The sequence below is a fragment of the Metopolophium dirhodum genome, chromosome 6 (assembly GCF_019925205.1).
Source record: "Metopolophium dirhodum isolate CAU chromosome 6, ASM1992520v1, whole genome shotgun sequence".
NCBI classification, from domain to species: domain Eukaryota; kingdom Metazoa; phylum Arthropoda; class Insecta; order Hemiptera; family Aphididae; genus Metopolophium; species Metopolophium dirhodum.
In genome coordinates, this window is record NC_083565.1 from 10267627 (window position 1) to 10337166 (window position 69540).

A 69540-nucleotide genomic window follows, 5' to 3' on the forward strand; every position below is an offset into this window, starting at 1 on the left:
TAACCCGGAGAGGTTCTCAAACAGGGATTTTTAAATTTACAATGGAAAATTTTGTTTATAAATGGCTGAAATTGCTATTGGTTTTAATAATAATAATAATAATTTATTATTAATGCGATAAGCCTGTCTATTTTAGAACTTTTAAATTATACATTTACGTACGCACCAGGCATAATCAAAAGCGAATATCAGAGACAACGCCGCCGGCCGAGATGGCTATAAATTAAAATATAATATTGCTTCCACAGCGTGGTACACCCTAAATGAGTTGAACAATCACAAAAACTTAGCAATAGCAAAGCATTGCCGAGTCAGCTATAGTAATATAAATAAAATATTATAAATTGACCCACTATATTAATATTATTCTATAATAAATTCTCATGTAGAATAACTTATGAATCTTGTATACAATTTTAAAATCTGAAATATACATAGGAAATTTTTTTTATGGATTTTTTCACTCAAAATAATTTGAAAATTTTCGTGATTTTGACGAATTTTGTCAAATTTTTGACCTCAGATGCTCATAAAAAATGTTTGTGAATTTACGCTCAACTTTTTTTAGTTTCCACTAATAACAACTTATAAGTTATCTTGTATTAGATTTTCAAGATTTTCGAACAAGCAAAATTCTTTTTATTGATAAAAATAAATAAATAAAAAATGACATTCTCTTATGTCTATAAATAGCTCAAAAAAAGTTAAAATATTTTGAAAATATTAGTATAAAAACATTCGGTTAAAATCTTTTTTTTTATATAATTACACATTTACACCAATAAACAAAATCGATTTTTTGAAAACTGGTTTTTCCAGACGCTTTTGAAAACTAGGTAATGGGAATGTTTACTTTTGACCCTCAAAAGTACCAACTAGATTCACATTTCTACCAGAAAAGATGCTGAAGTAAAAAATCAAAATATTTTTACTCCCCTAAAAGGTGATAATAACAAACACAAAAAAAACACGTCATTGTAAAATCAAATAACAATATAATCATCGACCATCGCTCCGCTCAGAATCTAAAATAAGCTTTAACTTAAATAAGTTATTATTTCATTTATATTCCTGATAATTTGTAGCTGAACTTGGTTACCTACTCAAATTACATAATATTTTTAATTTAAATATAATTTAGTTTAGTTATATTTTTGAAAGGTTTTTATTTAACTTCGAATCTTGTCCGTTTGTCAGTTCGATTTATCGACAACGGCTAAAAAATATACAAGAATAAAACTTGGTATATTCTAAATCAAGTTGATCTCTAATTGTGCATGACAAAGAACTTTTCTACAATTTGATTTGGTTGACTTTCAAAAGACAACCGCGGTTCAATAGGCATCGATTAAGTTATAATAATCGATAAAACATATTGATATTATATATCGATGGTAACTATATCGATATATCATGAGCAACCGCAGCAACCGAATCAATACTCAGTATTATTATTGTAAATTAAATAAATTAAAAAAGAATAAAATTTATAACTATGGTTTTTAAAAAACATTTTTTAGATTTTTTAAAACTACTTTTAGCTCTTATTTAGGATAACATAACTTAACTGGTTTAAAAAATAATTATTAACTAATCTTTTGACGTACGTTTTCTATGCATCTATAATTCATCTATTTTGAATTTTTACATTCAATAGATCTCATTCTTTGATCAATTCTCATATCAATACTTTGATGGTATTTTATAAATTCATAAAAGTTATAATTTATTGATGTGCATTTGAATATATAACCAAATATTTTTAAACTCAAGATAAATATATATTTTATTTGTGTCGACTAAATATTATATACATTATATTATATCATACATAATTTCCAATACAGGAAAAAGATAACAATGTTTTTTATAACTTGTATGATTAAAATTTAAACTAATTTAAAATTATGCATACATTTTACATTTTCATGCCGAATACAAGAAATTGAAACATAACATTGAGAATAACAAGAAATCATCATCATAGCCATCCTAAAAAAAATTACAACAAAATAAGAAAATCGCCACATGAGAAACCAAATGAATATGCAATGTTGTATAATTTTTAACATCAAATGTTTTAAGCGCTCATATTCTAAGTCACAAATAATCAATATGATTATAAAAATACCATATCAATTCTAATATCATCAACAACTGTCAAATAATAAGTCAATAGAAATCTCAATATTGTTGAGTTGATACAAAAAGTTTCAATATTTTATATAATATTATTCTTCATTAAATATTATGTACGTTACATGATTCAAATTCAAATATTTTAAATAAGTAAGTAAACATAAATAAAAACTTAAAACTAAGGTGGGTAAAACTAAGGTGTTAGAAATTTGAAGAATTGAACTGAACTTTAGGTGTTTGAAAGACAACACTAATTTAAAAAAAAACCAAACCCTACTCGAACAAAATACAAAAAGTTCAAAATTCAATAATCAAACTAAAATAGTTTGAATTTCAAATAAAATTAGAACATAATAAATAAAAAACCAAACCCTACTCGAACAAAATACAAAAAGTTCAAAATTCAATAATCAAACTAAAATAGTTTGAATTTCAAATAAAATTAGAACATAATATCATACGCTCATACGTTCAAACAATAAATGTTTTATATTTTATATTTTGGCTTGAAAAAAACTAAAAAGTATGATTTATAACTTAATTCAAAACATCAGTTTGAATTCAATTTGGTATTAAACAAAATGATGGGTCAGGTTAAAATTCAACCTCGCATGATTGTTCAGTTCAACAAGCAAATGAAAAGTTCGATTGGACATACTATTAAAGGGTTTGATTCAAGACCATATTTTTGAGTTCGACCCACCTCAGTTAAAAACCTATGGGGAAAAAGTTATTGTATGTATTAATAACTAACCTATAAAAGATTTTTCGTCATCTTCATCTTCGACATCAGTTTGATTAAGACAATCTTTTACATTTTTGTCTGGTTTCATATCTAAGTATTCTTTATGAAATCTGTAAGAATATACATTACATAAAATAATTGAAATTGTATTGTTTAATTAAAATAAATAATAATTATCTACTTTTTGGGAATTATACCATCCTTGCATAATTTAGTTAAGTTATTGAATTTGGCATTTGAAATACCATAATTTTCTGTATAGCAAGGTATTTTTGGATTTCTTCTTTTTTTGATCATCACTAATTTTTCAGGGCAAATATTTGTGTCTGAATTAAAAGCTAACAAATTTATTTTGTTTTCCTCTTTTTGGAATAATACATATCTTAATTCAGAAATTGAAATTATTTCACCTCCATCTGTTTTCAAATGATTTGGAAAAATTGAATTTGAAAATAGTGTCCAATCAAAAAAATCAGAAGATTTCATTTCAACTATTTCTAGTGGCCTTGGATTTGTGTAGGCATTTCGAATCAATGTTGGCCATTCGCTATCATACATACAGTCTTATTTTTAATAAAACGATCAATAGTAGCTATCAAACATTCTACGGGCATACAAGTGTGACCAGGGAATAGAAAAATCAACTTAATTTCTTTTATAAAATTAAGTTCATACTCTCTAGGGCATGATACATCATCACCAGCATTGCTTTATTTTTGTTTCGTCTAACACTAGAGTGACAAAGCAATATAACAGACGTCACAGATTTTCTTTGGTCAACTTTGATCAAATAATCATGTATGCAAGATACAATTTCGTTACTACCTCTATTTCCAGTAGTTTCTCCCCATAGGTAACAAAATGCATTTTGTGTAATATTTTCGAAGACAACTAAATTGGACGTACCAAATTTTCGGCTGTAATACAAGTTCTTATTGTACCCTATTGGCGTGCTTAAGACATTTTGAATGTCAAAACTTGCACATACCGTACTGGGATCAGTTATTTGTCGATGACTTATTACTAAATCTTTACATTCATCCCAATCTTTCATATGTGATTTTTGAATTTCTTGTTCACGGTTGGGACTATTCGTATTTTTAAACGTAACACATAAATTACACTTCTTTCTTTTTGGTACATGAAATCCCAGGTGAGTTTGTTTTTTAAATATATTTTTAAAAATATATTTAGATACTGGTTCATCTTTATTTATTTTACAGTAATCTTTGTATAAATTATAGAGCTGAATAACATTCATAATCTCTGCTGGCAAATATTTCTTATTGGAAGCACTACAATAACGAGATGATAATGCGGGTAATTTATTGATAAATTGGTAAACTTTAAAAATAGCTGAATTTTCAAATTGATTTTTGAATATAGTCATTTTACAATCATTATTTTTCTCAGAATTTGATTGAAAACACTTTTCAATGTTGTAGATTAAAAACCTTTGAGTTATATCCAATGTAGTCAATAAGAATTGTTGACAAACAAGCTTTTTTTCAGACATGTAAGATAAATAATACTTATAGGTTACGGACCGCCTACTATCATCTATTTGTGTACGTTTTCTTTGTATTGATCCTTTATGAACACATTTTATTAAATAATCTCGTTGATTTGATTTGTTACCTAATTTCCAAAACATATCAAATATATTCTTTCGGTCATTTTCTGTAAATTTTTCCCAGCATTTATGATGACATTTTTTGTTTAAGACACATGGATTTGGTTTGACACATTTACCTTCTCCAAAAGTTTTTTTCAACTTATTCATTCTCATATGTACTTTAACATTGTTTTTTTTCAAAATAAATTTCCGTTTGATGATTTTTATTTTTTTTGTCTGTGTTTTTTCACCTTTCAATAAACCATTGACTAAAAATGTGGCTACAGAAATGTCAGTTATATTTTTATCAACTATAGGTAGCTTATGTATATTAGATCGGGTATTATTTTTTGACTGTCCGACATCAAGATAACTTTTATTTTTACTGACAAATGATTTAACTTCATTAATATTATGATGTTTTTTTGTGAGTGGTAAACAATTAGTTGATACATGGCTTACATCTGCAGATAAACTATTACCACTTATTGTTTCTATGGGACCATTAGAATTTACAGTTTTTTCTTCTTGTAAATCATCATATTGTGCTGAATCGCCAAATTTACTTTTAGAAACGATTTTACCACAATTTTTATTTTCTTCTGAACTTCCTAGTTTCAAATTTTTGATGGTGTAAAGTAGAAATTTTTGTGATATATCTAAAGTAGTCAATAAGAATTGTTGACATACTTGCTTCTTTTCAGATATGAAATATAAGTAATATTTATATGAAATTGAACGCCTACTTATTATGTTTTGTTTCCTTTTTATTGATACTTTATCTACACATTTTACCAAGTAATTTCGTTGCCTCGGTTTATTACCTAATTTCCAAAATGTGTCAAATATATATTTTCTGTCATTCTCAGTGAATTTATCCCAACATTTATGTTGACATTTTCTATTTATAATACAAGAGTTTGTCTTAACACATTTGCCTTCTCCGTATATTTTTTTCAATCTCTTTGTTGTATATAGTATTTGATTTTATTCTTTCACCATCCAAGGCTTCAAATGTTTCTGTCAACCAGAAATGTCTATATACAATTGTGTCATAAAATAATTTCTTAACTAGTTGTAAGTAGATTTTTAACAGCAGACATACCTAACCTACCTTGTTTATTATTGTTTACAGTTGTTGACGGTGTGTTATTATATTTAAATTCTTTCCCAATCAGTGCAGTAGAAATCAAACGTTTTGCTCTATTTTTTGATGTCATTGTATTGGTTTCCTAAACACTGTAAATATAAAAACAATAAGTATTTTTCAATACATCGCAAATCGATATAACGGGATAAATGATGATTTTTAACAGAAAATATTAGGTAAAAGTATGACCCCGGCATTCTAACAAATTAACAACAAAATTATAACTATACTCAAGCCTCTAGAGTCTAGGGTCTAGTTAATAAATATTAAACGAGTATAGACGTATAATAAAATGATTGCTGAATGGTGACTAGTGACTACACTTACTAACTAGTGACTATTCTATTACTACTTACTGTAGATGTAATAAGTATTCAGACATTCAAAATTACTACGGTCCGCCTACGGTACCTACTATTAAAAATACAATGTCAAAAGTCAAAATATTTAAACGTTGTTTTTTAATCACAAAATTATAATATTAAATGAAACCGAATAAACGATATACCTTTAAATGGCTATAATAATATTATTATAACATAAGTGTTTTTTTTTTATTTTTTATCAAATAAAAATGGTCGTATGCGTTATTGCGTTAACTCCGCATCGTAGTCCTTTTCACGGCCATTTTGACAAGACTAAAAACGCGGTAAGATTATAGTGTACTCGTCGTAACCAACGTCATAATCAATTTTCTTATATTATACCCACTACTTGGGGCTGCTAACAGGTTTTGGTAATTTTTTTTTTGTCTTCGTATTTCTTATCTCGCTCCGGGAGAACCATAGATTAATAAAAGAATGGATAGGCCCACGATAGGCCATTCCTATATTAATGTACGACGGGTTTGCGTGCCGGAATGCGGATGAGAGACAGACGGCTCTTGTATTATGGTGCTTCTCACTCCAGTAAGGGGTTTTATCATTATTTTATTACGAGACCCCTTGTAACGTTCGTGCACGTGTGATGAGATGTTGGGGCCCCTTGGTATTCTTGTCTGTGTACGCAACTTTTAATACCTGATATGAATACCTCACTGTTAAAAATATATTGTTGAAAAAAAAAAATCTTAAAAATGCATAATAAAGCATATAATGATGTTTATTGATTATTTTCGCATATTATCACTGGCGCAAATAGGGTGAGGGTTTGGGGGGGGGGGGGGGGCCTAGTCCCCCCAGTTTAAAATCTAGTATTCGGTATCGGTACTAATTTTTATATCCTGTGGTACCAAGCAATATGGCCTAGGAGGGAGGCTTGAGTCCCTCCAAAAAATTTAGTCAATTTGCGCCTATGCATATTATTGTATATTTTTTTTTTAATTATTATATTAAACCTTAATGATTCAATGGAAAATAATATTTTCATTTATTACACAACTTTATAGACCAGAAATCATACCGTTTTTTCAATTATTGATTAGGCAGTAGCGATTTATTTTTTAGTGGTTTATTAGTACGAAACTTTTAACTAGATGCTGGTGCTGCGGTGTGCCCTGCATTTCAGCACTTCATAATAATACTATGTATACAATTATTATGCAAAATATTATTTAAATATACAAGCAATATGTGTAGGTACGTATATTGGTAATAAAATAAACAGAAAAAGTTGAACCATGGTATTTTTTTTAAAAAGATATAAGTCTCTATAGTGTTGATTTATAAATATTGCATAATTCTCCAAAGGATAATTTTTGTGCATATTATAGTCAATCTTTTCTATTATGTTGAAAGTAAATATTCTAATATTTCAAGCATTTTTATCTACGTGTATTATTTGGCGCATTTAATAATATAATTTTATAATTAATATAATTTACTTATATGTACAGTCATTTAACTGTTAAAATTGTTTCTCTTATATTTTATTACACCTGTATGTATTTCTTTGAGAAAAACGCTCAAGATATAATACAATTCATTATAATTTATTTTAATTAATTTGATTTTTTCACATTTTACCCAATAGGCAATAGCACTGATAGGTACTGCTCCTTATATTTATAATTAATACCAATGATGTTACCAATTAAATTAATATAATTTAATAGTAACTATAGCATTACAGGCAATAGGCATGTATAGAAAGGTTATACAAATAAACTAAAAAGGTTTTCTTCCTACTAAATTACAGGATAATAAGGAAAAATATATATTATCATAAAAATAAACTTTATTCTCAACAATTTTGAATTAAGCAAATATAACAATTTTGTAAAATAGAATAATTGTTAAAAATTTAAAATATATTAAATTTTGTTGAACAAAAATAAATTACAAATAGGTAAATAATAAATTAAATACTAACTATTATGGGATATGTCCTTAAGACTGAAATAAAAAAAAAAGCATAAAATGAAAAAAGGACCAAGTGGAATAATAACAGTTATTAATAAATAAACTTTATAATATTCATAATCAATTAATTTAAGTTTATGTTATTCCCAGTTCACCACATACAACTTGCACACGATTCAAGGTGTAGATTGACATTTACAAAGCGGTGGCATCTGGATGTCTTTCAACAATCATACCAACTCCCTAAAACACATCATAAAAAACATATACAATTCCCACTAAATAATTGTTTGTACATGTATTATACTATTATAGACTATTGATAGGTAATGCAAATAATAAATAATATTATGTCATTGAAGTTAGTTTAGTATCTAAACTGAAAAGATTTGAATTACCTGTCCACCAGCAGCACAAGCGGCAATCAAACCAAATTGACCATCTTCCCTCACTAATCTGTTTGCAGTGTGCACCGTCAAGCGTACCCCTATAAATAATAATAAAAATTAATAAGTAAAAAAATTATTTACCGAAATAAGAGTTTAAAAAAAATTTACCAGTTGCAGCAAAAGGATGACCAATACTCAACGATCCACCCCATTTGTTCCATTTGGACAAGTCTGGAACTCCAACTTTGCTTTTCCTGTTCATGTATTTCTGGGCAAACCAGTCACTGTCCATAGCTTTAAGATTTGCTAAAATTTGTCCCTGACATATAGTAATAAATAAAATAAAAATTAATTAATGCACTAAATATTTTTATTATTGGAACTTACAGCAAAAGCTTCATGTACTTCCCACACATCAATATCATTGACACTCAGACCGGCTTTCTCTAATACTTTGGGTGTTGCATATGTTGGTCCAAGCAACAATTGATCAACGGGATCTTGAGCTACATAAGTAAAATCTCTTAAGTAAAGCTTTGGTTTAAGGCCTAATTGCTTGGCCTTTTCTTCAGTCATTATGAGACAAGCTGATGCACCATCAGTCTAAGGAGTAAAAAAATATAAAATAATCTTATGTAATACAAATACTTGACATTTACTTATATTTTGCAAAAAAAACTTTTTTTTATTTGAATATAAATTTACAATAAGTAATACAGTGAGTTCCGCTTAATGTGATCACTGGTTTATTGGATACAAAAATGAAAATTCCAAACCAAATATTATAGTGAAAAAAAATATGCTTTATGGAATTAACTGGTTAATAGAACCAAAATGCCCTAAACTAATGTGATCTCACTGTACAATAGAACATAATTTTCCATGGTAATACACATGGTATGTATAAGCAAAATAAAATGTATGGATTATATACATTTTATAATAAAAATTATCTAAATTTGTTATTATATTGAATGTTCAGCGTACCAAAAATGATGAATTGGCAGCAGTTACTGTACCATGTGGTTTAACAAAAGCGGCTTTCAATTTTGCTAATTTGTCAATAGGCGACACTCTAATTCCATTATCTTTTTCAATTACTTTGGACGAATTTGGTACTAAACAAAATAAATATTTTTAATAATTAAAACAAAAAAAAATAATAAAATGCATACGTCTGAAAGGTACTATATCAGTCAAATATCCATTGTCTTGAGCTTCTTTAGCCATAGTGTGCGATCTGACAGCATATTGATCTTGTTCTTCCCGAGAGACTTTGAACGAAGCAGCCAATCTATCTGCAGAGAAGCCCATGGTCTCACCAGAGCTAAATTCGGCGACAGCAGGCAACTAAATGCATATAAACTATGTTAGCTTTAATTTTGAATACAAAGGATTATTAACATGCCTCCGGGAGTAAAAAATTTGGTCTAAATGTTGAGAGAAGTTTCAATTTGTCTAATGGCGTCTTAGCTTTGTTTGCCCTCAAAAGTAGACTTCTCATTTTACGAGAATGCCTAATTGGAACATCAGACATGAATTCAACACCACCAGCTACGATTACATCGTATGCACCCGCAGCAATCAGTCCAATACCAGTTGTAATACCTTGATTTGAACTGATACATGCCATCGTAACAGTGTGAGCTGGGATTGAGTTTGGGAATCCAGCAGCAAGGGCAGCTTCTCGTCCAATATTGCTAGTTTTTACTTCTTGTATTACTGTACCGTACACAATGTAATCAACTACTTCACGAGGTATGTTGGTTTTCCTCATCAGACCACTAATTTAAAATAAAAAAATTAATTTAAACTCCTTTCTTCACTTTAATAGGTTTATTGAAACAAACAATTAGATCCCTTGACTTTTTTCAATATTTAAAGTAACTTATATATAAGTATAAAACATTAAGGGGATTCGATACCGTGATTTTCTGTTTTTGTCTAACACACTAGCGACATAGTATTTTAGACGTGTTTTTTGCCAAACATTCCAATTGATCTATTGAAGCGATAAGAAAAAACAGACTTGAATTCATCGTCTTTCCCACATTTTTGAAATCATCCCCCAAATTCCAGAAAATGTCATATTAAAAAAGAGTATTTAAACATTTTTGTACTTCAATTTTTGGAGAAGCTAAAATCAATAAATCAAAATTGAAGGGAAAGTCAATTTCAAGTAGACTTGACGACAAATTCAAATCTGTTTTCAGAATTCTTATCACTTTATTAGATCAATTAATATGTTTGGCAAAGAATCCGTCTAAAATCCTATGTCGCGCATATGTTAGACAAAAACAGAAAATCACGGTATGGAATCCCCTTAACAATAAATTATATTTTTAATGATCTAACAGGGTATATTAAAAAATCAGAAACATCCCCCCCCCTCCCCAATAACAAAACCATTTGACCACCACTGGCATAAATCATACAAATTTAGAGGTTATTAGGGTAATAACTAATAAGTTCCCTAGCTCTACTTCTATAATTATGTTTTATGATATTTATAATAATTTAATCCAAATAATTTGATTTGTAAAAAAAACCCAGAACAGGTATCGTAAATATTAAAATATGTTTACTTGGCAGAGCATTGTATTCATATCTTATCTTAAAAATTATAATCATTAAAAATACCTAATAAGAATATTGAAACAATACAATATTTTAAAAATTCTAAATATTTTTCAGTACACTAAAGTAGTAGAGTATACACTAACGTTAAAATAAAGTAATGATTAGGGCTCAGGACTTGTTGCACAAAAAATTATTGAAATATACATGCAATTATGAAATCAAAATTGTCAAAATATGATTAAATATATGCAACTAAATTTTTATATTATTTTTGAAAAATTCACAAAACATACTACAATTTTTAAAATAAAAACTCAAAAATAAGGAAGTACATAAACATAATAAAAATAATTTATATACAGGTTTACTAATTCAAATATATATTGATTAATATGGACACTATTGCATGTTTTTGGCATTTTTAAAGTATCATGAATTAAAACAACTTAATTTTTAAAAATACTGGCACATAATATACTGGGTTAAAATTTAACAAATAACGTATATCACTGTGATTAAGAAATACGGATCTACTAATTTTCATTTCTTCTTACAATCTAGAACCTAGACGTCAATTAGATTTACCACAGTTTTGTCACACAAAGAGCCTCATAAAATCTTACGTACCTACGTACCATATGTGCAAAAAATGGGGGATTTAGGGGCCAAGCCTCCAGCAACAATTTCAACAGCTCATTCAAACATTTTCTATATTTTTTTTAAGCTTATTTAATATTATAATAGTGGGTCTTCAGCCTCCCCAAATCTCATTTTTTCCAGTGACTTTTTTCTTTGATTAATAGTTGGTAATAATTAATATGTATTTGCAATATAATGTAATGTTCAACCAATTAGTTAAGTTTCTTATATTTTCATAAAATTTAATGTAATTTAACATCAAGATTTTAATGTTTTCATTTTTTAATAAATTGATTGATATAATTATTATTATTTACTTCATAATTTATATTAATGTATGTACATAACGTATGAAGTTTTTAATGAAATTTAGGTGGTTTTAAAATCTAAACATTATATCTTTAAACATATCCCTAGATTAATATTGCAACAAAATATGATTATGTATTATTTAATTTATTAATATAGTTAATATAATATCAAAATATCAGAATGATTTATTGGAAAACAAATTACATTAGATAGGTACTGTTTGTAAATCTAACTTATAAGTCATGAAGTAAGTTTAAAATTAAATAAAAAATACTGTGTATACATGCCAGTTAAAAAGTTTGTTACCCAATAAAAATACCTTGACCTTCAGTAAATTTTACTTCCTGATGTATAAAAAAAAATCTTCAAACCATAATTAAAAGAAAAAGTATGATTTCTATGTATCATATTTTATAATATCTTTATATTGTATAAGCTTAACTAAATCAACTAACTTAAACTTTATATAAAAATCCAATTTGATAGTTTTACAAATTATAGAACAGTTAACATTATAGGTAAAAGCATGAAAATATAATGCTTGATATCCTTGAACTCATATTCATATAAGAACCTATACAATTAAAATTAATGGAAAATGCTCTAGAGGTATGATAATTCATAACACACTTTTTAGCTATTTAAGATTTATAAAAACAAAAATGTTTATTGAAGTACTAAATGTACCTGTATTTATAGTTGACCTGACCTAAATAAAAACCTAAAACCTTGTTTGAAAGTAAAATAATCAAATGCTTTGATTTAAATTTGAAATATATATTATTATTACATACATTTCTGCTAGTAGAACTACTACCTAATACTAGTTTAACAACAACATATAATTTGATTGAAATTAAAATGAAAAATGTCAAACCAACTTACATTAGAGCTTCTTTAGCCAATTGATGAGGCATTAAAGAAGCGTAGTCGGTGCCCGATAATAAGAACGGAGTACGCACTCCATCAACAAACACTATATTTTTGCCGGTCTTGTCCTTCACTCGTGGAGACGCTGTAGACAGACATCTGATCGGTACTGCAACAAACAGTCCAAAAAATCGAAGTTTAAAAATCATATTGACAGTTGTAATTATTTATTATTGACCAGAGTTATCGTCTCATACTCACGGCAAACGTTTTGCGACACGGACACCCGGGTATCCAATTTTACAATATTTTTCAACAGATTGGACGCCATCGTTGCCGTAGATCTGGACGTTATGGCGGTAGCGTGCGAGATTAGTGAGTACAGCGAGCAAATTTGATGTGAGCAAACGGAACGCGGAAATAGCGACACGTTCGAATCGGAGAGAAAACAAAGGTCAGACTGGTCAGAGTCTTTCTGATGTACAATTTGTACAAAGTTATGACTTGTGATTATAGGTAGTAAGTATAAACAGATAAAAAATATTATTATGCACGTAACGAAGTCGATCACTCGCTTATCACTGTACTATCACCATCATTATCAATCTACGAGCGCGACGACTAGATAGATAAGAGCCGCGCAATCAGCTTTTTACTCGTATACCACCATATACCACGCTTATCACTCTCCCTACCAACCATGACAAGATCATAATAATATAATTATTAATTACTATTGAACCATAATATACAAGTTTAATAAATTGTCCCGATGCAGTTCCCAATCGTTAAAGTTCATCTGCGGCGGCCACTCGGCATTATTATATTTATCTATATTCTATGCTAGCGTCTAGCACACTACCATCACAGAATAATATAATGTTCTATGACACTTCAACTGTCAGCTGCGACCACGGCCACTGTTACATACCTATACCAGGTAAGCGGTGTCAGTCCCAACCCGTCCTGTCCGTGTGACGTTCCTGATAACGTTGGTAGTAAATACTATAAATTTATTGATCCGAAAATACGAACAGTAGTGGTGCGCAGCAGATGCAGATGATTCTGGCGTAGTTGTTTTCGAGATTTTTATTTCTGTTTTTCTTTTTTTTCACCCTTGTTTCCGTCGTCCACCGTTGTCCGGAAACGCTTCCGCACTTTCAACCGCGGGGCCGCACTCCGCGACTTCCGACGGTGTCTCCGCGGGATATGAGTGACGGCGTTACGTCGTCGTCAGACGTCTTCTCGCCGGCCCGAGTGGCGAAGCTTGTAAACAAGTAAGTACCTACCTCCGTATGTTAGTTTCTAAAATCGTAGGGCCCAAGCCCCAGATTTATGATTTGATATTTGGATAGACTTCGATTATCCTGTTTCTATGTTGTTTTTGGTATGATGATCCTTTTGGAGGGGGAAGGTGGGTGGGGGGGGGGGTCGTAACTACGTTCCGCTAAAGATGTCGAATTTTGAGCTGCGTTTGTTTTCTCAAGTTCTCTGAATTCGATACAAGTCTACAAAACATTGATCTGACAACGTCTGGTTGAGAGCTGATGATCATCATGAAGTATGATTACCTATGTCATTTTTTCGACTTGTTAGGGGGGTGCGTTGATGGGGCAAATTTGTTTTGTAGCGTCGTCATGTTTTCCTTTGTTTTCCTCTCTCGTAAGTCATGGGTAGGAATTCATTATACATTTATACCCAAGACTGTTGTTTTAAAGAATATGTTCTAGATTACTTTAATCTAGAAAATAAATAAGGACACATAAATCAATATTATGATACATTATCTAAGAAATATAAATTTTTATATTGTACTTGATTATAACTTATGTCTATAAACAAAATTAATATTGTTATTTATTATCTGTTTAAATAATTTCAACTACCTGCATATAAACAATGTGAATTGTTACATAAAATATGCATTAATTATCTTGAGCATAATTAGGGATGTATGGGAACATTAATATAACAACAATATGTAATTTTAATTAGTTTTAAATAGCTTTGATTTAACAATATGTTGTAAATTATTATTAGTTAAGTTCTAGCCTTGATAGTAAATGTTGGTGTAAAATACATTGACACCTAGACCTTGATATTTGGATGAGTCTAAAGTCCCTCCAAAAATCAAATTCAAAACCCTATGAGTATTATTTTGATAAAATTCACAAACAGTAAAGGATTTTTGTGAGACTTTTTGTAAATTAAATAATAACCCTACTTTTATACCTAAGTATTTAATCAAATCGGCTGTTATACGAAATATTAGCTATATACTTATATAATACATTCTATGTTATATTTAGATATATATATTATATAGATATTGTATACTGACACATATTATTAGGTGCCATTAGCACCAATAATTCATGAAAATATTAGGTGGGTACCTATTTGCATTTACAATGTTTATAAAAATATATTAGTCACACCATTAGGTATCTTGCATAAAAACTTGATTTTAAAAGGAATAATTCTAATTTAACTCCTTTGCGATGTTTCCAATTTTTTTTAAATTAATTCCAATGTTGTTTTTGATGAAAAAATGAAGGTCTCATCAAAATTTGTCAGTTGGACTTAGTTTTGAAGTTACCTATAGCAAATCTAATTATGTTGATTTTGTGAAATTGAAGTATTAAAATATTGTGGCGCAATGTGTAATACGGACTTTAGTCAATTCATAGTGATCTTAAATTTTAACTCAATGACCTACCCAAGGTGGTTTAACAGGAGGGATGTCTTTTAAACAATTTTGTTTTAAAATACATTAAAAAATTTTTTATTTAGTTCGCGTTACTTGTTTCATCATGATATTTCAATATTTCAATTTCACGAAATCAACATAGTAAATTTGCTATAACTTCAAAATTAAGTCCGACCGAGAAATTCTGATGGCACTATAATTTTTTTATCACAAACTACATACACATAATTTTAAAAATCGTTAGGTTGTAGAATTGTACCAATTTCCTTGGTATCAAAAACAAACTTAATATTTACTCACTGTAATTTAATTATCTATAAAAACAAATATTCAAATGGGATTAAACTGCATAACTGTATTAAATAATATTGAATATAAAATAGTTTTTTCAATATTATAAGATTTTACGACACATTCAAGACTTAGATATTTTTATATTTGTTGAGTACTTATGCAATCTTAATAAGTTTGTACCTATCACCTGTTGATGTAACAAGTTACCTACTTAATCAAGAAAACTATATAGTTCATTAATACAATTTTTTTATTTAGGTTTATGAATTATATTGATGAAACTCCTTGAAATATTTATATTAAATAATAGTTATCTATATGCAACAATATTTAAGTAATAGAAAATGACTTATCAGTAACTTACCTACCTATAATCTAATTCCTCTTAGTGTGTTTTAAAATATTGTCAATACTGAAGAATATTAATAAAGTTATTTATGTAATAAATAAGGCTAGGATTTATATGCAATAGAAAAAAATGTAAAATAAGCATTTTATTTTTGTTTTAAAGAAAATTATAAATAATAATTAATTTTTTGACACTATTATTAAACAATAAGTTATTGTTGAATAACATTACATAAGTATATATTTTATGTTGACACCTACCATACATAAATACTTTGGTTTTGTATACATTTATCTATGTAAGTTAATTATACTAGTTGTGACTTTCTTCTAACTTCACCCACTGTTACTTTAGCATAAATTACCTTGATAATTACGTAAACAAAAACAATTAAATTAACTTACATTTTTAATTTTTATTTGCCATATTTTTAAATACTTCGTACTGGTAATAGGTATATATTTTTTAGTTATTTTTTGTTTTAGTAACTGTAATAACTTTTTTTTTATTTTTCTTTAAATCTACAACTCTTCCGTTCTTTTTATGAATTGGTTTCTCTAAGTCTTTATAATTTATACAAGTATTAAAGTCTGTTGGCTTTAAAGGACTATTAACTTATTTTAAGTTTACTGTGATTGAAGAAAAAATATGCATTTGTTAGCAAATATTCTTGGCAGTAATAGAAATTCTTTTTACCTAAATACTTATATTTTGTTACATTACCTACTATGGCAATAAATGGTGTATATCGATTTATTTAAATGTTTTGATTTATTATTTAGTCTCAGTTTAAACTGCTTAATTAATCAGAAATTTTTAAAGAATTATATCTATCATCATATAATAACATAGTTTATACCTAATTTACAAGATAATAATAATAAGTTTTTTGTTATGATTTCTTCTTTGGTAGTCATCATAATTAACTAATTGTTTTTTTGTTTTATCAGTTTATTTTATTTTATTATGATTGGGATTAGTGTATGTATTGCCCACCTAAAAATTGTTGGTTAAAAAAAGTACTGATAACATTATTCAGTATCATTTGGGTATTATATAATATTATTTTATTTTAGTTATAAACTACTAGTAACATTTAGTCATTATTAGTTTTTTTTTATTTAATTTTTTTATTCCATTTTAGATTCATAGAATAGTATTCCATCTGCTACTGGAAGATGGATAATATGGACGACCCTTCTCAAGGAGCGGACATATGCAGGGTGTGCCGATCGGAAGGCATGCCAGAACGGCCATTGTTTCATCCTTGCATATGTACGGGCAGCATTAAGTATATTCATCAAGAGTGCTTGGTACAATGGATGCGTTACAGTCGTAAAGAGTATTGTGAGCTTTGTAGCTATCGATTTTCGTTCACCCCCATCTATGCCCCAGACATGCCTCGACGATTACCTATTAAAGATGTCGCTGCTGGTATCACTTCAAGTGTTTTGACTGGAATAAAATATTGGTTGCATTTTACTTTGGTTGGACTGGCTTGGCTATGTGTTGTACCTTTTACAGCATGTAGGATTTACCGAAGCCTGTTTAATGGTTCTTTTGATGCTGTAAGTGATTTAATAGATTTACTTATCAAATTAAATTAACAGTATTTTATTTTACTAATATTTAAAAAAAAAAAATTAGGTGATGTCATTGCCTCTAGATATGTGGTCATCAAAGAACATTTCTGGGGATATATTTCATGGATGTTTTGTTGTGACTTGCACATTGTTTGCATTTATTGGATTAATTTGGCTACGTGAACAAATATTACATGGTGGTGGTCCAGATTGGTTAGAAAGAGATGAACCTAATAACCAACAACAACTTAATGTACTGTTGCCTCCCATTCCTGAAGAAAATCCTGTAGAAGAGGTAAGATATCTTGTGGTAAATATAAACTGCTATATATTAACATTATTCTTAATAGATTGAAGGAGAACTTCGTCAAGAAAATGGAAATCAAGTAGATGAAGGACATTGGAATCCAATAGATTGGGGAGATCGGGCTGCTGAAGATTTGACTTGGGAACGACTTTTAGGATTAGATGGTTCATTGGTGTTTTTAGAACATGTGTTTTGGGTCGTATCTATGAATGCATTATTTATATTGGTGTTTGCATTTTGTCCATACCAAATGGGTAATCTGGCAATTACTGCAATGGCTTTACAAGATAAGGTAGCTGCTTCGCATTTTGAAGGTTTGGTCACCACACTATGCGGATACTGTCTCATTGGTATGTGTTTGTTGATCATGCACACCTTTGCGACTATTATAGGATTTAGACGATCCAAACGTATAATTGGACTTAGCTATATTGTTGTAAAAGTGAGTAAACTAAACTACTTTTCAGTTATTTGAACACGTTTAAATATTTGTTTATTGATTTCATATTTTATTTGTTTGTCTTTATTAGGTATCCTTGTTATCAGTTGTTGAAATTGGTGTACTGCCTTTAGTATGCGGTTGGTGGTTGGACATATGTTCGTTGTCAATGTTTGACACGAGTTTCAAAGATAGGCTAGCAAGCTTCCGTTTGGCTCCCGGTACCTCCATGTTCATCCATTGGCTGGTTGGAATGGTGTATGTGTATTATTTTGCTTCATTTGTACTACTCCTTCGAGAAGTTGTCCGACCTGGTGTATTATGGTTTTTGCGAAATCTAAACGATCCAGATTTTAGTCCTATTCAAGTATTATATACATGTGCTCATTAAAAAATTACTCAATGCTCATGTATTTAATTTTTTTTTAGGAACTAATACAACAAGGCATGTTGCAACATGGGCGAAGGCTCATTGCGTCAGCTATGATATTTGGTACAGCTGTATTTCTTGTTGTATGGCTGCCAATACGAATTCTGAAATTTATTTGGCCAACATTTTTGCCATATAATGTAACTTTACACAGCGATTCCGTTAATGAATTGTCCATGGAGCTATTACTTCTCCAGGTTGTATTACCAGCCCTACTGGAACAAACACACACTCGCAACTGGCTGAAAATGGGCATTCGTTTCTGGTGTCTTGTTGTCTCACATTTGCTTGGAATAAAGTCATATCTACTTGGAGATGGGGAAGACCTACCTCCAGTCGTGGCGCCCATACATCCACCTGCAGCTGATTTGGGAGCAGCTCACGAGGGGTTGTTAAGACGTGGTGGACCTGTAGGTTTTCGACCTTACACTCGACCCACTAATTTTGCAATACGTCTGATCGCCTTACTCGTCCTAGTAGCTCTATCTGTAGTCGTAATCAGTTTGTCGATCATCACAATACCTGTATGGTTGGGTCGTTTAGCCATGTCATTTTGGCCAGCGTTACTGCCGTCTACCCCAGAACCATCTCAGTTGCCCAACATACATGAACTGTATACTGCAGCGTGTGGCACATATATATGTTGGTTATCAGTCCGTGCTGTTTGTTTTATTGCGGGATGGCTGCCAGAAGGACGTACTGTTGTCATCAATCGATTAAAGTTTTGGCTCAAAATTAGTTCAAAAGCAATGGTCGCTTTTATCGTGCTACTCGGTATAATACCGTTTTTATTTGGTCTACTCTTGGAGCTCGTTATGGTAGTACCATTCCGAGTGCCTTTACACCAGACACCTGTACTCTGGGCATGGCAAGACTGGGCTCTGGGAGTTTTATACATGAAAATTGCGTGCGCCATAACCCTTATGGGACCCGATTGGTCTCTAAGGCGAGCCATAGAACGTACATACAGAGACGGCTTTATGCGTTTGGATCTCAAGTTAATGATGCAAGACCTAGCTGTACCCGTGATTGCTGTTCTCAGTTTGTTCCTAGCTGTACCGTATGTGATTGCATACTCTGTAATACCACTTATCGTCAAAAACCATGGCACACGACTATTGATCGCTAGGAGAATATATCCAACACTTATGCTCACGATGGCCATTGTTAAGGGGATGATGATGCAAGTGCGTCAATTCAAAAGACTCTACGAACACATTAAAAATGATAAATATTTAGTGGGTAGAAGACTTGTAAATTATAACCATACAACTGCGGTTTCGGGTCAAAATTAGAAAACTATAATACTATGGTGAATTGTTTTATGTCTTTATTATTATTATATTATTATTTGTATAAACTTTTGTGTAAGATATTTGTTTGTTTTTTTTTTTAACTTCAATATATTTATATAATATATTAAATATTATGTAATATATATTTATATAAATATTATATTATTATATTACATATTTTAAGTTATATGATATATATATACTCTAAAATAACCTATGCTATTTTAAATGTTATTCAACTTAATAAAAATAAAAATATATAAATTAATTAACTCTGTACTGTATCCCATCGTAAAATGTGTGTTTATATTATATTGATGTTGTTGATTGACCTTACACTTGAAAGTCTAAAATTATAAATGTATTTATTGATAAAAATTATAATAATAAACAACATTTCTATCATTAAAACTTGAAAACGATAATAAAAAAAAGTATTAATTCAAATACATATTACATACTAAATACACTATGTATTGAATCACAATAAATATAAGTCTATTCGTCTCTGATCAAAATAGCTCTTAATTTCAAACAATTTTCTCTTTTCAAGAGCTTCAATTTCACTTTGTCAAAGAGTTGAAGAGTTTGCTTGTTTTCACCTTTGTTATCCCACCAAATAACTAATGTGGGTTTATTGTCCAAGATTAAGAACTTACAAGCTTTGTGTAGCAAGTCTGGGTTGTTATGGGACTGGAAACAAATAAAAATAAACTTAAGTATTTTATCAGCTGATGGTAAATTTATATAAGATAACTTGTTTAAGCGACAACTACACTTACAATATTCACGTAAACTCTAACGTTCATGTTCATTGAGAGGACTGTGGCTTCAAAATAGTTTTCTTTTATTTCCATTATAGCTGCATCCACCTCTAGGCCTCCCAGTTTACCGATCAAACACGCAGCATAAATATCTGCACTAGCTTCTGACGCTTTCTTTGCGTTATTCTTTTTGTCGTTGCTATTGATGGCTATCCTAAATTTATAATGAAATATGATTGTGTGGTTATCGACAATGCAGTGCATCAAAATGAACATTACTTGTCAATGACTTTTGGGTCTTCGTATTCCTTGATTGGCTTGTTTGTTATCCACGAAATGAGCATACGGTGCACGACTATGTCTGGATACCTACGAATGGGAGATGTAAAATGTGTATAATACGGTACGTTGAGTGCAAAATGAGACATGAGTCTGTTTGGATCAATAACACAGTATTCGGCACGCTACAAAACAGAACAATGTTTTCAACATTTTTTGTACATTTTAATATGTATAATTGACTTATTATTTTTTTTTTTTTTTTACTTACAACCATTGGTTTTGATAGAATGTTGTTAATAATAATATCCCAATGAGAATTCTTTGAATTTTCACCTTGACAATAAACAGCTTTAGACTTATGAATAGATCCAGCTGAAGTAAAATCAATTTCAATGTCGTGTGTTTTCAATAGTTTCACTGCTTTTTCCATAGGAGCAACATCCGGTGCCTGATGATTTCTGAGCATAGCTGTGTTTGGGAAGTGAGTTTTCAAATGTTCAGCAACCATTGTATTGGCAAGAAGCATAAATTCTTCTATTAACCTGTAATTTAAAGAGAATACAATTAATTTTCCAAACATTAGGATTGAAAAATAAAATAAAAAATAAGAGTACTATTGACAAACCAATTACTCTCGTGGAGTATGTACAACGAATAAGACAGTGGCTCGCATGTAGCTCTGTCTATTTCAAAAGACAACTTGGGTTGGTTGATCGCCAGCGCACCAGAGCCAAAACGTCTCTTTCGCATCACTGCGGCAAGCTTATGTAAATGGCTAACAGCTGTTGCACAGTCACTGATTGTATAACCATTATACACAGTAGGAAACTCAGATTCATCCCATTCTTTTTTATCAGGATTTTCTAAGAATATCTAAAACATACAGGTTCTTAAATTATTAATTGTATATAATACACTACTAATATACTATAATTTAAATAGCTTTGGTAGTTAAAACCAATGCTCAAAGTTGATTACTTCAGTACAGTAGCGTGTCTAGAATTTTTTCAAGGGGGGGATATAAATTTTTTAATAGACATTCAGTATATATACACATATTATATTCATATTATTATAATATACATGTTGTATTGTGTACAAAATTTAGTTTTTGGGGGAAAGGGATATGCCATATCCCCCCTCCCCTGTAGACACGCTACTACTTCAGTATTAATAATAATAAAACTACAAAAACATACTTGAGCGTGTGCGTAATGCAATTGAGCGCAAGAATGTATAATAGATTGACTAAAAGAGTGACTAATCACATTAGCATCGGGTGTCATTTCCAAAGTGATAGAGACAGCTAGTTTATCGGTTCCTGGTAGTAATGACGCCATCATTGTCAAAGCTGGAGGTAACATGTGATATACCTGTTGTTAATAAATAATACAATTTGGTTTGAATTAACTCTTGAATGCAAGAACAAATTATTTACATTCAATACTTACTTTTTGTACTAAATAAACACTAGTGGCCAATTTTTCTGCAATTTCATCTAATGGTGTACCTTGCTTGACAAAATATGTCACATCAGATATGTGAATACCAATTTCAAAATTGCCATTTGGCAGTGGTACACAGGAAAGCGCATCGTCTAGATCTTTGGCGGTAGGGGGATCAATGGAGAAAATGCAATGTTTTCTACAGAATGAGAAAACAATTATTCATAGATATATGCCTAGATTACATTTAAGCGATCAAGTAAAGTACCTGAAATCTTTCCTGTGTTTCAGTTCTTCTTCCACAGAAAACGGTGGCGGAAAATATTCATCTATATTTTCTGGGTATGGATGTTCCTGTATATCATGAGCAATCAGTATACCTTCAGTTTCTGCATTTATTTTTCCTGATTCACCCAAAACTGCTTTCAATACTCTAGAAACCATAGTATATGCACAAAATAAAGTAATGCACACATTATATATTGCAATATGTTAGATGCCCAAGCATATTATAATACCCAAAGGGATTCTTGTAATTATCCCAGCGTGATAAGACAGCATAAAACAATTCTTTTGATTCCTTGGTTCCATCCCTCAAATCAATAGGAAACGGCCAAGTTGAAGTGTCCACAAGCAATCTGGGAATTCGACAGTCTCTGGGAATTAATGTGCTATATCGATAAATAACACCTCTATCAACTATCAGGGATCCTACTACGATACGATTCTCTTTAGAACTTGTTATGTAAACCACCCAACCAGTTCGTTGACAATCTTCTGTATCTGGGTTCTATAATAGACAGATTAAAATGTTAACATTAAGGTGATACTGTTTTTACTAGAGTGGGTTATAATGTTTTTAAAATGTTCAATGAAATACCCTCCAGTTAGATTTGTCCAGCATTTTGACGACAACTTTATCACCATCTAGAGCTCTATTCCGTGATCTAATACCGTTTATCAATATATCCTTTGATTTATCCTATAAAATATAAAATATTATGAGTAGAATATTATAAACAAACATTTCACAAAGATTTCTTACCGGTGAAGGAACATATGCTTCTGTGGGACATTTTTGACTAATACGTATATTTCCTTCAAAAAGTTCACCACTTTCTAATCCTTTTTTCACATCATCTAACTGCATATAATCATGATAAAAATCTTTTTGATTTGAGAATGGCCTTCAAACAAATATGGAAAAAACTATATTTTTAATAAATTATTACGTGTTATTGTTATTATTTGTATACATACTCTATAGTATTTGTAGTTGATCGATTTTGTTCATTGGGATTAATATTATGTTTCTCAAATAAATATTTAACCTTTTGTTTCTGTCTCCTTTGTAAACGTTTCCTTGTCCGTATTCTGGATTGATTTTCAGGTGTATCTTCATTATTTATACCATTTTCTAGGTTTGATGCATTTGATAAATTATTGGGATCACTATGGCAATAAAATTTGTTTTTATAAATTTTTATAAAATAAAATAGGTAAAACAGTTTTACTAATTATCTGTGTATATCAATTAAACCAACATTTAGAGTTAAACACGTCTTAACCAATATTATTACACTCTATAGATGATTAATCTTTATAAACAAACATTCACTTGAAACTGTTGGAACATCAATTATAAAATGTGTACATTATAATATAGCTTTATAAGCTGTCAACGCTATTTATTAAATTACTTCATAGATTCTTGGTCGTTGAGATATCGCAAGACCGACCGCGGACAGGGGAATTCCGCTCTAACGTTTGTTCCATCCAGCCGGATGTCCTCCAGTTGACGCGACAGATTTTCCAAAAAGTCCATGACAGTCAAGGGTCGGATTGGGGGCGGACTATTCGGAAAAACGGATACGAACTAACGGTGAAAATTAAAGTACCGATGGATAATATAATTGTTGGGTACGCGGGTTTCCTGAATATGTGGCACACAGAAGGGGCAGAACGCATTAGAGCAAACTGGCACTTTGGCAATGTTGAAACGAAACGTTACAGTAATGTTAACAGTTAACTGCAGCAGCTGTAGCTGAGGTGTCGTATAGTGTCGTATCTATATATTCCATGGTGTCGTTGACTGTTTGTCAATATTGTTATCATGTCCAGTGACGTGTTTGGGTTTTTGTCTTGCGGGAGGGGTGTGGTGGAGGGAGGAGGAGGGATATGAATGTATAATTTTATCCCAGTAGCCCCGGCGCCCCGCCTTTAAAGTTAGAGGCCTTAAGTTAAGACTCCGGAAATGTTTGCATATTGTATACGGGACTAGGGGGGTATCGATGCCCTTGATCTCCCCCCGAAATACGCCGCTGATCATGTCTTGTCAGGTTCAGTCAGGTTTTCATACATGGCAATAATGTAATAGACAAAATTGTTTTTTTTTTCATTAAATTTCATTTCCCGTTTTGATCAACAACTAACTAGACAAGGCGAGTGGAGTGTGCTGTCTGTTCTGAAATGTAAATCTATGCTAGGTACTACGTGACAATCGCAGACATTTCTAATTTGAAAATATAAAATAACATTTTGTAACTTCATATTGGTTCTAAAATTAATATTACATTTTCCTTATTCTATTAATTTTTCGTTTATTTAATTAAACAGTAGTTTGTGTCTGTGTGCCTAACTTACTTGTATAAATGATCAAATTTAATAATTAATAAAAATCGAAAATATTTCATAGCTATAAGTTGTGTAACTTTCCGGCGAGTTTTTTTTTTCTTTTACATAACTAGAAAAACTTATGAGGAATGTTCTATTACATTTTAAAATGTTGGCTATGAAAATAAAAATTTTTATGAATTATTAACTGAAAAATAATTTTTAGATTTTCGTGATTTTGACAAATTCCGTTGAAATTCTACCTTCAACCAACCAGAAAATATATTATGGATTTAAGCTCAACTTTTTTTTTAATTACACTATAAATAACTTATAAGGAACCTTGTATCACAATTTTAAGTTTTTGATCTAGCAAAAAATTATTTATCGATAATAATTGAAAAAAAACTTTAAAAAATACATCAATAATGTCTTATTATTATAATTTATAAATAGCATTAAAAGAATCAAAATGTTATCAAGTAGTCGTATAGAAAATAGTCATCTGTGGGAAATTTAAAGTATTTATGGTCATTTGTTTTTAAGCTATACCAAAAAAAAAATGCATAAAAATTCCCAATTGGAAAATCGAGCATTTTTATCAGATACCCAAAATGGGCAAATGTTGATAACAGACAAAACAAATACACAAATCATTGAAAAATCAATAGCTTATTTCGATTCGCTCAGAATCGAAAATAGCAAAAATCGAAATCCACATATGCTGTAGGTTTTATTTTAATTATAATTATAAATTACTAGTTGAATAAATATAAGTAACATTATAAATGTCTTCTGGAAATTATATATTTCAAAACTTGTGTTTAGTATTGTTTTTTTTTTTAAATTATGTTACAGCCTATAGGTAACATAAATAGACACTAATTAGTCATAGTATAATGTTAATAAATGGTCACTCAACATACAACCGCCTACCAAATTTGTATGTGTTACTGAAGCAACACATGGGCTATAAGATTGCCGCCACTGTGAGCGTGCACACTGATGTAGCGAATAGTGCTATCGCTTTACCTAACAATTTATTTAAAAGGGTTTTATATTATATTATATATATAGTAACTACTATAATATAACTATAAGATTAGAGCTAGCCTAATTATTATAATCTATAATAACTATAATAATATTATGTTATGCGCTTAAGCATAAAAGCACTTACATCTATTACCATTGATTTTAGTATATTCTACAACCAATGCTGTTACACATATTATGATTATAATATATTGTTTAACAATTTAATAAGTGTGGTATAAATACTTAACAATGAAAAATGATTTGATAATTCAAAAAAACCATGGAAGTATTTGCGTAATAACATATATAGTGATTAATGGTTTTACAAATGTGAATTATAAACTATTGTTTTTTATTTTAAGTGTACAATTATAAATTGTACCACAGAATTGGATTTGATTGTATTCAACATTTCTTAACTACAGTTCAAAATTGTTATTATAAGCTATTCAATAAATTAAAATATTACAAATTAATTTTTAACCTAGTAGTATTTTGCATGGCTAAATATATTTTTATTTATACTTATGAAACATATTTTCAAATACTCAGAATAAACATTCAAATGAGAATAGCTCTTTTCCCATAAATTGTTAAGCATTTTTATATTTTAATAATACATTTTTTTTCAACATTTTGAATGTTGATTCATCTGAATATAATTTTTAACCAGTACATTTTCTAACTATTATAAAGGTTGTGTAATGTGTACTATAGAGTACGATCCACGAAAAGTAGGCCGCGATCGTCACGCGATAATAGATGGTTTTCTGGCGGTATTTCATCGCATTTTAGTATACATTTTCGTTATTTTGTTGACTCGTTGGTATGTTACATAGATAATATTATCTATGTTATCACAAATAATACGAGCGTCTCGGGAGCAAAATTGCGCCACCAATCAGAATCGTTCACATTTGTTATCACTATTTGTGGAAATCACGTTATTTATAAAAATTATAACGTGATAATATAATAATCATCAATCATACAGGTTAGTGATGGGTACTTTCAATTCATTTTAGTGAACTGATTCATGTGATTCAACTCATTAAAATGTCATTGAATCACTGAATCAATTCATTATATTTACATTTTATAATTGTGACTAATATTTTAAACCTAGGGGCTAATAATTATTTATATATAATTATAAAATCATATTATAAAATCAAATTGACAAACGTAAAGTATAATATTAAATGAAAAATGAATCACTGTCACTCTGTATTATTTATGTGTTAATATGTTATATTTATTTACATTGAAAATACAAAACATAAAATGTTTAATATGTTGTGGTTTTTTGCCTTTAGTTATATTTAATAATTATTATACCAAAAACGATTATTTATTTATTTGTTATTATTTATAAAATCATAAAACCAAACAACAGTATGATTTGTTGAGTACTAAAATGAGATTGAAGACAGAATATCTTTTTGTAAATTTATTTGGAAAATATACAATACCAGTTTTGCAACATTTTTCATTTACTAAATTAGTATAGTTAGTACTACAGTAGTAGAGTACTATAGTCTATAATATATATAGTTACATATTATTTTGAACCCTAATTATGTCATATATTCTCTAGTCTTGAATAGGAATATTATCATCCCTTATTGCAGGTAAAAGTGAAGTGACCGAGAAAGAAATTGCAGAAATGAATAAACATAGCAGTTCCTTACTTCAAATATTGCAAGGAAAACGAAAGATAATCGAAATAGAAGAAAATAAGGAACCTGTAAACAAGAACATCGATAAACAGAAACGATTTGTGGCCAAAAAAAGAAAAATTGAATTACTCAGTGGTAGAATAGAATGTAACGAAAGGAAATCTCTGAAGGAAGGGTTGGTATTGGGAGAAGTACAAAACATACATACTTCCTACGATCATACTTACCAGTAATATATTTTAATATCCACTTGCTTTTTTTTTACTATGATTTATTTTTATATTTTAGGACTTTAGGTTTGACAAATATTTTAATGTACCTATTTATTTAATGATGACATATTTTAATTTTACTGTAACTATTATATTCTATTTTTTTATATATATATATATATTATTATTTATCATCTATGATAAGAAACGTGATTTCCACAAATAGTGATAACAAATGTGAACGATTCTGATTGGTGGCGCAATTTTGCTCCCGAGACGCTCGTCAAATAATAACAATAATTTTGTGTGGTTATGTTCTTATCGTCGTGAAAGTCGTACCGTGGTTTGCGTTATAATATTTCTTGTGTTCAGCTTTGGTTTTGTAATTAACGCGGGTTTTGAAGTTTGAATTTTTTTTGCCTTATTATTAGTTATATTGTACAATAGACGTTTACAGTTTTTTTACAGTTTAATATTTTTAACAATACATATTTTTAAAATGGCATTCAATCAAGATATCCATTCTCAAACGAAAAAAGTGATTTTCCATGTATACAATTATTTCAAGACGATAGCTGCTGATAAAAGTAAGCCAGAACTTTCAAATTTTTTTCAACAAACCCGTGATGTGACTGCTAAAGCATGTGGCGTAAGTCTCGCTTGTGTAAAAAAAGTTTGTTCTGAAGCAAAAAAGGAACTTGAAGTCGGACCTTCTAACGAAATTGCTTTCAAATCACCTAGGAAAAGTTATAAACGTGTAAAAGTAATGAGTTCTCTTGACGATTTTGACAACGAAGTTGTCAGAAGAACTATACATAGTTTTTATGATAAAGGTGAATTTCCGACGACCGCAAAAATATTAGTGGCGATGCAAGAAAAAATTAATTACCCTGGCTCAAAAACGTCAGTTAAACGTATTTTACACAATTTGAACTTCAAGTACAAGAAGTGTAATGATGGGCGTAGATTTCTGATGGAGAGAAATGATATCGTTGCTTGCCGGGTAAAATTTTTAAGAAAAATGTACGAATTGAGACAGAATAATGACACAAGGCTGGTAGTTTACCTGGACGAAACATGGGTAAACCAGAACCATACGTAAGGTTACATATGGCAAAATCCAGAAAACACCGAAGGACTCAAAGTACCAATTGGAAAGGGTGCTCGACTCATTGTATGCCACGCTGGTTCACCTTCATTTGGATTTGTGAACAATTCAAAATTGGCCTTTCGATGTAAATCGGGTAGTACGGTTAAGACTACCATTCGCAAATGAACGCGGACATTTTTGAAAAATGGTTTGTTGAAATGTTGGCCAATTTAGAAGAACCGTCTGTTGTGGTAATGGACAATGCTTTCTACCATTCTGTGCTAGCCGAAGATTATCCTAGAGCAAACGCGCGAAAGGCAAATATTCAAAAATGGCTTGAAAAAAAATTTATTTCATATTCACCGGTAGAAACATTGTGTGAACTACGTGAAAAAGTTAAAATGGCCATACCTAGAGAAAAAAAATATAAGCTTGATGAAGTCGCGTTACAAATGGGTCATGAAGTGGTAAGACTCCCACCTTACCACTGTCAGTACAACCCAATTGAGCTGATTTGGGCGCAAGTCAAGGGTGAAGTCGCCAAAAAAAACAGCACTTTCAAAATGGCAGATGTTGAAGTGTTGGTAAATAATGCCTTAGATGAGATAACTAAAGAGACTTGGACAAAGTGTGGCGAACATTTCAATAAACTCCAAGATGCAGATTTCATAAAGGAAGGGTTAAGGGGTGAAATATTAGAGCCCATCATACTTACAATAAATCCTGATGATAGTTCGACTGATGAAGACGAAAACGACGATGACGAACTACCTTATTAATTTCTATTATGACGACGACTTTTTAACTATTTGTAAATATATATTTATTTTTATTATTATTTTTGACTTATTTCACTATAAAAAGTGTAAAAAAAATATGTAATAATATAGTCTAATGTTTACTTTAATATGATATTTTATTTTTACTTTATATTGTACCTACATTAGATGATTTGAAATTATATTAGGCAGGAAGAAGTTTAGAAACCCGTACCGTAAATTGGCCAGTAGACGCGTGACGATCGCAGCCTACTTTTCGTGGACCACACTATAATTGCGATTCTACATATAACATAAAATAGGCACATTAATGTTATATATTTTAGTTTATTATTATATATCATAATCCCTAAGAGAATATACATTAATGTATTTCATTATAAAATTATCACATCGGCATCTTTCCTATAGCGTCCATTATAGAAAGCCAGAAAGGTTTCACTTCAGTTAAAAAAATTATAATTGGCGTCTCAAATTATAAACTCTATTGAGAGGAAGAAAAGATGACATGTGTTGATTAACAAATTAAATGTTTAAAAAATCATAACCAATAGGACAACATATTTTATAAGAATATATTTATTAATTAAAATGCACAATTACACGTACATGACCCCAAGTTGGGTTTTATTTAAGCTCGAACATTACTTAAATATTAATACCATGTTTATTTTATTTATTCATAGACCCACGAGTCGATATCCTTTGTCCATGGGACCACTTCTTTTTCAGAGAACCACAAAGCAATTTCTTTGTTAGCAGATTCTACAGCATCCGATCCATGAATGATATTGCTATAAAAATATAAAATATAAAAATTAACAGTAAAATAAATTTAAATAAAACAATATATATTTACCGGCCAACTTGGATACATAAATCTCCTCTAATAGTTCCTGGGTTTGAGTTTTTTGGGTCAGTAGCACCAAGAATGAAACGTCCAGTTTTTACAGCATCTAATCCTTCCCATACCTACAATTATACGATTTTATATAATTAATAAAATACATATTATGAATATAACAAAATTTACCATGGGGACAACGGGTCCAGATGCCATGTACTTGATAAGGCCGGGGAAGAATGCTTTGCTAGAAAGATCAGCATAGTGATTCTTCAACAATTCTTCAGAAGGCTACACACATAAAAATGAAGATTTTTAATAATTATTCACAGCATTAAAAATAATTAATAAAATTAAAAACTATAGTGACTTATTAATAATTTCCAAGTATATTTATTATTTACACAATTTGCACAATTTTCTACACTCAACAAGACTTATAAACTAATGTATATTTTATTTATGTGCATAAAAATGCTTAATTTTATAATTATTTATCCAACATTACGCCTAACTTTAAGATAATAAGTTTCAGTTTGATCAAGGCGCAGGGATAATCAAATTTTTTTTTGGACAAAAAAATCTCAATTGGATCAGTCCCAAAACATATTTATATACATATTTTTTTTTAATTTTAACATGGAGACATGAAAAAAGTACTCAATTATAAAATAAAAATGGTTATAGTTACATTGGTATTAATAACAGAAACTTAAGTGATTCTATTTAAAATTAATTTTTTTTACAATGGAAATTGAAAAATATTAATACTAAACAATTAAAGACAAGAAATAACAGGTATAAGAAATGTCTTTTATCTCACAAAATTAATTTCGCTTGGCATTGCAATTAGTTAAAAATAGCTTTGGGGTAATCCAACTAAATATTTTAAAAGTTATTAGTAAACATTTACATAACCTAAAATGCAATACAATGATATTACTTTATGTATGTAATGGTAAAAACACATTGTTGCAACTATTGCATATAATAATATAGATTATAAATAATCGTAAATAACATTTTAGATAAATATTGATCAAGTTGTTGTAAGAGAAACGGACAATTTGAAAAACTCATAGAAAAATGGATCGCACTTGGATGTCTGGACGGAAGCGTCGTTGCTTCCCCGATTAAGGTCACCTGATGCCGGGCGATGGATGACAATCAGTGATTCGGGTCCCGGTTATATTATGTTAAATTGTATAATAATTATGTCTTACGGCCGAAGACCATTTATCTCACTCACCCAGAGGAATTTCATAGCGACCAGTTTGAATCCCTTGGTCTCGAAACGTTTGATGATCTTGCCGACAAGTCCGCGCTGCACACCGTCGGGCTTGATCATGATGAAAGTACGTTCGGCATTCGGGTCGCCCATGGCTAGTCTGATGAGTATTTGAAACGCTGTTAGTATCGAGCAAATGAACATGTAAAACAAGCGAGGAGACGGCCGGGGTGTTTGATATTGTTTAGCGGCCGCGAGGTGATGGACAGCGAAGGAATACAATGAGATCAGATTTCGTGAGAAAAGAAAAGGAAAAAACAAAACGGCTGCAGAGTAGTATGTTGTTGTACTGACCGTTGTTTGGTGGGCGTGCTGCGAAAAAAATTTGTACTGGTAGAGAACCGAAAAGGCGGTCCCAAGATTGATGTTTATCGGACGAGAGACAAAAACAAAGTGTCAAAGTCCAAAATGTCCAGACTTCTCAATGGTTAAAATGGTACAATGCCCCGGTGGCCGGTATTCGACGACTTGGGTTTTGTGGTTATATTGTTCTGTGGTTAAGGTACTTAAACATAACCATGGTCGGGACAAATTATCATCGTACCCACTAAAAATGTTATCTCTATTCTATGGTCTGATAAACCTTATCACCCACGCATGTTGACTGTAAACAAGACCGCATTGGTTTTTTTTTAAACTTATGATTTTCCAATAATTTTTTATATAGCCTTTCGCCCGCCTCTAATTTAGAAGCTTTTAGACGACACCCTTTACGATGACAGAAAAATCCGAATCAACATGGAAGAGGAATCTACCGGCATTCTCGGGAATCGGTTCGGCGATGAAAACGAAACAGAAAGGTAAAACTATACAAATACAAATGAGTCTGGTATTATTCAACATTTAACATTAATTAGGTATTATTTTTCATTGATTTTTTATTTGTGTAGATGTAAAAAGCGTTGGTAAAACTCAAGAAGACGATGCCAAACGTCAGAACGCATTAGCCGAAAAATGGAAAACATTACAAGACCAAAAGTGTGCAATTGCCAATGCACTAAAGGTACCTTACATAATTATCAAACATTGTTTTTAAAAATCCTTATAAGTTATAACCCATGATATTATAATTTATATTATAATATTTTCGATAAAAAGTTATAATTTTAATTAATTAATCCATCAATTTAAAGTTTAGTGTATATTATATTTTTTTTAAATAAAAATATTTTGTCCATTGTTAATTTAAGAGTTTTTATAGATGTTTGATTAAATTTATGTTTAATGTGTTAACTAATCACTAGGTACCTATAAATTAATATTTATACTGCAGTCAATTTAGTAAGCTAATTAACATATTAACTGTTTAATGCTGGTTAAATGAATAATCACTAAACATTTAACGAATCAATAGTGAGCTAATGGTCCATTAAATGAATACATTTTTCATGCAAACTGGCATATTTTAAACGAGTAATTTTAATTTTCAAATATTTTACAATGATAACCTGTGATTATTGTTATAAATGTATTTATTTTTCATTAATTTTTAAGACAGACTGACTATTTTTTTAAAATATATGTATTATTGATCATTTTAGAACATATATATTATTTGAATTTCAAATTTTGAATTTTAGGCCCTTCAACTCAATTTACCAATAAGTGACAGTACTTTAAAGTCCATTTTACTGAATTCTATAACCATATTTAATTTAATTGAGATATGTTATTTCAATTTATATCATAACTCTTAGATTTTTATTTAATATACCATAGTTTATTGGTTTGAGTTTTAGCAGAACATTGATCTTACTGAAACCTAAAATAAATAATAAGAATCATAATTATAATCATAATTTTATTATTTTTAGGGAGAATCATTGAACAAGAAAATAAAATTTGATGAAGATGGTGATCAACAAGTAAATGATTTGCAATTATCTACGCAAAAGATATCATTATTTGATGACGATGATGCTAGTGATCATGAAAATCAAGGAGCTTTAGTATCCGATTACAAGTTAAAATTGCGATTTGAAGGTGAAAAAGGCAAAAAGGTGATATCATTTTGTAGATATTGAGACTTTAACATATGTACATTTGCATATAACATACATATATATTTTTACTTTCAAGTCATAATACCCAATTTAAAAACAAAAACACTGATTTATACTGTAATGTATCTTATTTTATTAAAATGTTATTATTTATTTAATATTTTAGTTGTTTCATATGCAAACATCTAAAGCTACGGGAGATGACCGTTTTGTAATGGACAAACGATTTTTTGAAGAACAAGAAACTACTGAAAAATTGAGCGATAATGAGATAGAAAATCAAATGAATATTTTAGAAGATGTGATTGGCCGATCAATTAAAAAACAGAATAAGGCTAATGGAGACGAAATGTAAGATTATTTGGAACAAATCTGGTTTTGTTACTCTATGATTTGTGTTCTTTTTAAATACTTTTAGTATAGTATACAAAATTTCGGAAATTATAATTATTATAATCCAAAACTGTTAATGTACATTTGTATACTTTTGTGAATTTTTTGTGATAAAATGTTGTCCACCGCACTTAATTGTTAATTTAAATGATCTTGTCCATTTATTAATGAAAAGTAAAAATTATCTTACTATGTGGTATGAAACACTAATTATATTTATAGCTTATTTTTGTGAGTTAAAAACAATAAATATAAATCTGCCACTTTAATTTTAGTTAACCCACTGTAAAAATCAAAATGAAACATTCATTTTATATCCAAGCATTGATTTTAGACACAGGTAAGCCATAGGTGTAAAAGTATCCTATCAGCCACCTTGGTTCGCTATATCCGTTTACATTGTGCTTAGTGTAAATGGATACAGCAAACCTAGCGGCTGACAGCATATTTTTAGTCACCAAAAACTCCTATGTTATGGTTTATCTGTGTATTTTAAAATCTGTCACAAGTTAGATTAGTAGTTAAATTGAGTACATTATTTAATATTTAATAAAGTGCCAAAATATACAGCTTAAAATTTCAGAGCTTTAAAATTAGCTTTCACTGCTAAATTCTGATTATTTATTCACTTATTCATTAGTCTTAAGTCTAAACATCGTAAATCATATTAGCTAAACTAGATACATCAAATTTTTTCTCAAAAATTAATTATTTAAAATTCAATGATACTGACAAATGATTAAACTTGATAACTTGAAGTTCAAGAAAGATAAAAAAAAATTTTAATTAATAAAAATGTTACATTAACAAAAAAATATAAAACGGATGTGTTATGATACTTTTATTAAAATTGTTTGATTTGAAATATTAATATATTAAGTTGTTAGTGTTAAAGTAACAGATTATTCTGTTTATACATATATTTTGCATTCTTAAAATTATAAAAAAAAAAGAATTCCCTAAAATATTTTACTAAACAAGATAGTAAATCTTTAATAATTATTTGTATCTGATTTAGATTCAACATGGTGAGATATGATCCAACACAAGAAGAACATAAAAAATATGTAAAAGACAAACCAGAATTACCAAAACAGAAACGACCTAAAAAGCAAAAAGTAGAACAAAACAAAGTTTTAGCTGAAGCAGTGGTTGATACAGATAAATATTACAAAGTTGGCGATAAACTAAAAGACCTATTTAGTTCTCAAAATCAATTTAGCTTTACTAGTATATTTCCAGCTTCTGATAAAAGTGAGTTAAATATGAAATTTCATAAAAATATTTATTATAATATAATTTTTAGAATTGTTAAGAGGACGCTACACAGATATTTGTTGTCTCACTAATTACAAATGTGAATTTTATTGAAACACTGAAACTAAGTTTTGTTTATTTAATAATATAGCTTATTGAATGGTATAGTATGAACACTTATTATACAAATTGAAGCGAAGAAGTTTATCTAGGCCTGTATATGAGTCGATTTTTGATATTTTATTTTTGATGTTCAATATTTAGCTCTAAAATTTGTGATATTTTGAGTTTAGTAATTAATATATCGAAAATTGACTTTTATACAGAAACAGATTATTGATAATGGGTGTTTATACTTTCAAACTGCTCATTAAACCATATTATTTGAAACACAATAATATAATTTCATATAAGTTTTCCATACTATTGATATCTCTTAACATTTGATTAAATAGTTAATACCATTAAATTTTAGATTTTAATATATAATTTATTAAAATTGTATTTAGTAGAACTTTTTCAATTTAAAACAATCAAATCTTCAAAAACTAAATATAAGATAAATTAAAATTAATATGCCCACAAAATGTCATCTAAACTTAAAATACTTTTAAGTTATAACTAATAAATTGATTAACTTAACCGAAATTTGATTTTTACAGATCAAAATATTCCAAATAATATTCTGTTTCAGAATATTAAATTAAAAATGTATATTTTAATTTAAAAGAATAAAAAGTAAAAACTTAACAATAGTAAAAATACTAAATATTAATAAAAAAAATGTTGTTTTGTAACAACTTAAAACAAAAATTTTAGTGTCTTCTGAAATAATAAGTGTCGTCTTACATAAAATTGATCTCGTATCATATTTATAATATTTAAATCAAATTTTTTTTTAGTACTTATTAAAAAGAAATGTATACAATGATGTGGTAATTTATTTTTATTATTTATTTAGCATTTCAATTTGGGCAATAAATTATGACAACTGCTGTAAACAAAATTTTATGTTATATGTTTAAAATAATTGTTTGAATTGACCATTTACCATTCATAAACCAACAACTTAGGAACTCCTAGCCCCCTGATTCAACAGTTTCACATAGTTAATTATTTTTGTTTGTTATACATCAAATAGTGAAATATAACTTGTAATGCTGAATACTTCTAGTGTTGAATCTACACATTTCAGATACCCAGGTTATTGTATAGATATTTTTGAAATTGTGTGAAACTGTCAAGTCGTATTGAAGGTCGTAAGTTCATTGTCATAACTCATTTTTTTGAGTAAAAAACAAATGACTGTATACTTATATATTAACTCCCTTTATCCAATTCATAATCAATATTATGTATTAAAATTTTTTATATGTTTATTTAATATGACTTTATAATTAAATATTATATACTACTATGTAATATATTTAAAATCTTGTATCGTATAAATGTCATAAAAAATATAATAGTTGGGTATATCTTAAATAAATAATAATATTAATAATTGTGTACTGGAAATTACAGTTTTGTAAATAACGGTAATTGCTCAAAATGAAAAAAGTGACCATTTTGTCAATAAGTAGTTTACATTCTTGTACTGGACAACTTTGGAAAGATGAAAAGATCAATTTCACAAAGTTGCTATGAAATATACAAACAAAAATATCAATATAATATATCTTATAAATTATAATAATCAACTTTATATATTATTAACTTTTTGTTTGATAGTCGATAATGATGCAGACAAAAATGAATATCAAACAGAAAAAATAACTAAACCTCAAAAGAAATTTGGTCGAAATCCATTTATTGATGACTCAAGTGACTCAGAAAATGAAGAACACAATTTGGACAATAGAGAAGAACATTTTGAAGCTGAGGTTGATGAAGTGCCTTCTGGAAAATTTTTAGGATCGAGAGGTGTTTGGCGAGAAGTTTTTTTTTTCAAAGTAGATGATTCTAGATTTAAAGGTACAAATCAATATTATATAGTTGTATTATTGATAAATTGCTTTATAAAATTTATTATTTTTTATTTTAGATGCTCAAGAATTTTATGATCCTCAATTTAATAAAACCAAATATACGGGAAGTCAAGATCCAAGATTCATTCAGAAAAGGGATATATTAAGAGATTTTTTGAAAAATAAAGATAAAAGACATAAAAGAGATGTAGGCAAAAAGATGTTCAGTAGAAAACTTGGAGGAACCCACAATGACCAGAAAAAAAATAAAAGTCATAAAAATAAACCTGTGATTAAAACAAATAAATTTAAAAAGGAAAAAAAAATAAAATCAAATAAAACGTCTGAATAATTTTAAAATATAAATTTCCTTGTTAACAAAATTATATTATGCTATAAAATCATTGTTTGTATGAAAATAAAATACTTTTATGACATTATTATGTATTGTTTTATTTATAAAAAAATCAAATACAAATTCTAAATATTTTAATTAAAATTTTAAGGAATCTTTGTACATGCACAACATATCAAATTTGTGTTAAGCAAAATCAATTTTGTGTTTCTAGATTTAATAATTTACTATTAAAATGAATTGAACTATTATCAAAATGTAAAAGGAGCAACATTATCTGTCTACATTGATTTTTTTATAACATTTTAATTTTCAAACGAGTTGAGCATTTATAAATTGTAATATTTTACATATTATTCATAAATTAATCATAACTTGCTTGAAAATAATTGAATCAGTCAGCTAACACAACAAAATTGGTTATTTTGAATGTAGATTTGCTATGTTTCATGTTTGATAGGCTGAGACAACATATTGAGAGGGAGTTGTATGTAGTCCTCGGAAGTATGTAAGAAAATATAAAGCCATTTATGTTTTTACATGATTAAATGATAAACAATTTATTTATTAAAATTTTAGTTTGTAAATATGTTTTAACTTTTTCTAGTTTAGTTTATAAATAATCTCATAACGCTAATGCAGTAATTACTCACCTAAATCTTCTAATTACAATAATAATAACTATATGGTCCAATGTCAATTTAATTCAGGTTAAATATTTATATTAAATGATTTTAGTTTATTATTTAAAATGTGTTCAGAAGTCTACTACATTAAACGCCATTAAATTACTTATTATAAATTATGTAATTTTCTCAATATTATTAAGTTATAAATATTACAAATTACATTATTAATGGACATATTTTGCCTCGTTCTAACAGCCAAGTCGGTTAAATATGTATAAATAAATAAATAAAGAATTCAGGAAATCATAATATTAATGAATAATGAGCAAATCTATTGATATCAATAATATAATTTATAGTTATTTAACTTTGTAAGTTTTCTTATTGATTGGTACTGAGACGTCGGTATCAAGTCACTAGCCATTGCTTATATTATTATTTCTTGTCCTTATTGTATTTCATCAATAAAATATTGTATGGGCCTTGCCATACGTGCACATTATACTGTTGAATTTGTTGGTGTAGTCAATGAGGCCGACCACTAAAATCGTAGGAGCCTCTTGACTAAACAACATTACAATAAAAAAATATAAATATAACTTAATACATAATCAAATAGTTCATATAATATGTAATAATATATTTAACTATAATATGAACAACCATATAATATTACAATTTTATATTTAAATAACAAATAAATTAATTGATAAATTAATTTTTACTTAACAAAAACAAAAATGTCAGTACCTAATTATTTATAGGTAATAGGTTAGGTTAGGCTAGCAAAAAAAAACTGTACCAAAATATTAGCCCCGGCCCCAAAATTCCCAAGTAGGGCTCTGGGAATTACCAATTGGTTATAGACAATAATGTTATTCCGCTTTTAATATTGATTCCTATTTTCAATAATAAAGTGATCAGTTTGATGTGATGATCCCACCGGCCACCCTATCAATTATAAAACTCAAATCATTTTGAAATGTAAAATGGTGTATTGGTGTGCAGAAAAATCTATAACTTAATAGGTATAGGTACACAAATACATACACTTTGAATATCAATTAAATGATGGAAATAATCTATTACCAATATAATAAATAGAAACTAGAAAGAAAATAAATAAATAAACTTAAACCTAAGTAACCTAACCCTTCAATTTTAATTATTATTTCATGAATAATCTATAATAAGTGAAAACTAATAAAAATAATATAATTTATGACCAATATGAATCAAAAATAAAGATTGGAAAAATGGACAAAGTGTCGATTGTTTAAGAACCCGGTCAATTAGCCAAGATAATCGAGATAATTACTACTTTGATTATAAAGATAAATGTCCCAAAAATCAGAATTTCATAGATAAATAAAATTAATATATCCTTAATATTCATATTATATAATATTTAACTATTTGATAATTAGATAAAACTATAGTATAAATATGCAATAATATCTATGTCTAGGTATTTGACAAACAGTTTGAAACTGTTATTCGGAAACACCGAATAGCTTTCCGATCGGAATACTATATTATAAGCGACAATACGTCATAAGCTTTTACTGTAGACTTTTACTACGGACTGTGTCTACTGTCTGAAACTCGGAGTGCCTAGTCTATTATTTACTTCGGTAGATAAAATTGTACCACAAATTATTTTCATTTAATCTGTGGTTTGATAGTACTGACTACTGGTTGTCTGGGTAATATAAGTCAAAAAGATTATTGGTCATTAATTAATAATTATTATCAACTGTCGTCTGTCAGAAGTCGGTTTTCCAGTATAAAAAAACTGAGAATTTAGAGATTATAATTATAGTTATATTTTATTTAAATTTAGTTTTTTTTTTTATTTTGACTAATTATTTTGGGGATTGAACGAAATTCACAGTAATTGGTTGGTTTCATTGATATACAATTATTGTAATGAAGTATCGACGATCCATGCCGCCCAATTCGTTAAAATATAATAATACTGTATTACTGTGGTTAGTGGTGTTGTATTTCCACGTGTTTTGAACAATGAACATACTGTATACAGAGTGAACGTAAAACAAGTTCTTCAACATAATATTATATTCACTACAATATTATAGTACAATACTATTTACAACAACATGATATTATCTCTACATGTGCTATAATAATATTAATTATTTGTGTCTTATTAGTTTTTAGATAAATAGAAGAAGAACTATATTATAATAATAATACTGAGTCTAATGAATACGTCAAAACATGACGTAAATAGATAATATATTAATATTATGCAATGTGATTTACATGTATGAGTGTATGACCTATGGTAGTAAAGGTATAACCATTGAATATAACACCTATACTCTATAGTATCTAGTGAGATTACTAATTAGGTTTATATTGTCGAACAGTCGAACAGATAATGATTTATTTATAAATGATTTCAATTAGTGTAATTTAAGATGAAACTTGAAACGTTTATATCGTACGAAAAAATCATAATATCCGCGATCCGCGTAGAAATAACAGGGCGTATCGTTACTCATTATAAATATTATAACACTGCGGTATACACAGATGCGAATGACGAATAATAAACGGAGTGTTGACTACTATTATAATAATAATATAATAATATTTTTAAAATACGATGGTCTTTTCTGAATATTATTGCTCCGTGGTTCGAGCACAGAATTCTCTAGTTATTCGTCCGTAACGAAATACAATATTATGGTGCAACGCAAAAACTGCTATAAAACTCAACTAAAATTTATAATAATATTATTGTAATTAATTCCTAAGGATTTGACTATTGTCAGTTGGCCTGAAATTTGAGAATGAATACTATAATAATATTATTTAAGTGAGTGTATGTGCTCCGCCGAGTGATTTCGATTGTTCGTTCAAATACTGACATGAGACCACACGATAACTCGCTCGTGTTTCGTTGATATTTTGCATGTCGACTAGAGATAATAGAATAATAATAATATTATAGATTATATTTTTTATAATTACCGATAATCGCTATTACGACTTTTTATACGGTATGGCTGGTAACGTTTGAAAACGATAAACCACTATTATTTTATTACTGTAAAATCTTAAATCGTATAATAGTTATAATATTTGAAAATATTGTTCTTGTTCAGTGTAAATTATTCGAGGACGGTATTGCAGAAATTCCAAACTAAAAAAAAAATGTTAACTCGGACGTATAGTGTCTGGTTTATGCAATACACGTACATATTCCGATTTCCGACAATACTGAAGTATAAATTAATATTATAAGACGTTGTCGCTCGACATTAATTTGTAGGTACATAATAATGATATAGAACTTACACGTGTAGACTTTTATCTATAGATGATATTCCTCAATTATTCTAAAGTTACGATAAAAAATGATTTTAATTAAAAGTTAAAATTCCATAATAGTGTCCGGGAGGATTCGCTGTATTATAAATTATGGTATATTAATAATATACCATAGTATAGTGATTATTAGTAATCATATTATATCTTTTTTTATAATAATTGTACAGACGTAATAATATGCTGCGAATATGGTTTTGTACGATTTTTCTAAATCTAAAATTATATTTTATCGGAACAATAATCGTTATATGGGATGTAAAATGTACGTGACGTGATAATCTTTTATAGTTTTCGATAAAGTTCTGACGATCCGATCTCATTTCATTACGGGCGATTTTGAGAGTATATAAAATTATAAAATACCTACAAACAGACGATAAATAAATTGTAATAAATAATATTAAGGCCCGGCTAAATAATTTGGACGCCGGTTAGACCTTAAACCACGATGGCGGACGATCTGTTTTCGAAATTGTAATCGTCATACGTTTTTCAGATCAACATTTAGGCTTTGGATCGATTTAGTGGGAAACTTTTTCGCGTTTCTGATCGAAATACGGTCTATATAATATTGGATTCGAAATAGTAGAAATTTCGTGCGATACGCCAGGTGAACGCCGCGTCCCGGCGAAATATAACGACAATTTGTCGTTTGAAATTTTACTGCAAGCCGGGACGAGCGAAATCGCTATATGCAGTCGATCATAAAATTTGAAAATTTTGTTAAATGATAAAAAAAAAAACCCATTCGGTTCGGAAACCATGTCAAAAAATACGATATGTGCAGATGATGTAGTTAAGTTAACGGAAACTGGAAACTCGCGTACGATAATAAATTATAATAACTATATAAGTGAACGGTTTAAGTTTATCTATATTATATTGACTATTAATCGCTGAAACTGTCAAAAAATCGGTCGGGAATGATAGAGAAAAAGTTCCAGTAATTTAACACGAAAAATTGACTGGCATATGAGAGAAAATGAATAGTCACCGCATCACTCTGTATACGGCAGGCGGCTCATAGAATGTTCTAGAAGATTCTCGACGTCCACCCGGCCGACGAAAAACGCAAGTCAGTGTGACGTTGGTCAAAACGCACCGTATTCTGGCAACCGCCGCGCCACCGTTTGCGCGTCCCAGTCCGCTGCGCATCGTTTGGTCGTTGCGCACCGGGCGGCCAGTGCACCGCATACGGCCCGGCACCGTTCGCTGTTCGCCATAACACGTGCGCGGTCGCACCGTCAGACGCGTCGGCTTTGACCAACGCGCTCCATCAAGCCGGTAGAACGTTCGCGAACCTTCGGCCCGGCGGCCACGGGAGGTTATAAATACCGGCCGCCGCCGTCGGTTTCTCGTCACTTTTGAGCTCGTTGTCAATCTCGAAGCACGCACGCTCTACGCCTGCGGTTCTACTTGCGATCATCACTGTTTGCCGGTTGCTGCTTGCAGTTTTTTTGTCCATTTTTTTTTGCGATCATCAATCCTATTATACACTCAATAAATCGTAAGTACTGATCATCTGTTGAATTTTTTTACAATATAATATTATTATAGGTGCTTATTATATTTTTCCGTGCGACCGATTTAATTGATTACGTGTTCTCGCTATTCATTAATTTTTTTTTTTTTATTAAATTCTCTTGGTAAACTACATAATTCATTTTTAATTTATTGAAAGTATTTTTATTTATTTAATTACCAAATACTTGAGTACTCTTTTTTGATTTTAAATCTACGCTGATAACTCTTGTTGAGATTTATTATAATTATAATTTATTACATTTATTAGGTATTTATTTTTAACTTAATTTAATTATGTATTCAACATTTCATCTCCATTATTCGCATTACACTGATTAATTAACGAATATTGCATACACATAGTTAGATTTATATACCTCATAAAAAAGTTTTCTAATATTGATAGGTAGGTACTGTTATATTATATAATTATATATACCTAATATTTTATACTATTAATTTTAGATGCCTGAAGACGTTACCATGACCGCAACTGAAGATGTTGAGACCTTCGCTTTCCAAGCCGAGATTGCTCAGCTTATGTCTCTCATCATCAACACCTTCTACTCCAACAAAGAAATCTTTTTGCGAGAATTGGTATCCAACTCTTCTGATGCATTGGACAAAATTCGTTATGAGTCATTGACTGATCCATCCAAATTGGAATCTGGCAAAGACTTACACATTAAAATCATCCCCAATGCGGAAGAAAAAACTTTGACCATTATTGACACGTAAGTATTTTTATTATTTATATAAATTAGTAGGCTTAAATATAAATAACTTTCCTGACCAAAATATTATTATTTTAGTGGTATCGGTATGACCAAAGCTGATCTAGTCAACAACTTGGGAACCATTGCCAAATCTGGTACCAAGGCTTTCATGGAAGCTTTACAAGCTGGAGCTGACATTTCCATGATTGGTCAATTTGGTGTGGGTTTCTATTCCGCCTATTTGGTAGCTGACAAGGTTACTGTTGTTTCCAAACACAACGATGATGAACAATACTTGTGGGAATCTGCTGCCGGAGGTTCGTTCACCATCCGTACTGATCCTGGTGAACCATTGGGCCGTGGTACCAAAATTGTCCTTCAAATCAAAGAAGACCAGGCTGAGTTCCTTCAACAAGAAAAAATTACCAGCATCATCAAGAAGCACTCTCAATTCATTGGCTACCCAATCAAATTAATCGTTGAGAATGAACGTACTAAAGAAGTTAGTGACGATGAAGCTGAAGAAGAAAAGAAGGAAGAAGTTGAAGGCGAAACAGAAGAAGACAAAAAACCCAAAATTGAGGATGTTGGTGAAGATGAAGACGAAGACAAAAAAGATGAGGACAAAGACAAGAAAAAGAAGAAGACCATTAAAGAAAAGTACTTGGATGAAGAGGTCTTGAACAAAACAAAACCAATCTGGACACGCAACCCTGATGATATCAGCCAAGATGAATATGGTGAATTCTACAAATCCTTGACCAATGACTGGGAAGATCATTTAGCTGTCAAACACTTCTCTGTGGAAGGACAACTTGAATTCAGAGCATTGTTGTTCATTCCCAAGCGTGCGCCTTATGATATGTTTGAGAACAAAAAGAAGAAGAACAACATTAAATTGTACGTTCGTCGTGTCTTCATCATGGACAACTGTGAAGACCTCATGCCAGAATACTTGAACTTCATCAAGGGTGTTGTTGACAGTGAAGATTTGCCGTTGAACATTTCCCGTGAAATGCTCCAACAAAACAAGATCTTAAAGGTCATCAGGAAGAACTTGGTTAAGAAATGTTTGGAATTGTTCGAGGAATTGGCTGAAGACAAGGATAACTACAAGAAATTGTACGAACAGTTCAGCAAGAACTTGAAACTTGGAATCCACGAAGATAGTCAAAACAGAAAGAAACTCTCAGACTTGTTGAGATTCCATTCCTCAGCCAGTGGTGATGAATCATGCTCCTTAAAGGAATATGTTGCACGTATGAAGCCAAATCAAACACACATTTACTACATCACTGGTGAAAGCCGTGAACAAGTATCCAACTCATCATTTGTTGAACGTGTTAAGAAACGTGGTTTTGAGGTTATTTACATGACTGAACCCATCGATGAATACGTCGTTCAACAAATGAAAGAATATGACGGCAAGAACTTGGTATCTGTCACCAAAGAAGGGTTAGACTTACCCGAAACTGATGAAGAAAAGAAGAAGCGTGAGGATGATCAATCCAGATTTGAAAAGTTGTGCAAAGTTGTTAAGGACATTTTGGACAAGAAAGTTGAAAAAGTTGTCATCAGTAACAGACTTGTTGAGTCTCCCTGTTGCATTGTCACATCACAATACGGTTGGACTGCCAACATGGAACGTATCATGAAGGCACAAGCACTCAGAGATTCATCTACCATGGGTTACATGTCTGCCAAAAAACACTTGGAAATCAACCCCGACCACCCGATCATTGAGACACTCAGACAAAAGGCTGAAGCTGATTCTAATGACAAAGCTGTCAGAGACTTGGTCATGCTTTTGTTCGAGACCAGCTTGTTGTCATCTGGTTTTGGACTTGAAGATCCACAAGTTCACGCTTCGAGAATCCACAGAATGATCAAATTGGGTTTGGGCATTGATGAAGATTTGCCAGTAGCCGAAGAAAAGTCCGCTGAAGTTGAAGCCTCCGAGCCTGTTATTGAAGCTGATGCTGAAGATTCTTCTCGTATGGAAGAAGTTGATTAAACTATTAAAAAGTGAATTTATTTTGAAAGAACATTTCCTATATTTTTTATTGTTAAATATTATTTTGAGACTGATTTGTCCATTCTTTTTTTTTTTCATTTTATTTCAAAATTCCAAAATTACTCTACATTGCAATTTATTTAAATCTGGTAGATTTGTATAATTATTAAATATTCAATGTACACATGTATGAGTTTGCTTGGAATATTCTAGTTGTATAAGGTGTTTACGAGTTTTACAAATAATAAATATACATGGAATAAAATTTTGTATATAAACTGAACTCATTGGATTTTTATCATTACCTTTTAATTTTTATTAATCCCTTTCATATTATATATAATAAACAATTTGTTTGTGAATAGGACTTGAATGTAGTTAAAACATCCTTTCTGTTCAAATTTAAACAGATATTGGAAATATGGTGAACACAATAATTGGTATAGATAATAATTATTCAATTATTTATAGTTTGTGGTAATATGAGTTTTGGAACAATTTGTTTAGCTCCAATCGATTTTTTTGAAATCTAATGGTACTTTAAAAAAAAGTTCCCAAACTCCTAATGGAAATTATATTCAAAAGACTTGAAAATACCTGATTTTATAATAAGTTATAAAATAAGGCAGTGATTACACAGTTTGTAGTCCTTGGCGCTGTCGCTCCGCTCCGCAAATCGAAATATCCCCCGACTTGCTATGCAACACCACCTCGAGTAGGTCACAGGGTAAGTTATGTCGTAGTATATGTGCAGTGATTACACAGTTTGCGGCACTCATCGTTGGCTTCTCGGCCAAACCTGAGAGTCGAGTCCCTCGCTCGGCATAACAAAGTATAGTGTTCCGCGCATTGGTATAAACGTAAAAACTTTGGAAGGCCATAACATTGAAACTATGTCTGAGCGACTTTTTTAAAGTAACATTAAAAAAAGCATACTAAAACACATTTTGCAAATAAAAAATTTCTAAAAATCGCTTGGAAGCTAAACTAGAATTATGCCAGAGTTTCTTGTGATTCTTATAGTTTTTGTAAGACAATTTATTGTAACTAAAGTTTTGATGTTTTAATTAATGAATTCCATCGTTCTTCATTTAAGTTAAACACCTGATCATCTACAACTGTAAACATTAAACAATGAAGTGAATAAAATTCACCTTGACATATTATGTTACATTTTTTATTGTGTCAATATTCATTATTGGTAAAAGCTACAAAGATAATTCAATCTTTATGTATTTGTATACAAAATTACAAAAACCATTTAAATTAAGTATTTAATAAATAAAAATACAAGCAGTATAATAGATTCACATTTGACTAGTAGCTTTACATTTTAATGCTAGCCTACCACTTACCAAGTACTATGAACATTAATAATTATATACACTTTTTTAGAATTTTGTTTATTTTAACTCTGTATTAATACAAATTTTGATTTTTATACTGAAACATGAGAAAACCCAATAACAAACGGGTAAACAGTGTAATATAATATGAGTAGTCTTATTTTATACATTTGATTTATGAATTATATATAATTAGTGATTACTATAGTTATTTACATAACGGGTACTTAATAAAGTATTTAAATAGATGAGTTCAAAACATTTTTTTTTATGAACTAATATAATTCACGGTACATTGTAAAATTTACATTTATCGTACTTAAGAGGATGTCGCATCCGCATGTGCTGTTTCCGTCTTACAAATGTACAACATAGCAAAAACTGTGCGGGACAACTTTTATTTTTCTGTGTTTGTAGTAGTGGCTCCAAAATTTCTGAACATATAGGGTGGAAATTTTTCTATGCAACAGCGTGCCCATATTTTAGATAACACAAATACAATGAAAGTTGTTTGCTTCTGAACATTTGGGTTTTTTGTCTTTTTCATTTGCTCTTATAAAACACGATTGGATAGTGCTATTAAAAAAAAAAGCACGCTGTTGCACGGATAAAGTTCTTCTTTACGTGTTGTGAAAATTTGGTAGTTAGTTCTACAACAAAATTTGGTGCTGCGATAAATGTTATCCCACGCAAAACAGTTTTTGCCATGTTGTACATTTGTAAGACGGAGACAACACATGCGGGTGTGACATCCTCTTGAGATAGAAAGTATATTTAGTCATGATTTTAACCACAGTTAGTAATTTGTTTTGGAATACAATACAAAATAAATTATTGAAGAGTAACATGACCACCGTAAAAATCTCTATGTATAAAACTGCATTAAATTTTTATAAAATTATTAATGCGAAACAGAATGAAAAAGGTGGGCAAGTGGATGTCGTTCTGCTGTACTGTAGGTTACAAGTGGGTCACTGTATAATGGATGGTATTAAATTTGAATTCAATGATATATCATTGTATAAGAAAAACGATTCTGAGTGGAGACGATATGTCAGTCTAGGTATAAGACATATTATACACTTATCTATGGTATTAAAAAAAAAATTGACCTATAATAAATTCCAAATTAATCATATCACAATATCCATTAGGTACATATAACGCGTTATACATCAACAACAAACCGTGATACTATCATCATAATATATCGATGAAAATATTACAAATTAGAAGTTTCAAGTGCCCACGAATAATATTATACAATCACAACAAAATAACTAAAATAGTTATTCTAGGTTTTTATGTAATTTCGTCCAAATTTGAACTTAAAATGACTATACAAATAAACTGTGCTTGTGTATTTTTTAGATTTTTTGGTAACCGAATTATCTATTTACATGGAATCTTGTTTTAAATTTTCAATCCTTAGCTATAAAAACTGAACATTTTATAATTTATTAATTACAATGGTTGATAATTTTCGAGATTTTGATAAATTCTGTCCAAATTTGATCTTTAAATGCTTATAAAAAAAAACTGTGCCTATGTATTTTCAATATTTTTCAACTGCTATTGTAAAAATATATCAGGAGTCTTGTATTAAATTTTTACACTTTTTGGCCCAACAGATAAAACTTTATTGATATTTATAGAAAAAAAAACTAAAAAAATTGAAAACTGAAAATGCCCGTAAACAGCTCAAAAAGTGTCAAAATATTTTCAAAATTGTATCGTGTATAGGAAATGCTAATATAAACATTCAGTGAAATTTTCATGTATCTACAGTTATTCGTTTTTGAATTACAAGAAAATAAGGAAATCGGTACATGAGAAATCGAGTGAATATCTAATGTTGTAAAAATATGAATTTAAAACGCTCATAAAAATTTAATTTGACTTTCTTGTAGAAATTTTTTTTTTGATAAAGTTAGACAAACTTATGAGGAATCTTGTATTAGATTTTAAAATCTTAGATTTAAAAAGAAAATTTTTTATGAATTTCTAACTCAAAATAATTTGCAAATTTTCGTGATTTTTCCGTATTTTTTCAAGATTTGAACTTTAAACGTGTATAAAAAAAAACTGTGACTAAGGATTTTTAATTTTTTTCATCTGCCTTTGAAACAATAACCTAGGAGCCTTCTATTAAATTTTCAAGCTTTTTTACCCAACAAATAAAATTTTATTGATATTTATAGAAAAAAAATTTAAAAAAACTGAAAACTGACAATGTCCGTAAACAGTTCAAAAAAAGTCAAATTATTTTCAAAATTGTATTGTGTATAGAAAATGCAAATATAAACAACCAGTGAAAATTTCATGCATCTACGGTCATTTGTTTTAGAGTTATACCAATAACCAAAATCGATTTTGTTAAAAATCGATTTTGCGTAAAAATTCCCGTTTTTTCTTAATTTTTCTTTTGTTTTTCACATCGCTTTTGAAAACTACTGGGAAATTAAAATTTTGACCTCCCCAATGCACCAACGATATTCACTTTCCCATCGAACAAGATACTGAAGTCGAAAATCGAAGCATTATTTCGACTACTTATCGTGTACACAGACACAAAAATAAAAAAATAAAAAAAAAAAATAAAAAAAAAAATAAAAAAAAAAAAAAATAAAAAAAAAAACACACATCATTGTAAAATCAATACATTCATCGTTTCACTCAGAATCTAAAATGAACTATACAGAATGTTGGTTATTTTTCCTATAATATACCACTCTAGCACATTATAGTTGAACATATTATAAACAACAGTTATATAGTTATAATTAAATATCAAATATTATTATACCTATCAATGAATTTGTTTTAAATTCCTTGATTTTTTTTTTATGTTAATTAATAATTTTCATCGATGTTGATTATTTATATCAAACCATATTGACACGGATATTTTCAATGGTAAGAGTTATAGAAAGAAATAATATATATGTATGTACATACAGATATCAAAGTGTTGTTTTAATTTTATCGATTTTTATAAATCGATATATGGTACATATAATAAAAAAATACCTGCGATGGGGGTTTTAATAACACACAAATATTCCCCCCCCCCCCCTGTGTATGCCACTGCATACTGATATGCTAATTATTTTAGACTGTTTAATTAGCAGTTGAAAAATATTAGACAACATTTTAGGAGTGTTGTGGATATCGTAATATGCCAAACATTAAGAGAAAACATTGGTAGAGCCTAGATTACTATTTAAACGTTGAGATGAATAGTGGCCCGTTGTTTATGGACCAAGTAACTTTTTCGAGTTAACTGTTGTATGTACACGCCCGCCACACCCGCATGTGTTCTCTCAGTCTTACAAACGCATAACATAGCAAATTGTACGCTCGGAAGATCACTTCTAGCTCTGTTAGTTTTTACAATTAGAGTGAATTGACTTCTTATAAAATTTAAAAGTAAGATTATCTAGTGAATCTTATAGGTGTTTTTTATATTTTAATTGTAAAGCAAGTTATTAGTATTTTAAAATGCACAGACAATTTAGGTACAATTTTAACAGTTCATAAATTGCTTTAAACTTAAAATCTTAAAAAAATTATGAAGTTCACTAGATAATCTTACCTTTAAATTTTATAAAAGGTCGATTCACTTTAATTTTTTAACTAATATAGCTAAACATGATCTGCCGTCTGCAGAGCATACAATTTGATATGTAATACGTTTGTAAGACAGAGAGAACACTGGGCGCTACACCCCCTCTTAACATTATAATGTTTGTATATAGTATACTTAAAATTATAAAAATATTTTCAGTCACTTTAAATAATACTTATTTAGTTGAATTTTAGAATTATTAAGTTGTCATTTTTATTGTTATTTAAGCCATGACAACTGATGATATCTTGGTCATTGGCATACGTTAATAATTACAGTTAGGATATCATATGCTAAAAAGATGTATTATTTATACCTATTCTTAATTCTAAGTTTGTAACATTTTTATGAGTTGATTTATTTGTAATCTTGGATCTTTTTGGCTGTTGGCTGTAATTTCTACATAACATCACATCATGTTTCATATTAATTTATAAAATTAGGTTTTTTTTTATATGTTATCGATTTGGGTAAATTTAAGATCACTAAAATTATTCTGGAGTTATTTCTTCATTACTGTCATTTAAATCCAAATAAAAATATGTATTATACCTAGTTATTACAAAAATCGCTTAACTATTTTAATATCTAATAACCAGATATACCAAAGCTATCTAATATTTGTATTAATTACTAATTTGTTCAATAATAACAATACCCGTTGATTAATATGGTCACTGTACTCTATATTTTTCTAAACATTTAGAATTTATAGATAATAAGAAATCGATACATTTTTTTTAATTCCTATTTATGGAAATAAATAAAAAATTTAATATTTTTTGATGATGTGTTGAGTTGTAGAAATATATTAATCATTAAAATATAGGTATGCGATAAAGTTGGAAATATGTTTCTATTTCTTAGTAAAATATAAAATATTTTTGTGCCTTCAATGTTTTGAATTTGGACTAATATTCTGAATTCAGTTTACAGAATAAATATAAAGCTATCTTGTTGTATGCGCTCTACCCCAGATTGCGGTCTACCTGCGAACACGGGACACTTGTTATAATGTTATATGCGCTCTACTATGCAATTTACATCTTTATTATCGTGATAATAAAGATTAGGACTCTCTTTTCCTGCATCATATAATTTTTGATCGTATATTTAGTCGTTGATCCTATAGAAAACGGGGCAAGAAACTACGGAAGACGGCTTGATGGGCCATGGGTATTCGGCTTGTGTGACAACAACGAAGGAAGGTATTTTGTTGTCCAAAAAAGGGATAAAACGATTTTGCACGAAATTATACAGAGAGGTTATTGTTGGGTCTTCAATACATTCCGATAGCTGGTCAGGATATAATGGACTCTCGGAACACGGGTACAACCACTACGTTGTAAATCATATCGAAAATTTTGTATAAATATCAAAGGCAGGCACATACCCAAAGGATTGAAAGTTTATGGCGGCCTCTGAGGCTAAAAATTATGAAAAATATGTGTGATACAATTCCAGATTTGCTTCATTGCTCCAGATCTTCATTAAAACCACCTTAACATCATCCCACTTATTATGAGAATATATTGTCTAAAATCTTAATATAATTGTAGAGTGGCAAGACACGGTAGAGCGCATACTCCAGTCGCAATGTTGCCGGTAGAGCGCATACGACAAGATAGCCAAATATAATTGTAAAGTGTGTACTGAGTACTCATTATTTTAATCAAAAATGTTTAAGTAGCTTTTATATCATTATATTTAATTTTAGTTTTTAGAATATATTAGATAAAACAAATGTTTAAAAATAAGAATAACTTTATTCAACTTGATTGTTATGTACAAAAATGTATTCTCCGCTTTTGAGATTGTTTTAAGAGTTTTCCGATTCCGTGAACCTGCAAACAAGAAAAATAAACTGAATTAAATCACAAACCATAAATGTACGTAATAAATATTTTTAAGACAGGTGATAGTAGCCCTTACTTGCATTTGAGACAAGTGTAAAACACGGTTTGTCCTTCATCAGCTGATCTTAATTGCACAGCAGCATAGGACATCTGGTTGTGACCACATAGACCACATCTTCTCTCGGCAATTGGGCCATCATCTGCATCATTTTTGTTATATTCAGTTTTTACAACATTATCGATATCTTCTACAGAGTTCAAAATAATGTTGTATTCAGCTACAGCATTTCCATAAACTGTAACAAAGAATAACAACAAATGAATGCTTGATAATCATTAATAATTTGTTTAATCGTGGTTTGGTCCTTTCTACACAATACTAATTTTATAATACGTGAGTGCAGGTAACAAATAAGCCGAGAAAGGTAAAAAATACCTTTAAGCTTTGGTTTCCTATTTGCAAGACTTTAGAGTTAACCAATGATTTAAAAAGTTTAGTTATTATTCAATTATTCGTATATATTAGGAGTTAAGTTTATTAATACCATTTTTAAAGTTGTAATTAAATATGTCATGACTACGTACTACAGACTCTAGTTATAAGTTATAACAACTAAAAAAGGAAAAATATGCACAAAAAAATTAATATTCATATAAAAATCTAAAAATATAAACTTTTTACTAAAATTGATGAAATATGAAAATATACATTTTTAATTTTCAATTTTTAAACTCACCATTGTATAGCTTTGGATTTTTAGCATAGTCTGATATAAATCGAAAGTATATAGAACAATATGCAACTCCTACAACTTCTGAGCCCTAGTCATGACTAATGACAGTCAGTTTGGATAAGAACATCATATAAATAGTTGTGAGAAGAATAATTGTCATTATTGCTAATTAATATAATTAGAAAAAATATATATTTTATAATTTATATTGAATAATTCCAGGAGGAATATAATATACATAGAATGTTTTAAATTTTTAACAAACTAATATCATCAAAATTCTACTTGTCGTGGTATGTAAGAAAGCGGCATACAATTTGAGGGCTTATACATAATATAAATAAATTATTCCAGAAATGTGTGATAAATAATAAAGCATTTTTTTTTTTTTTGTGAATTAATGTTGAAATTTCTATTTATAATCTTATATATAGCACAAATATTATTAATTTATGATTATTAAAAATAAAAATATTACCGTTGTTAACTTACTTTCTGGCCCAAAAACAGTTTTACACGAATAACACTTGATAAATTCTTCCATACTCAACGAAGGTAATATTGAACCACATTTAGAACAAAATCCTGGATACGATTCAATGTCGTTTGACTCCATTTGTCTTATTTTGTCTATAACAGGATTGAAATCAAATTAAATATAATGATAATTTGAAGCAAGATATTAAAACTATTTCATGAAAAACTTATATATCATGCGTTCTTGACACTATTCTTTACTTCAATCATGCATTTACTCAAATTCTGATTTTTGGAATTCTTAATTATATGCAGAGACCATGTGTTCAAACATTTTGATTTTTATGCAATCGAATGAGTGTTTTATGGCAACTAGCAATACACTTCTTTTTTTTTTAATGAAATCCAACTTTTTTGCTGTAAATTGTTAGTTAGGTAAGTAAATGTTGTTTTTAAATGTTGATGTATTTATATAAATCGAAATTTGAATGAGCACTGAGTTATTAATCTGCAAGTACTAAGAATAATAGGCTTAAAATAACTAGGGCCCAAATATTAGGTATAGAAATTAATAGGTTAATAACATTTTATTTACAATTAACATATTCTTTAGTTATGCAGTATTGTATTATTATACTCTAGAAGTTCACAGACAAGGGAAGTTAATTAAACAGTAATTGTAAATTGTAATGTTATGCTTTTACGTACTAATAGATGGAAGTTGTGCTTAACTATATAGGAAGTAATTTATCAATCATAACAATTAAGTATAAGCTAACTCTAAAGTCTAAATACTCACCACTCGGCTCGAAAATCACAATAGGTACGGCTCGATACTTAAATTAAATTTAGACGCGTGTATAATGTATTAGTGTTTGAAATTGCCCGAATTGGGTGTCGAAAATTCCAAAATCCAATGCATTAATGTTATGTCTGTGAAGTTACTAAGTTAGCTCCCGGACGTTTAGCGCTTATCAATTCTGATAAGGAAGGTAACCGTGTTCCTGCATACTCTATTGCCTATTCTTGTCTTACAAGGAGTTTTAATAAAAATATTTATTTTTCAGATATAATTCAAGATGGATGAATAATAAATATTATTATTATTGAAATTATAATATTATTAAATATTAATAAGTTATATTAATGCAATTAAGACAAATAGAATCTATTAAGCACGTTTTTTAACAACCTAATTTAAAAAAAATGATTAAGATTAGAAAATATAACATGGTGAAACATTTTAAAGTATTTTACTATTCCAAAGTAGTACCAATAATACCATAAAAAATTATTATTTTACAAATATCACCTAATATACACCTTATAATGTTAATTTAGGTATCAATAGAGTGCAGTAATAACGGGATGATAAAAATATTGAAAAATATTGTATGAAAATAAAAATACAAATCCCTATACAATTATTAAAAACAAGTGATTAGATCGTCTTCAGGTGCAATAAAAATAGTCAATTCAAATCAGCTATACGGACAAAGTTTATATTATCCAGAAACAACCCACCAACGATCTATAATATTCTACAAAACTAATTTAACATTTTGGTAAACAGGGTCAACAATGGGAAATGAGCTTAAACTTAGGTATCTAAATGTCACCCAGTATAATTAAATCATACTATAAGTACCAATAAACTTGATTCTATTTATTTATGTGTTAAAGACGTCGCATTATGATCATAAATTATCAAACTATTACAAATAGGCAATAGCTTTTAAAAAATTACCTTTAGTAGGTATTCTTGGAATCACTTAATAATAACAAACCTTTTTTATTTCAATTTTTTTTCCCAATACTACCAATACACGTAAAGTAGCGGCTATATCATTACTTGTTCACTATCCTAATAAAAGGAAATTACAAATAACAATCCTCCTTAATAATTAGAAGTTGCATGAAGCATAGAAGCATGAACACCAAAATTAATTTATAGTTTATTATTAATTGAAAAGGCATCAGATAAAGATTCCACATTTGCACTTTTCTAAGATAGCACACGGTAGACTTGAGCTCTAAAAAATTAATACGATATCAACCATCCGATGTTTACGAATTACGATTTATGCTGCTGCGAGGTGTACTTGTGACGGCTTTTTCAAAACGAACTAAATGTATATATTCAAAACCTTTTGTACTTGAACATGTACATTGTACATTGCACATTGTACCAACATAGATTCAAAATTATAAGTATATTTTTTAAGGCTTTTTTGGCGTGGATTCCAAATATATATGTTTTCGAAACCATTTGAAATCGAAAGGGCATTCAATAATGATTCATAATATGTACATATTCAAGTGCGGCACGTGGTGGACTTGAGCTCCAGAAAAAAAAATACGATTTTAACTATACGATGTTTACGATACTTTTTTTTTTTTTTACTTAACTTACACCACATTGTTTTTTTTTGTTTTAATTACTTACTAATTCTTTTTCTTCTCTCTATTATTAAGTTAGTATAAGTTATGCATCTTATATATATTGTATATGTTTTTATACTGTTATCTATGTACTTCCTGTCTGTTATTTTGTAAAAGCCGTCTGGCGTTGATTATAATAAATAAATAAATATTTCGGCTACGCGGTGTACTAAGGAGCGATTTTTCGGCATGAACACTAATTATTATGTTTTTGAAACCATTTTTAATCGAAAGGGCATTTAATAAAGATAAATTATGTTGAACATATTATTACATATAAGGTCATAATAATATAATATATCTACATATTTTTTGATTATTAGTTATTACAACTGTCATGTCTATTTTTAACATAATACTGGTCATTGCAATTTGTATGATTTCTTTGAACGATTATTATTTTTATTTTTAAGTTTTTATATTTTATGGCATATACTTATTTAATAAGGTTAATTATTATTATACAATTATGATTTTTTGTTTTATAATAATCTGTATAGTGTAGGTTACTTTATTTTTTCACTGTCGGTGTTTACATGAACCCAATTTTACCTTTTTTTAATTTCCTGGCGGTGTTTATACTAAAAAAAGGTTCTCATGGCGGAGTTTACATGCGCTCACTCTATAGTATATTACCATATTTGTATTCTGTGTCGTTGTACGTTTAATCATTTATTAGAAAATTTAACTTAATATTGGATTATACATTAATTATATACAATAAGATGCAAGAACACTGCATTATTTAATTAAAATGCAAACAATGATATTTGTTTCTATGTATTATGCAGTTATATATCTGTTTAATTATACTGGCAATGATGACTAGGTGATACTCTGCCCATTTGTGGTTAATATACTAAAATATGTATTTACTGATAAAATAATCTAACAGATATAATATTCTATAAGACTATAGTTGTATACATTTATTCATTGTTAATTAAAATATATATATATTATTTATATTATGTATATAGAATTATAGAAAAATATTGAAGTACATAAATAGCATTACAAAATGAAATATCTCTATTAAACATATTTCAGTTTTAATAGTTTAATTATTAGTTTACATTTTAATACTAACTAATCCTTAATCTTATATTTACAATGGTGGATTAGAACGTTTACTCAGTCCAATCATGTATGATTTGGATCTTTTTAATTTCTAGATTAGAAACAATATTTAATTATAAAACGTGTATTCCTTATTTTTAACAGCAAATAACAACTAGTAACATTAAAAAGAAAAAAAAAACAATTATAATATAATACTTATGTTTATGTATCAACCCTAAATAAATAATTAGATTTTAGTTATAAGTTCATGTAGGTATATTAAATTATAATACAATTAAACTCAATCGGCATAGTAGTCAGTAGATACATACAAATAATATAATATAGGCTATAGGTAGCTGATAACATACAACTACGAAATAAAATTATAAATATAAATAAATATACATATATTTGTTTTTCTTATGCATTATATTACAGATTTGTTTTGACATTGAAAAGTGTAAAACTGCAAACCATTTAGGTATAATAATAATTATCATAAACTATTTAAAATGTAATACGTTATTGAATTATTGTAATAGTATAATGTATAATGTATGTATATAATATAATATTGTATTGGGGAGAACGTGAGCGAGGTAGCTCGGCTTTCCCCCACGTTTCAAAAAAAAGAGTATGATTGTATAATATTGTAATTGTAAAAAATTATGATTTTGTAAAAGTAATAATGTATAATGTATAAATGTATAAATCGTGTACCTATAATATAAAAAAATTTGCGATTCCTGGAAAAAAAGAAACAAATACAAATAGATTAAAATCTGAGTTTTAGAACTTTTTTTTATAAATCCTTAATTAAAATTATATTTAAATATTTTTTTACGCCATCACACCTATTTTAAACCATAAAATGTCAAGTTTTGCACAGACGAACAGTTTTGTCGGAACTCGTAAGTCATTAGCCTTATGGGTCGTAATATTTTATCTATGTTTGGTATGTTTTAGCCTTTTAGGTATTGATTTGGGAACGTTTAGTACCTACTTCAGTTGCGAATTTGTAAACGTATCTGTATGTAATCCCATGTATGTGTTATGTTCGGTTTTTGATTTTAATACAATTTTCAAAACTAAAAATGTAGAGTGCCTGTCTACGGATTACGATACGCCGTGAAGACACATAGGTAAGGGCTTTATATATTGTGAATTTCTCAGTTGTATTTTCATAATATCTGAAATTTTTGACGACGTATTAAGAGCTTATAGGATAGGTTTCATGGCATATTTTAGAGAAAAACGTATTTAAGGATTACTATACAATATAAATTGGAATAAACTGTAAGTACAGAAATTCAAAGTTAATTATAGAAACACATTCCGTATTTCTAATACATTTATTTTGTATTTTTAATGATGGAATATGTAGTATTAAATATATATATATATATATGTATAATAAAATAATATTTTAGTCGTCGTTTTTAATATTAAAGTAATTTTACCTATTATCTCATTGGTTTTTAGCTGGGTAGTTATAAATGTATGCAATATAAAAACGTGAAAATACCTATAGGCTATATTATAATTCGCTTTTATAGTTGAATTAATGAAAGCTCAATAATGTACCCTAATATTTCAAAAACCACAAAACTGTGTTGGAAAATACGTGTAACATCAATTTAGGACGTTTAAAACAGAAACAATAATTCGTTTCAGTGGCGGAACTACGATCATTGAGGCCCGTGGATACAATATTTTTGGAGGCCCTATATCTGTAATTTAAATTTCTAAACATTTGGCTGTTTATTTGTATGCAATAAAAAAAAATATATTTATAGTAAATTAATAATTTATTTAATTATAATTTCGGAAACAGTAATAATAATATTTTATTTACATTGATAATGATTTTTTTCTGCTACGGTCTTGAGCAAACGTCTTTACCAATAACGATAAGTCCAATTTTTTAGCACGCTCATTTTCTATTGAAATCATCGCAAGACCACTAAGCCGTGTTTGGGACATTGTGCTTCTTAAATAATTTTTAATTAGTTTAAGTTTTGAGAATGTCCTTTCTGCACTCGCCACAGTAACCGGTAATGTAAGGAACAAGTAAAATGCCGTTAATAAGTCAAGGAAACTAGTAATAAAATTATTATTTTCAATTATTAGTAATTTAGTCATATCAACAACGCTGTTACAAGACTTAAGTTCAGAAGCAAACAGACACTTAAATAAAGCCTCCATGGCGCCATTAAAAATATGAACAAAATGTATAATATATTATTATAATAATAAGTGACAATCGCGTTCAGGACAATATTAATATATAATAATATAACGTGACGATTTGCGAACACGGTATAATAATAAGATTGTCGATACTCGATATGGGATTTCGCGTTCACGATATATTTAAGAAAAGTAATATGGCAACTCACGTGATTGTACCAACTACTTATCATCAAATTTTAAATTATAATGTTATTTAATTTTCTTTAAAATTTAATATATTATGTAGATGAAATATATAAATATGTTCAAAACCATTAGTTTTAATAATTATTAATATTAAATTTCTAGTATTTACGTAACACCAATGACCACAATGATTCAATGATTGTATACGAATCACAATTTAATGTTGTCTTTCAATGCAAAATAATTGTAACACTACTTACCGACCTAATTAACTTGGATATTGTTTCTGACACCAAACACCGTCAAACACCCAATAACACCACTCTCATATTAAAATCAGAATAAAATTAAAAAAATAATTTATTTCTTGGGCCGTAGACCGTAGTATATAATAATCTATTTCTATAATTTAGTATACCAGCTATTATAGGCCCCACTCTGAGTTACCGCGTATCGCCGCCGCATGCCCGCATATCGCGATAAGACATGACAATATTATTATACTCGTTTAATATTATTATTCACATTAATTATTAATAGTACCTACCTACTAAATACTGAGTATGGTACTATGGTGTATGGTTATCCGCTATCAGTATACTTAGTATTATTTCAGTATTCAATGATTTTATTTACTTGAACCAAAATTATTTTAAAAAGTACATTTTGCTGCGAGGCGCCGAGGCCCCTTTCAAGATGAGGCCCGCGGAAAATCCCACCTTCAATCATATGTAGTTCCGCCACTGATTCGTTTACTGTCCTTATTGATATGGTTTCATTTTACAAAACGTAACATTATAATAAATTAAATCACACATTAAAACAAATTACAAATGGGAATCTTCTTATTCTATAAAATCGCAAGAAAAACAGCTGATCTATAGGGAATTCATGGAGGATCTCATGGTGGATAAAATTAAACACCGCTCCGTTTCCCCAGTCCGCCGGACCGATCCCGTCGATTCCCTATAGCGCGACCAATCGCGTACCTTCGCCGCGGCGGCGGCGGTCGGTTTTTAAACGTTTTCGAAAAATGTTACGCTTTTTACGCTGTTTTTCGACTTTTAGACATTTTCACATATAGTTCGTTTCTTTTAAAAGCCACGTGGTTTGTACGCGATATCGGTCCATAGCCATCGCAATCGACGCCAGCGTAGGTCGTTATTATCGCTTTTCGTTTCGTCTTTTCAATTGCCGTTTGTGCTCTATTTGTTAAGTTTATTTCTTTAGAACCCCGTGAATATGCGGTTTGTACACTTAAAAAATCGCGTTCACGAAATGTCAGTCGGTCTTCGTTCCAACGCACAAGTGCACAATAAATATATACTGTTTTTTTTGTTTTGTTTTTGATTCAATAAATATTGCATTATGTGATTGTAGACGTATTATTCGGTCCTTAATAACGTAGCTGGTATATTGCTTAACGTAAAAAATGTATTATTCAAGCATACATAATAACGGTCAGATAAGTGAATAAAATACAATTAAAGTTTAAACAGTGTGTAGAATTATGATACATAGAATTATATACGATTACATCGACGTATATCGGATATATTGGTTTACGTCGCTCCGTAGACACACAGCTTAATTGTTGAAGTTTTGACCGTGATTTGCATCACAAACTGTGGCTTGATAGGTTAGGCGTAGGTTCCCCAAACATAGGATGATAGGTCCGGGTTCGAAACCGTCGTAGCTCTGTTCGGGCGGCAACCGACTGTACCGTGTATTCAAAGGCACGGCCGCCCGTAAATTGACTTTTTTGCATTTTTTTTCACGTTATAATTTCATAAATAATATAATAATATACATGTTAATTTTACATTATATGACTGTATATTGTATATTATGTACCTATATGTTATTTAAATTATTAGGAATTCAACACATATTATTTTCTTTAAATTGTCATTGTTATTATATCATACTAATTATACTAATAATCATACTTATTTTTCGTAAGTTATTTCGAATGTTGTGTGATTGGGTTTATGGAAAATACTATTTTTTCTCTTCACTTATAGCAGCTAGACATACTAGACTTATTTTCTGCAGCACATTGTAACTAACCTAACCAAGTCGGATAGCCAACCTAGCTGACGAACTTTAAAGTTAATAGATTTTGACTTGATATGACTGACTTTCTAGACACTCCAACACGGTTTCGACTTTACACATTTTACATAAGAAAAAGCACCGGACATGTGACGGCACATACCTACCATTCTATCCGCAGTAGACGGATTGCTCATTTTGATTTCGTCTTAGACGGTGCTGACTGACTTGCTTAACACTTAAACATGCAGGTTTTTACATTTTTTTTTTTTTTGATATAATTATATATACATTACAGGTACATGTTTATATGTATTGTATTGGTTAATATAATATTATGTATCTATATGTTATTTTTTTTATGAATTATAATAAATAGGTACAATATATTATATTTGTTTGTATTTATATTGTATAGTTATAGTTTGTATTTTTCGTAAATTATTTCGTAAGTTGTGTAATAGGGTTTTCACTTATAGCCGCCCAACGTCGGGTCTGCAATCCACCGCAGGTGGATTGCCTACTTTATATACTGTAGCACATTATCCGCGATCCGACGAATTCGGATTGCCTACCTAGGTGGCTAATTGGATGTTAATCGATTTTGACTTGAGATGACTGACTTGCTAGACAATCCAACTCGGGTTTTGACTTTACACTTTTTACATAAGAAAGAGCACCAGACATGCGATGGCACATACCACTTTATCCGCCGCAGGTGGATTGCTTATTTTTGTTTTGTCTTAGATGGGTAATGACTGATTTGCTGGACACTCTAACATGCAGATTTTCGAATTAACATTTTCTTACACGTACAAAAAAAGCACCAGACATACGCTGGGGGATAGTATTATCATTGAATTGCCGGTTTTCATGGGCCATGGGAGATTTCTAGACACTGAATCTTGACTTTCAAACGTTCCCACCTTCGAAACGAGACCGCCGAAGAGCCAGGCCATACAGAAATTCTTATCACCTTCTACATGCTTAAGTGCAACATTTATAATTCTAATGTGTCTCCAAAATCGGTACTCACTTACAACTAACACGGTCAAGGGGTCCAACTATTTTTTCGATTATTCACCTATCTACGCAACTAACGGGGTCCACAATCCACCGCAGGTGGATTGCATACCTGGTGATATACGCTTCGATATAGTCCGCGATCCGACGCAGTCGGATCGCCTACCTATGTGATTTTATGACTGATAGCTAGACAATCAAATAAACCTATCGACTCTACGCTTTTTAACAATTTTAACAACCAAAAGCAGCGGAGAAACGGGAGATGATCCTGGAGATCGTATCCAGCCTATCCATTTACAACGTTCGTGACGGATTGCTAGACGCTCAAACTTTTAAACATTCCCGCCAAAGCGCCAAGCCTTATCTCCAATCCATATCACTAATCCTTATCACAAATCCTAAACTTTCGTCTTACAGCCTTTGCGACTTTTATATTCCAAAATTGGTACCCACTCTCAGCGAGTCCAACTTTCCCAGAGTTTCACTTAGAGCTATAATAATATTTATAAACTAGACACAATAATTGCAAACAATTCTAGCGGATAAGAATGCTAAAAATAGCTTTTGTACGAGTTTAAAACCCAGCCTGATGTGGGCATGTTTGGTTCTAAGAATTTTCGTGTACATTGTTTACTTTGACATCTAATTACACAGTTATATTTCTAAATTTGGACCATAGTTCTATTTTTTATCTTGTAGCTAAAGAGGTACTCGTGCGTACCGATGGGTCACAAAAAAGATAAATGCATCGTATTATTTAATATACATTTATTAGTAATGTGGTACTCAAAAGTACCGTCGGTCGACAAAGGGTTAACGACGGTGAAATCCAGAGTTCACTGTAGATCGACTTTCAATGGCATTATAAGACTGCTGGAATTTTGGAGTTCTCACGTGGGCGTCCAGTTCAGTCATATAATAATATACGAATAATGAACTTACTGTTTTATTTACTTCAATTATTGCATATCGATGTGAGCGCACACATAATGTGTTGTTTCTTTATTGAACAAAATAATAAGCCCATCGGGGAAGTAAGATAATTTAATATTAAAGTAGAATAATATACAAAAACGAGTTTTGTACAAAAGTTCGTTAACTATCTGGGCCCTGTTAATTTTAAATCTTTGCTAATAGATGTGAAAAGAAATATTTTTATTGATAATACCAACATCAAGAAATGTTTTATTTAGTGAAATAAGTCAGTGATTATGTTTATGATTCGGTATTACAAAATCTAGTATAAGAAACATTTGTATATTTTTTCTTTTGTTCTTATTCTTCGTATTATCATTTATTTAATTGTGTAGTTTAATTCAATCACGTGACTCGCTTCATCCACCACAAGCTTAGCTTAAAGGTGTAGGTAATTTTTATTATTTCCCTTAATACTTTGTATCATTTTTTGTTAATAACATAATATAATAAAAATCTTCTTTAATAAAAAAAAAAAAAACAAATCAATAAAAAGTCAATGCCAGTACTTATACCGTGGTATAATAATATGATGTACCCGCTAGGGCGCTAGCTACACAAAACGAAATACAAAACTTTGTGCGTATTACCATGAACAAATAAACAATAATAAATTCATGGCTAAATATATATTTACAACAGTTTCATACAATGATACATAATTTTTAGATTAAATACATTTAATAATACAACATTTAATAATACATAATGTGTAGAATCATAATGCGCAGTCTCATATAATACATGGTTTTTAGACAGCAGTCTCATATAACAATACATAATTTTTAGACAACAGTCTCATTTAATAATACATAATGTGTAGAATCATAATGCGCAGTTTCATATAATACATGGTTTTTAGACAGCAGTCTCATATAACAATACATAATTTTTAGACAGCAGTCCCATATAACAATTCACAATAAAACATAATTTGGAACATAATTTATAACAATATAGCCGGTAAATTTGACCGCCATATTAACTGGAGAAAAGACAAATTTAATGAGGGCAAACTATAATGCAATATTGCAATGAACGATAATTACTAAACGATATTCACTAAATCACATAGGTACAACGTGGTTTGAGAGTGCTGCAACAGGAACATAAAGACGCTGACTTAGCTGCAAGAAAAAACGAAGCGAAAAGGAGCCGAAAGCTGTGCAAAACTAACATATAAAAAAAATCAGGCACCGAGAACTAATACAATTTAATATTTATTCGAAGAAATAACGGAGCCCGACAAACTAAACACGCGGCGGAGAACGGCAGTGTACAATGTAATACAAAGTACGTATGCGAAAAACAGCGTGCACGAACGGACCTAAAAGCGGGGGCGAAAAACGTCGGACGGACTACTGGCGAACGCGCACAATAATTAGGTTAGGTTAAAGCTATTTTTATAGTAATTTAACGGTGTCGGACGAATAATTGTCCGGCGGAAACAACAGGTGGTGCGTTTCGACCGGCCTGGCACCATCATGCGGTACGCCAAAAACTGCAGGTTGACGGGCGGCTGACGGCGGAAACTGCTGCAGGTACCACTGTGGCGTACAACGGTGATGGAAGGGGAAAACTTGGTGAACATTATTCTATGTCCACGAGGGTTTGACAGATGCAAACCCTGCGTGCCACGTTCACCAAGGATTTCCAAACGAATCTTTTCGTTCTCTTCCACGCAGACCTCCGCCGACCAACAGACCGCGCTGCAGGGTTTTCCGGGAATTCCGTGGGTACCGGCGGGTCAGACTTCACGCCACCGTACACGGGCGACTGGATTTGCAGCTCAATAGACGACCGGAAATGTTCACGCCGCCGTATCGGTAGCTGCAGGACAGGCGTGGGAGAGATCCTACGATCGACTGCCAGGTCCAGCGCGTCAATCAATGAGATTTCCCCGGGTGCGTCCGTCTTTGATATCACACAAAAAGTTGCAGCAGGCTCCGATGATGGTGCAACTATAACTACGTCCTGCTGGTACACGGGTGAGTTAATTATTCTCAATTCCGGTGACGACCGGGTACTCTTCTTTGCGGCGTGTCCGCTGTGCAGTAACGATGACTTGACCGCGGCTGTGTTCTTGAGGTCAACTGCCAAATCCAGAACATCTATAATGGATCGACCCTCGTTATTGGCATACGACTGTTGGCATACGACAGTTCTCGATGTGGCGTCCATCTCTGTATGTATATATGACGTGTAAACGGACGGCGAACAGGATGAGAGCCAAACACTTAATGACGGGTTTCAATAAACTATTTGTTACCGAAAAAAATAAACTATAGTAGTAGACAGTAGTATTATATTGTGGCCAGTATAGTTTGCTTGTGGCCAGCTAGTATAAATATAAATTATATAACGTGCCTACTTATGACATATTTTAAACGTCGTCAATGGTACTCATTATTATTGTACAGGTTAAATTATAAAAATAGAATAAAAGCACAAACATTATTTTTATTAATGCTATTTGTAATATTCATAATTATTATTTTATGTTACAAATTATACGTTCATTGCTTATTAATTATTATTAATAAATTATGTTTATTGATATCATATTTTATTTTATTGTAAAGTTATTTGTTTTTCGTTTATTGATTTAAAAAAAATGTGTTTCTGTCATAATATTGGAAAACTGCAGTGATGCATAGAATAAAATATTATAATGTAAAGCTAATAGGTAAGGTATCATAAAGTTACTAGTTACTACACAATATAAATTAGAATAAACTGTAATTAGGTACATAAAATCAAAGTTAATTATGAAATACAGAAATACATTTATTTGATATTTTTAATGATGGAATATCAGTGGCGGCTCGTGGTAGTTTCATATGGTAGTGCGATAAATTTTTTTTTGAAGTGGAAGTAGCCCCACCAACCACCGATCTCAGATGAATACTAAATCTATGATTGACCTCACCTGTACAATTTGACTTCAATGTCACTGAGGCACTGACTAACTTTAATTATAACTTTAATAATATTAATAACTATAACTTTAATAATATTTATATTACCTACTCATAAAATTATATATTCATTAAAATAAATATTAATAATGCAATACATGTATTATCATGTCTGATATGGATACAAGTACCTACTTCACAATCATTGCTATTGGTCGGTATTTCTATAGCTATAATTAGACGTAAATATCGAACTCTGTGCGCTGTAAATACAAAATCGCAGGTCGCCGCCGTAAATGTACAACGAGAATTATCGCACAGTAATAGTATATTACAGTACGCATCACGAAAACGTGCGGATGACCGCAGCGCGCCGTGTGTCGGTTTTTCAGTAAACCAGTGGGCCTCAATATTTGATCCATCACAGGTGCGCGCCACTGGTGCGACGGGTACTATACGTTTTGAAAAAAACAACTAACCTGCACCTTTAAAAATGTCCCTGTCTTTTGTTGACTTTAATATCATTAAATACATACACATAATTTATTAATATAAAAATACGAGTTTTAAATTTTATATTTGGAGCGAAACAGTTTGGCCACCACCAACGAGAAATTGCCACTGGGCGCGCGGCGGTCATCCGCACGTTTTCGTGATGCGTACTGTAGTATATAGTAGAGGTGTTCCGGGTACAGTTTTTACTTATAAACCGGGTACCGAGTATTTGTCGAGTAACAATATCTGTTAAAACCGAGTCTCGAGTACTGGTCGAGTAATAATTTTTATTAAAATCGAGTCTCGAGTACTAGTCGGGTAATAATTTTTTTTAAACCGAGTCTCGAGTATTGGTCGAGTAATAATTTTTTTTAAAATAATAATTATTAATTATATATTATATAGTATGAACTTCGTACCTTGTATACAACTTTTGTGATCAATCGTCACTCACAACTCATAAGCAGTAAGCCAGTAGGTAGACACTAGGAAGTAATCACTTTTATACATTTATGTATGAACAACCAACTGACAACTGAGAAATAAAGCAACAACTAACAAGCTACAAGTCTACAACCCAATAACCCATAACAATATAATATTAAATATTAATAATATTATACCCATTGATTATAAATAGTAGATTTTAGATAAACAAGATAATATTGTCAATTGTCAACATTTATAATCGCTGTGCGTGGTAACTCTATTTTTAAATCGTTATCGGTAAACGTATAATTATTAATTACGTAACGATTTATAGTCATAACAACTAGCATGGTGGCCGGAGGGGCTAGTACTATTATAATTTTATAAAATACTAGCTCTAAGTGAAACTCTGGGAAAGTTGGATTCGCTGAGAGTGGGTACCAATTTTGGAATATAAAAGTCGCAAAGGCTGTAAGACGAAAGTTTAGGATTTGTGATAAGAATTAGTGATATGGATTGGAGATAAGGCTTGGCGCTTTGGCGGGAATGTTTAAAAGTTTGAGCGTCTCGAACGTTGTAAATGGATAGGCTGGATACGATCTCCAGGATCATCTCCCGTTTCTCCGCTGCTTTTGGTTGTTAAAATTGTTAAAAAGTGTAGAACCGATAGGTTTATTTGATTGTCTAGCTATCAGTCATAAAATCACATAGGTAGGCGATCCGACTGCGTCGGATCGCGGACTATATCGAAGCGTATATCACCAGGTATGCAATCCACCTGCGGTGGATTGTGGACCCCGTTAGTTGCGTAGATAGGTGAATAATCGAAAAAATAGTTGGACCCCTTGACCGTGTTAGTTGTAAGTGAGTACCGATTTTGGAGACACATTAGAATTATAAATGTTGAACTTAAACATGTAGAAGGTGATAAAAATTTCTGTATGGCCTGGCTTTTCGGCGGTCTCGTTTCGAAGGTGGGAACGTTTGAAAGTCAAGATTCAGTGTCTAGAAATCTCCCATGGCCCATGAAAACCGGCAATTCAATGATAATACTATCCCCCAGCGTATGTCTGGTGCTTTTTTTGTACGTGTAAGAAAATGTTAATTCGAAAATCTGCATGTTAGAGTGTCCAGCAAATCAGTCATTACCCATCTAAGACAAAACAAAAATAAGCAATCCACCTGCGGCGGATAGAGTGGTATGTGCCGTCGCATGTCCGGTGCTCTTTCTTATGTAAAAAGTGTAAAGTCAAAACCCGAGTTGGATTGTCTAGCAAGTCAGTCATCTCAAGTCAAAATCGATTAACATCCAATTAG

At 30.0% G+C, this 69540-nt stretch overlaps 9 protein-coding genes across 22 annotated transcripts; 4 read left to right on the top strand and 5 right to left on the bottom strand.

The window, feature by feature from the left end:
- Positions 1-1773: 1773 nt before the first annotated feature.
- LOC132947452 (uncharacterized) lies at positions 1774-6672 on the bottom strand. 12 transcript variants are annotated; one of them, XM_061017751.1, is made up of 5 exons: positions 6006-6672; positions 5614-5738; positions 3066-5519; positions 2894-2994; positions 1774-1992 (listed from the first exon to the last, which is right to left on the bottom strand). In XM_061017751.1, the coding sequence occupies exons 3-5, from the start codon at positions 3440-3442 to the stop codon at positions 1982-1984; spliced, it is 489 nt and encodes a 162-aa protein (XP_060873734.1). In that variant the 5' UTR covers positions 3443-5519; positions 5614-5738; positions 6006-6672; the 3' UTR covers positions 1774-1981. The 12 variants fall into 12 exon arrangements, 9 of the variants coding, with proteins under 9 accessions (XP_060873734.1, XP_060873730.1, XP_060873728.1 ...); XM_061017747.1 differs by having other exon boundaries at positions 1774-5519; positions 6006-6060; positions 6158-6672; XM_061017745.1 differs by having other exon boundaries at positions 1774-5519; positions 6006-6063; positions 6158-6672.
- Positions 6673-7804: 1132 nt separating this feature from the next.
- Positions 7805-13275, bottom strand: LOC132946114 (trifunctional enzyme subunit beta, mitochondrial). Its single transcript, XM_061015953.1, has 9 exons — positions 13001-13275; positions 12755-12908; positions 9747-10122; positions 9514-9688; positions 9326-9456; positions 8726-8941; positions 8507-8657; positions 8348-8436; positions 7805-8192 (listed from the first exon to the last, which is right to left on the bottom strand). The coding sequence occupies exons 1-9, from the start codon at positions 13068-13070 to the stop codon at positions 8145-8147; spliced, it is 1410 nt and encodes a 469-aa protein (XP_060871936.1). The 5' UTR covers positions 13071-13275; the 3' UTR covers positions 7805-8144.
- A 226-nt stretch (positions 13276-13501) lies between these two features.
- Positions 13502-20438, top strand: LOC132946112 (E3 ubiquitin-protein ligase MARCHF6). Its single transcript, XM_061015951.1, has 6 exons — positions 13502-14016; positions 17237-17660; positions 17740-17970; positions 18026-18424; positions 18513-18788; positions 18851-20438. The coding sequence occupies exons 2-6, from the start codon at positions 17271-17273 to the stop codon at positions 20144-20146; spliced, it is 2592 nt and encodes an 863-aa protein (XP_060871934.1). The 5' UTR covers positions 13502-14016; positions 17237-17270; the 3' UTR covers positions 20147-20438.
- A 54-nt stretch (positions 20439-20492) lies between these two features.
- Positions 20493-24731, bottom strand: LOC132946113 (DIS3-like exonuclease 2). Its single transcript, XM_061015952.1, has 13 exons — positions 24338-24731; positions 23898-24089; positions 23683-23824; positions 23518-23619; positions 23156-23427; positions 22906-23070; positions 22644-22836; positions 22392-22565; positions 21818-22065; positions 21461-21734; positions 21190-21374; positions 20929-21124; positions 20493-20839 (listed from the first exon to the last, which is right to left on the bottom strand). Exons 1-13 carry the CDS (start codon positions 24460-24462, stop codon positions 20645-20647), a joined length of 2463 nt encoding a protein of 820 aa, XP_060871935.1. The 5' UTR covers positions 24463-24731; the 3' UTR covers positions 20493-20644.
- A 4720-nt stretch (positions 24732-29451) lies between these two features.
- Positions 29452-30048, top strand: LOC132946710 (uncharacterized). The gene has a single exon (XM_061016768.1). It carries the CDS (start codon positions 29452-29454, stop codon positions 30046-30048), a length of 597 nt encoding a protein of 198 aa, XP_060872751.1.
- Positions 30049-30609: 561 nt separating this feature from the next.
- LOC132946773 (nucleoside diphosphate kinase-like) lies at positions 30610-32635 on the bottom strand. Of its 3 annotated transcripts, none has more exons than XM_061016835.1 (5): positions 32475-32635; positions 32142-32280; positions 31082-31183; positions 30908-31020; positions 30610-30842 (listed from the first exon to the last, which is right to left on the bottom strand). In XM_061016835.1, exons 2-5 carry the CDS (start codon positions 32271-32273, stop codon positions 30725-30727), a joined length of 465 nt encoding a protein of 154 aa, XP_060872818.1. In that variant the 5' UTR covers positions 32274-32280; positions 32475-32635; the 3' UTR covers positions 30610-30724. The 3 variants fall into 3 exon arrangements, with proteins under 3 accessions (XP_060872818.1, XP_060872819.1, XP_060872817.1); XM_061016836.1 differs by having other exon boundaries at positions 32142-32299; positions 32475-32630; XM_061016834.1 differs by lacking the exon at positions 32475-32635 and having other exon boundaries at positions 32142-32465.
- Positions 32636-32768: 133 nt separating this feature from the next.
- LOC132946772 (probable RNA-binding protein CG14230) lies at positions 32769-38241 on the top strand. The gene is made up of 7 exons (XM_061016833.1): positions 32769-32980; positions 33071-33183; positions 33995-34180; positions 34350-34534; positions 35595-35830; positions 37565-37807; positions 37878-38241. Exons 1-7 carry the CDS (start codon positions 32896-32898, stop codon positions 38150-38152), a joined length of 1323 nt encoding a protein of 440 aa, XP_060872816.1. The 5' UTR covers positions 32769-32895; the 3' UTR covers positions 38153-38241.
- A 5249-nt stretch (positions 38242-43490) lies between these two features.
- On the top strand, positions 43491-46681 carry LOC132946110 (heat shock protein 83-like). The gene is made up of 3 exons (XM_061015950.1): positions 43491-43651; positions 44134-44402; positions 44481-46681. Exons 2-3 carry the CDS (start codon positions 44134-44136, stop codon positions 46396-46398), a joined length of 2187 nt encoding a protein of 728 aa, XP_060871933.1. The 5' UTR covers positions 43491-43651; the 3' UTR covers positions 46399-46681.
- A 6437-nt stretch (positions 46682-53118) lies between these two features.
- On the bottom strand, positions 53119-55393 carry LOC132947371 (DNA-directed RNA polymerase I subunit RPA12). The gene is made up of 4 exons (XM_061017640.1): positions 55239-55393; positions 54455-54592; positions 53305-53524; positions 53119-53216 (listed from the first exon to the last, which is right to left on the bottom strand). The coding sequence occupies exons 2-4, from the start codon at positions 54576-54578 to the stop codon at positions 53192-53194; spliced, it is 369 nt and encodes a 122-aa protein (XP_060873623.1). The 5' UTR covers positions 54579-54592; positions 55239-55393; the 3' UTR covers positions 53119-53191.
- Positions 55394-69540: the final 14147 nt, after the last annotated feature.

What these genes read in the sequence shown, in the direction of transcription:
- LOC132947452 (XM_061017749.1), bottom strand. Translation starts at nt 4,673, where the DNA reads ATGAGAATGAATAAGTTGAAAAAAACTTTTGGAGAAGGTAAATGTGTC.
- LOC132946114 (XM_061015953.1), bottom strand. Translation starts at nt 13,070, where the DNA reads ATGGCGTCCAATCTGTTGAAAAATATTGTAAAATTGGATACCCGGGTG. An exon ending in TTGGCTAAAGAAGCTCTAAT is followed by an intron (nt 10,123 to 12,754) that starts GTAAGTTGGTTT and finishes ATTTTAAATTAG; the next exon opens with TGGTCTGATGAGGAAAACCA. An exon ending in CAAATTTTTTACTCCCGGAG is followed by an intron (nt 9,689 to 9,746) that starts GCATGTTAATAA and finishes ATATGCATTTAG; the next exon opens with TTGCCTGCTGTCGCCGAATT.
- LOC132946112 (XM_061015951.1), top strand. Translation starts at nt 17,271, where the DNA reads ATGGATAATATGGACGACCCTTCTCAAGGAGCGGACATATGCAGGGTG. An exon ending in AAGAAAATCCTGTAGAAGAG is followed by an intron (nt 17,971 to 18,025) that starts GTAAGATATCTT and finishes TATTCTTAATAG; the next exon opens with ATTGAAGGAGAACTTCGTCA. An exon ending in TTAGCTATATTGTTGTAAAA is followed by an intron (nt 18,425 to 18,512) that starts GTGAGTAAACTA and finishes TGTCTTTATTAG; the next exon opens with GTATCCTTGTTATCAGTTGT.
- LOC132946113 (XM_061015952.1), bottom strand. Translation starts at nt 24,462, where the DNA reads ATGGACTTTTTGGAAAATCTGTCGCGTCAACTGGAGGACATCCGGCTG. An exon ending in TGGACAAATCTAACTGGAGG is followed by an intron (nt 23,428 to 23,517) that starts GTATTTCATTGA and finishes TGTCTATTATAG; the next exon opens with AACCCAGATACAGAAGATTG. An exon ending in AATTACAAGAATCCCTTTGG is followed by an intron (nt 23,071 to 23,155) that starts GTATTATAATAT and finishes TATGGTTTCTAG; the next exon opens with AGTATTGAAAGCAGTTTTGG.
- LOC132946710 (XM_061016768.1), top strand. Translation starts at nt 29,452, where the DNA reads ATGAACGCGGACATTTTTGAAAAATGGTTTGTTGAAATGTTGGCCAAT.
- LOC132946773 (XM_061016834.1), bottom strand. Translation starts at nt 32,324, where the DNA reads ATGTTCATTTGCTCGATACTAACAGCGTTTCAAATACTCATCAGACTA. An exon ending in TCGCTATGAAATTCCTCTGG is followed by an intron (nt 31,184 to 32,141) that starts GTGAGTGAGATA and finishes TTATGTGTGTAG; the next exon opens with CCTTCTGAAGAATTGTTGAA. An exon ending in TTATGTATCCAAGTTGGCCG is followed by an intron (nt 30,843 to 30,907) that starts GTAAATATATAT and finishes ATATTTTTATAG; the next exon opens with CAATATCATTCATGGATCGG.
- LOC132946772 (XM_061016833.1), top strand. Translation starts at nt 32,896, where the DNA reads ATGACAGAAAAATCCGAATCAACATGGAAGAGGAATCTACCGGCATTC. An exon ending in CAATTGCCAATGCACTAAAG is followed by an intron (nt 33,184 to 33,994) that starts GTACCTTACATA and finishes TATTATTTTTAG; the next exon opens with GGAGAATCATTGAACAAGAA. An exon ending in AAGGCTAATGGAGACGAAAT is followed by an intron (nt 34,535 to 35,594) that starts GTAAGATTATTT and finishes TATCTGATTTAG; the next exon opens with ATTCAACATGGTGAGATATG.
- LOC132946110 (XM_061015950.1), top strand. Translation starts at nt 44,134, where the DNA reads ATGCCTGAAGACGTTACCATGACCGCAACTGAAGATGTTGAGACCTTC. An exon ending in ACTTTGACCATTATTGACAC is followed by an intron (nt 44,403 to 44,480) that starts GTAAGTATTTTT and finishes TTATTATTTTAG; the next exon opens with TGGTATCGGTATGACCAAAG.
- LOC132947371 (XM_061017640.1), bottom strand. Translation starts at nt 54,578, where the DNA reads ATGGAGTCAAACGACATTGAATCGTATCCAGGATTTTGTTCTAAATGT. An exon ending in AACTGTTTTTGGGCCAGAAA is followed by an intron (nt 53,525 to 54,454) that starts GTAAGTTAACAA and finishes TCTTTGTTACAG; the next exon opens with TTTATGGAAATGCTGTAGCT. An exon ending in TACACTTGTCTCAAATGCAA is followed by an intron (nt 53,217 to 53,304) that starts GTAAGGGCTACT and finishes TCTTGTTTGCAG; the next exon opens with GTTCACGGAATCGGAAAACT.